The sequence below is a fragment of the Euphorbia lathyris genome, chromosome 1 (assembly GCF_963576675.1).
Source record: "Euphorbia lathyris chromosome 1, ddEupLath1.1, whole genome shotgun sequence".
Taxonomy (NCBI): Eukaryota; Viridiplantae; Streptophyta; class Magnoliopsida; order Malpighiales; family Euphorbiaceae; genus Euphorbia; species Euphorbia lathyris.
In genome coordinates, this window is record NC_088910.1 from 50,760,022 (window position 1) to 50,832,110 (window position 72,089).

Genomic DNA, 72,089 nt, shown 5'->3' on the forward strand with positions numbered 1-72,089 from the left:
CAAAACTTGTTGATGGACACAGGGTGGAGGCTCGCTTTACTCACAGCTTCTTGGATCAGGTGAGACAACCTCTCCATAGCAATGACAAAAAGGAAGGGGCTCATAGGATCCCCTTGACGGATACCCCTGGAGGGAGAAAACTCATCAGACATATCCCCATTGATCAGGATCTGAAAGATAGGAGAAGAGATACAGTCCTCGATCAATCTTCTCCAGCTATCCGGGATACCAACTTTCTTCAAACTATCCAGAAGAAAACTCCAGTTTAATCGGTCATAAGCTTTCTCCAGATCCAGTTTGAGAGCCACAATCCCTTTCTTACCCTTCTTCATCTTCATGGAGTGAACCATCTCCTGTGCAATGACCATATTATCCATCATTTGCCTGTCAGGAACAAAACTGCCTTGATTCTGGCTGATAATCTCAGGAAGAATACGCCAGAGTCTATTAGCCACAATTTTAGTTATAGCTTTGTACAACACATTGCAAAGGCTAATCGGCCTCATTTGTAAAAAGGAGGAAGGTTTATCCACTTTAGGGATGAGAACTAGGAGGATTTGTTAACCAGCCTAATATCATTGGACCCGCCAAAAACACCTTTAACAAAACTGTAAATGCCTTCTTTCACAGTTTCCCAGTGTTTATGGTAAAAGCAAGCAGGAATACCATCGATCCCCGGGGCCTTGGTCGCTCCAATGCTAGAGAAGGCCAGATCAATTTCCTTCTGGTCAATAGGATGGAAAGCGTCCTTAATAGTATCCTCCTCCAACCTAGGAAAAGACGTACCAGAAATAGCTTTATCCAGATCCACCACATCTTCTTTAAAAAGGTCTTTATAGAAGTCCAGGGCCAGGCGATGAATATCTTCATCCTCATAGACCCAATCACCATTGGAATCCTTAATGGCTTCGATACGATTCCTCTGCCTCCTAATAATAGTATAAAGGTGGAAAAACCTGGTGTTCCGGTCCCCATCCTTAATCCAAGCCTTTCGAGATTTCTGGAACCAAAGAAGCTCTTCCTGTCTAAGCATAGCTTCTAATTCGTTTTGGAGAGATCTAAGATGACAGTTCAGACTGTGGTCAAAGCGGGTCTCCAAACTGCGTTGAATGCCTTCAATTCTTCTCAAAAGTTTATCTTTCCTTCTGACAATGTGGCCAAAGATGTTTTTATTCCATCCCACTACATTTTTCCTAAACCCCTCAACGGCAAGGAGAACATTAGCATGAGGTTGCCAATTGTTTTTAACAAAATTTTTGAACTCAGGATGGGACTCCCAGGCAACCAGATACCTAAAAGGTCTATTTCCTTTAGGCCGATGACATTTCACTAGTTTAATGAGGATAGGACAATGGTCAGAATGACGGAACAGGAGATTCAGCACGTTAGCCTCGAGGAAACCATAAATCGCAGCCACATTCGCGTAAACTTTGTCCAATCTAACAAACACGCTATTCCTTTTCCAAGTAAACTTATGACCAGCGGCACCCAGGTCAGACAGCCCACATAAATCCATATTCTGCTTGTGATTGAGACACCGATTAACATAATGATTACCCCCTCCTCTCTGATCACTCATAAGGGCAATATCGTTGAAGTCCCCAGCCACCATCCAAGCATCCACCATGCTAGTACTAATGGAATACAGAATCTCCCACAGCCTCTTACGGTTAGCAAAAACAGGATCAGCATAAACAAAGGTGACAAAGATAGGTTTATTACCAGGGTAGCAAACCTTACTATGAATGAATTGTTTATCCATACTGATAATATCAATTTTAACACGACCTGGCTTCCAAAAAAGCTAGATCCCTCCAGCCCGACCAGTAGCTTCAGATCTGACACAACTCCAGTTCTTAAACTTTTTAACCACCTCATCTGCTTTAGCACCACTAACCTTGGTTTCAAGAAGAGCAAAGCAAGAGGGGTTAAACTGTTTAATAAGATCATTCACATGGATGCGGGTAGCTTTGCTAGCCGCACCTCTAACATTCCAAACAAAAAAGTCCATCAGATCGGAAGACTACAAACCCCAGGCACACACCCTAGATTAGGTATTTATTCGGGACTTCTGAGAGCCTTGACGAGGTACCAGCAGGTCCCCTTTTATCCCAAGAATCCAAAGACTTTTGGTTCTTTTTAGGGTTAACCTTGGGTTTCTTCAAATTTAACTTATTGATTCCCATAGATTTTCCAATTGGGCCCTCAACCAAAGTTTTTGAATTACTAACCTCATTAGACCTCCCAATTCCTGTTGAGCCAGTGATTTGGGAGCTTCCATTGGCAACAGCTTTGGAGACGAAAAGAGGATTGACAGATTCACCTAGTATGGTGGCTGGCTCGGCGGATTCAAGGCCTGACATACTTAACTCCATATGATCATTCGATAATGTAATATTAACCTTACATAAAAATAATTGTTAATGCGATTTTTTAATGTAAGGAAACCGAATAACCGAACCGAACTAACTGAAATAATTCGGTTCGCTTATTTATTATTATTCGGTTAGGTTCAGTTTTTTTTAGGCTATTTGGTTTTCGGTTATTTCGGTTCAATTTTCAAACCGAAACGACCGATGAACACCCCTAATTCAGTCTTTAGTGAAAAAAAATATTTGTTTTAATTATTATAAACGAGTAAGCGGTTTTGTGACAATAATTTTGTAGTTATTGTTAAGAGTTACAATTCTACTTAAGGGCATGTTTGGTTCAACAGTTAGCTAATAGCTTGATATTGCAGTTAGTTGTTAGCTGTTTATTATTAGTTGATTGATTTGGTAAAATTGTAATTAGTGGTTGCTATTAGTACGTAAAATGTCTAGGGTAAATAATTTCTTAATCCCTATATTTTTACCTAACACACTCTTTAGTCATCGTATTTTAATAATACGCTGTTTAATCCTTAATGTTTGTTCTATTCAACAATTTAGTCTCTTAAAGAGGGGCTAAACTATTTAATAATTCAAATATTTGAGGGACTAAAATGTTAAATAGAATAAAAATTAAAGACTAAACAATGTAGTATTAAAGTACATGGACTAAATAGCATGGTAGGTAAAAATATAGGAACTAATAAATTATTTACCCAAATATCTAATATGGACATGTTTTAAATTAATTAATAAATAAATTATAAAAATAAAAATTATAATACATAAATGAATAAAAATAATCTAAATAAAAAAATAATTGTTTATTGAACGAAGTAAAACCTTGTTCTTTTGGCAATAATATTATAGAGGCAAGAATGACATTAAAAGAGAAATGTGTTTTGTATAAATAAAAATGCACTGTTTGATAAATAGAGTTTACTTGTTAGCTGATTACATTATCTGTTAACTAATTACTTTTTTATTTAGCTGATTTGATTGACTGTTTATCTAAACATATTTGGTAAAACTCAGCTGATTGCTAATAAAATGACACATAAGAAAATTGATATGTTATTACTAATTTTTTTTAAATAATTCATATTCTTAATCATCTTCTAAAAACATGTCATACACACACTACAAGAAAACAAATTTTTTGTGGGGAAATTTTTCCCCACAAAAGATCAAATTTTCGCCATTAAAGGCTTTTTGTGGCGAAAAATATTTCGCCACATCGTCACCAGCGTTAGAGCGTCATTAAAGGTAAGTTTGGTGAAAACAAATTTCGCCACAAAAGCTATTATTATTTGTGGCGAAAGATGTTTTCGCCACAAATGATAATAGTTTTGTGGCGAAATTAACCACCACTATTATGTACGAAGTCGCCATAAATTTTATTATTTTGTGGCTGTATACAATGGCCCTGTTTGGTAAAGAGCGTTTTGGGATAAAAAGAGCGGTTTTGACCAACTTTAGAGGTTTGACCACTAAAACCGCTAGTTGGAGTGTTTGGTGGAGAGATGTTTGGGAGAGAGTTTTTGGATGAAAACGCTAATTTAGAAAAAGCTCTTAAAATGAGCCTTTTCAATTAGCGTTTTGCAATATTAAAATTAATGGACTTCTTTAACCCTAATAGATAGACTCCCTCTTCTCCTACGCCAAAATTAATGCCTTTATTCGTCTTTTTGCACAAACCGTTATTATCAATCAGCTAATTTAGGTCTTTATAATACATGTATTTAGGTTTTTACTAGTAAAAGTGAGATCTTCATTTATAATCCTAAATATTGGATCAAGAAATTTAGTTTGGATATTATATTATATATTTTCTAATATATACCAATTAGTACAAAATTATACCAATTTGGTCATTCACCGTTAGATCTAGATCGATTGAAATCATAGGGTGAAGATTCAAAGCATCCTATGACTTATATTTAATCAGCCTACATTTAACGGTAAATGACCACATTCATTTGGTTATTAGGGTCCATGTGAATATTACTACAGTAATGTTCACACGGACCTTGATAACCAAATGAAATTTGGTCATTCAATGTTAGATTCCAATTCAGTTAAAGCAATTAGCAGTTTTTTCATCTCATTTTCATCATTTACTTTTTTTTTTTTTATAGAAATGAAGAATAAGAGGGAGTTTAATGTAATTAATTAATACAATTAATAAAGAAGAAAGTTTCAATTTGAGAAAGATGAAAGGACTAAGTAGAGAAGATAAAATGATGAAATAAAAGAGAATTGATTATTTGATTTATTTTTTAATTTTAGTAATTATCAATTAATATATGAGAAGGTTTCAAATTGAGAAAAGTGAAAGGATTTCGTAGAGAAGATAAAACAATGAAATGAATGTCAATTTATTGTCTGATTTTTTCTTTTACTTTTAATAATTATAAAATATAAATTTTTATCTATATATTTTAACATGTCATTATTTTTTGATGAGTTGTTATGTGTTTCAGCTTTTAGGTAGAAGTATATAGATATATAGTAATTTTATAAATTAAATAATGAAAATATTGTTTAGCATTACTAATTAAGGTTGACTTGAGTGGTTAAGGACATCAGGTCGTTTAATCTAGATTTCGAGTTTGAGTTTTAGCATACGCAAAAAAAACTTTAAAGATAATCCACCTAAGGAGTGCTTGATGAACCGAGAAATTAGACAAACTATATAAAAAAAATGTTTAGTATTAATTTTTTTTATATTTAGATAAATATCATAAAATAATTTTTTTCATCTTCTCAATATTAATAAAGTTCAATTAGTATTTAGATTTAAATATATACAAATAAAATTGAAAAATCTGAAAAATTATATAATTTATAAATATGATAAAATATTAATAAAAAATAATAATTATTTAGTTTAAAAAGTATATCTCCTTTTCAATTTGTATATACATTGAATTTTAATAAAAAAAATTATTTGTATCATATTTTATTAATTTAATATCTCAAAATATAATGAATTGGTATTAAAAAATATTAGTATTAGTATAATTTTTATTAATATTGTAGTAAATTATAAAGTTAAATTTGATTAGAAATATAATTTTCATATGATTTTTTGAACTCAGTTTGATTTTCTATTTTTTCCGATTTTTTTCATGAGTCCGGTTTTGATAATGATGATCAAAATCATCTTAACTCAAAGGCCTAATACATAAATAACCCTCTAAACTTGTTCAAATGTTGCAACTGCCCCCTCAAACTTTCAATTGTAACAACTTACCCCTTAAACTTGTCCAATTGTAAAACACAACCTCAAATTTCTGATATGGACTGCAATTGAAGAAACACGTGAAATACAAATTCTGCAACGCTCGTGGAGTATGATAATCAGATCTTTGGCGTGATACGAATCCGGAGAAACTTTTTTACGGTTGCTTCAAATACGGGGTAAAAAAATTCCCAATTTGGGGTTATGTTTTACAATTGGACAAGTTTAAGGGGTAAGTTGTTACAATTGAAAGTTGAGGGGGGCAGTTCCAACATTTGAACAAATTCATGGGGTTATTTGTGTATTAGACGTAACTCAAATAGGATACCAATCAAACTAATGGAAAAAGTTAGAATTCAATTAGAATTAGCAATCACAAAACACTAACTAAATGAAAGCGACATGGTGAGGTTTTTTTTTTTTTTGAAATCGACATGGTGAGGTTCTTAATCTATAAATTTACAGAAAGATATTTATATAGAAAAAAAAATGTAATTAATTTATTAGGTGCTATATTTTGACACAACATACTATTTAGTCTTTATATTTTTAAAAACACACGGTAAGGTTCCTAACATTTTTCTCGATGAACTGTTTAGTCCTTCTGTCTGTTAGATTTTTTTACCGTTTATGAATTTGTTAGTGACCAGATTACCATTTGCTATTTATCAGTCAAAAGCAATTCACACCTCTATTTATTTCTTTCACAACTCGCGCTCATAATTTAGAAGAAGAAGCTATTTATATGGAGAACAAGCAAAAGAACACAGACCAAATGCTTACGAATCTGAACGATTAAGAAGAAAATCAAGAAAAAGAACACTCAAAGTTGATTTCAGATGCAGTAGAGTCTAAAGGAAATGAAAATAAAGGAAAAGAAGAACGCAGAGATGAGAAACAATGATGATAATAGTCTTAGTATTTGATTTTGTGGTAAAGGGTAGTTAAGATATTACATTTTTATTTTAAATAAATTTTAATTTAAATTTAAATTGACTAACATAATCTTCATAAGAGTCTAACGGCATAGACTAAACAAGTTATAAAAAAAATGTTAGTAACTAAACAGTTTATCGAAAAAAAGATTAGAAACCTTATCCTATATTTAAAATATAGATACTGTTTAGTAGTATGTTTTATTAAAATATAGGACCCTGAAAAAAATGCTAAAGCTCCCTAAGTGAAATAAAATAAAAAAAATAAAAAAACCGAAATAATCTCGGTTGCAGTTGGACCCGTGGGTCCCGAGTTGACTCGGGTTATTTTATTTTCGAATTTTTGAACTCAGGCGGAAGACATAACCAGTTTCCGATTAATAAATACATTTGCCGTCACTTTTGCAGCTACAAGTCATTGGAAATATGAGAGCTCTCAAGTGGTAAGCTGATTTCTTACTGCCAAAAATTGGAGTGAACGCAATGATTCAATTAAAAAATCCGTTGAAATTGAACTCTTCTTCTTCTTTCACTCAATTTCATAAGCATCACCTCACAAACCAAACAGAAAAATCTTTCTCCGCCCACTTGATTTCCCTCATTAAATCATGCACTCATAAATCCTATTTGCTCCAAATACATGCCCAACTTCTTCGATCCTCTCTCCTTCAACAACCTGCCATCTCTTTCCCTTTCTTGTCCCGTGCAGCACTATCTCCAGTCCACGATATCATCTATTCCCGCCTAATTTTCTCTCAAATCCTTAACCCTTCTCCATTTCACTACAACACCATGATTAGAGCTTACTCCAACACCAATTCACCTATTCAAGGCTTCTATATGTTCCAACAAATGAGATTCAGGGGTTTACCTGCTGACCCTATATCTTTGTCCTCTCTTATCAAGTGTTTTATCAAACTTTGCTCTTTAGTGGGTGCTCTGCAAATTCACGCTCGTATTTTAAGAGATGGTCATCAATTAGATTGTTTATTACTTACTAATTTGATGGATTTATATTCTCTTTGCAAGAGAGGCAATGAAGCCTGCAAAGTGTTTGATGAAATACCTCAAAGGGATACTGTTGCTTGGAATGTGTTGATTTCTTGTTTAATTCGTAATCATAGAACCAGGGATGTTTTGGGTGTATTCGATGGTATGGTTACTGGTGATTTTGGATGTAAACCAGATGATGTTACCTGCTTGCTTTTGGTTCAGGCTTGTGCAAACTTGGGAGCTATTGAATTTGGTGAAAAGGTTCATGCTTACATTCAGGAATATGGATATAATGGTGCAATGAATCTGTGCAATTCTCTTATAGCAATGTATTCACGGTGTGGGGGTTTGGACAAGGCTTATGGTGTGTTTAAGAATATGCAGCATAAAAATGTGGTTACATGGAGTGCAATGATTTCTGGTTTTGCTATGAATGGGCATGGGAGAGAAGCCATTGAAGCATTTGGACAGATGCAGAGAAATGGTGTTTTGCCTGATGATCAAACTTTTACTGGAGTTCTTTCTGCTTGTAGTCATTGTGGGTTGATTGACGAGGGAACGATGCTTTTCAATAAAATGATCCAGGAGTTTGGAATGACTCCTAATGTTCATCACTATGGGTGTATGGTTGATCTCTTAGGTCGTGCTGGTAAGCTCGACCAAGCTTATGAGCTTATAATGTCAATGAAGGTCCATCCTGATTCTACAATGTGGAGGACCTTGCTAGGGGCTTGTAGAATTCATCACCATCTTACCCTTGGAGAACGTGTTATTTCGCATTTGATTGAACTTAAGGCTCAGGAGGCTGGGGATTATGTTTTATTGTTGAATATATATTCCTCAGTTGGTGATTGGGAGAAGGTTATAGAACTGAGAAAGTTTATGCAGGAGAAAGGAATTCAAACTACTCCGGGATGTAGTTCAATTGAATTGAAAGGTGAGGTTCATGAGTTTGTTGTGGATGATGTTTCTCATCCATTAAAAGATGAGATTTATGAAAAGCTGGGTGAGATTAATAAGCAGCTCAGAATTGCTGGTTATGTTGCTGAAATAACATCTGAACTACATAATTTAGGCGATGAAGAGAAAAGACATGTGCTTTCTTATCATAGTGAGAAGTTGGCTATTGCTTTTGGAGTTCTTGTGACTCCACCTGGTACAACAATCAGAATAGCAAAGAACATTCGAACATGTGTTGATTGCCACAACTTTGCTAAGATTGTTTCAGGGGTTTATAATAGAAAAGTAATCATAAGAGATCGAAGTCGGTTTCATCATTTCTTTGAAGGATGTTGTTCCTGTAACGATTACTGGTAATGCTGCTTTTAGGAATTACTTGTGGCAATATCAGAGGCTGGAGGGGATGAAAATGCATTGACAAGAAGGTGATGTTGCTGCATTCCTTCTAAGCAAAAGGCTGCTGTCAAGATAGACATTTGTCTTGAGCGAGTATTCCATTTGCAGATCACAAGGTCTAAAAGGGGAAAAAACAAGAAGCTTAGCAGCTTCTTCACCTTGAGGACTTAACAGCTGGTGTGGAAATCCTGAAGCTAATGCAATGGAAATGATTAGAAGGAAATCTGAGGCAATTGATAGCTGAAAGCAGAGAAGAAAGCCCTCAAAACAGGACATAGATGAAGAAGAGTCAAGGGATGCACAGGTCTCTCTCCTACCTTATTCTATTTCTAGGATAAGCTCATGCTTGCAATCTTCTTGAAAGATGTTTAAATCCCTTGTAATCTAAACCTGGTGTTTAAGATGCGTTTCTTCGTTTTCTTTTTCATTTGGTTGGAGGAGTATGTCTGTTTTTTCAGCTTGCCATAAGATCAGTGGACTACCATAGATCAGTTTACTTTGAGTTAATGTTAACTTGAAAAAACCCTAACCCTAAACCTGCTGTTGAAGTTTAACCGGAGTCGAACCGAAAGTTGACCCGACCCGTTCCTCAACTGGATTTTTAGACTGACCCGAAATGAAATGTATTGGACCCAATTTGTAATGGGCTTCAACCCAATAAAAATAACGTGTTTTTGAATGACCGTCACTTAAAAAGAATGGATACCGCTAGATTGGATGTGGACTTTGACCCTACTTTCGGGAGATACGGAGGAGTTGCTTTCAGATTTAAAGCGAGGAAAAAGAATCTCCACCAAATATGTTTTTTTCCTGTAAAGATTAAGAAAACGGGTTAGATTTGTTTTCAAATATGTAAAAAATAAGGGTAATTAATTTATTAGTCCATATATTTTGACAAAACACACTGTTTAGTCCCTGTATTTTCAAAAACACACGGTAAAGTCCCTAACATTTTTCTCGGTGAACTGTTTAGTCCCTAACATTAGACTCTCATGAAGATTCTGTTAGTCAATTTGGATTTGCGTTCTCATTTTCCTTTATTTTCCTTTCCTTTAAACTCTAATGCATCTGAAATCAACTTTGAGTGTTCTTCTTCTTGATTTTCTTCTTAATCGTTCAAATTCGTAAGCATTGGGTCTGTTCTTTTTCTTGTTTTCCACACAAATAGCTTCTTCTTCTAAATTGTATTTCCTCTTCTGAAGTTTGAAGGTAAATAGTAAATGGTAATTTACTCATTTCCGAAGTCATAAATGGTAAAAAATCTAACAAACGGACGGAAGGACTAAACAGTTCACTAAGAAAAAGGTTAGGGACCTTACCATGTGTTTTTGAAAATACAGGGACTAAACAGTATGTTTTGTCAAAATATAGGGACTAATAAATTAATTACCCAAAAAATAATTGTATTATTATTGTTGATATCAATAAAATTTCTTATTTTTCTCTTTTTTTTTATCAAATATTATTTATTTCTGTTTAATAGTTCTATAATTATATATATAAAGCCATATTGTAAATTATGTAAAAGGACCTAAATCATTAGGAAAATAAAAAATAATAGGTGTTCGAATAATTAATATATGTAAAATAGCTTCCCTAGGCTAATTCCTGGGTAGTTTGTTGTTGTTCGTTTTTCTTTTCCTTTTCTACCAAAAAAAATATGTGCGTAAAAATAATTAGTAAGGAAAATAATAATATTTATATATGAATAAAAATAATTAGTAAATATATAAAAATAGGAAAATTATAATATTTATATATGATTAAAATCAATTAGTGACAATAATTAACAAAAATAAATAATAATACGAAAATGATTAATACAACGAAACGGAAAATAAGCGATCACATTTATATAGACTGATGTGAGAGCAGGGGAGTAGAAGGGTGTACAAGGAGTTCTCCCGCACAGGGCCCCAAATTTAAGAGGGTCTAGTTTTTTTATTATACAAATCTAAATAAATTATTATTATTAATTATTATGTGAAAAATTAAGTGAATGTTAACGTATCCAGAAAATTAACGCTCTAAGAGTCTTAAGAGGCCCAGTTTTTATTAATATTATTATACAATATCTAATTTAATTATTTTTATTATATTTAGTACGTTAAAAATCAAGTTAAAAGTATTTTGGTGTTTCATTTTGTATAAACGTTATTAGTATATGAAAGTATTAATTTTTTTAATAAATAAGACCTATTTTTTTTATTTAGCACAGGGCCCAAAAAATGCTTAAGACGACCCTGTGTGAGAGTAACCGGTAAACTGTACGAAAATAACTACCAGATCCAAAGAAACGTTTTATATTCTTTTTTTTTTAACAGATTGACATTCTGGTAGTATATACAGATAGATTGAAAATAGAAAAATAGGGAAAATAGAGAAAAATATGTAAAAGATAAAAATTGAAAAAAAGAGGGAAAAAGAGAAAAATATATAAAAAAACGAAAACCATTAAAATGGAGAAAATTAAGAAAAACGCAGAAAAGTAAATAACAAATAGTGAGACCGACAAATAATACTGAATTATTAAGGGATCAGAAACAAAAATTATTTTCATATTGGTGTTATACCACACTTAAAACTAGGATAAACTACATACCTTGATAAGGGTTTAAAATATAATTTATCGATTATCTATTAATATAAGTTTTCACTAAATGAAAAGATATTAAATTCTTACCATTCGACCAATCTTCATTAGCACATTTTAAGGGGTTAGTTTTCTTTTCTAACACCTTTTGAAAAACTCACCAAAACTAACACATTTCATTAACTAAATTCCAACCTTGCCCTCCTCCCTAACCTTTTATAACGTTGTCTTTCCCCCCATTTTCCTCTTTTTTTCTCGTGCTCTCTCTCTCTCTCTAAAGAACAAATCAATTTACAGACAACGATCTACAATCTATCCAACCCACGGTTTGTGCTTCAAGATTTTGTACACAATCATGTAAGTTTTTCATTTATTTACAATATTTAAAGCTTCGTCGTATTCATGGTTAAGATGTAGCATTTTGATTCTCTAAAACCCAATGTATATTGTTGCTGTTGTGTTGCCTTTTCATGTTATTCCTGTTTGTTCGAATCCCTAAAAACAGTGACATTGTTGTAAGAAGATGCATTTGGTTTGGAACTTCACCCTGCGATTTTTTCCAGAAATGGTCGATATCCGTCGATATAGTATGAATATCGACAGACATATCGGCGTCGATAGCTGATGAATATCGACGTATATCGACCTCGGTTAAATGTGATTTTCCATTCTAAATCATAATATTCAAACACAAAACACATAAAACATGGATAAGAACAATATTTTTATATTATAATAAAGAAAAAAAATACATAAAACATAAAAAAACGAACAAAAACACAATAAAACATAAGAGACAAACACAAAACACATAAACAAAAGAGAAACAAACACAAAACACATAATAACAAAAGCACATAAACTAAACATTCAGATACTCAGGCCCCAAAAGGGCGTCAGCGAAGTCCATCTTGGACTTCTCCAACTGCCTTTTGAGGCACCTAATAGTCCTCTTCAGCCGCCTGTTTTTTTCCCTAACTGACTCCAGATGGTGAGTCATGGCTTCAGCAGCGAAAGACATAGTTCTCGCCATGCCCTGCATGAATCAGATAATTTCGTCCGTGTCAGCTTCACGGAACGAATCAGTGAACGAAGCTATAAGTGCTTCGAACTCGGGAAGAGGAGGTGGTGGTGGTGGTGCTTCCATTTTTTGGCTATAGAGTGTTTAAGAGTTTACTAGAATGAATAAATAAACTATGAACAGACAAAGCCTCTATTTATAGGAGAAACAACTTGGCTTGTTCATGGGGAATCTCAACAGACAAGACTCATATTTAATTGATAGAGTGATATTCGGTGGAGAGTGAAAGTCAAAGTGATCCATGTCTCGAAACCGTAACCCACTTAGGAGTCCAAACTCCCAATCCCCAAATCTTAACTCAACACCTCTAACTTTGAAGCAAAGCTCCCTGGGTTTGAGGTCTTCACATATGATCTCCCTTGTTAAAAGGGTATGACAGAGGACTCCTGCAAATACTGTATTGGTCATATCCAAATACTGCCCGAAGCAACTCTTCCTAAATAGATTTACTTGGTTTGGTGTTAACAACTCCTTTATATGTTTTGCTGCTTCTAGGTTACACCTAACTGTGATGACACTTTCCGTTCCAAATGCTTTTTTGTATTTATATTCAGATTTCTTCTTGGCTTTCTTCTTCGAAGGAGAGCCATGCTCATCTCTCTTCCTCTTGTCTACACGATCATGCTGAAAAATATTGTAAACATATCATCAGGGAACATACAATTAAGCTAATTATAACGTTGACCTAGAATGAGCTAGCGTATGCTAAAATAAGAGAGTTATCGACAATTAGCTCGTCGATATGAATGTTCTATCGGCAATAGATCGTCGATATGAATGTTCTATCAGCAATAGATCGTCGATATGAATGTTCTATCGGCAATATATCGTCGATATGGATGTTCTATCGGCCATTCGTCTGTCTATATCTATGTACTATCTACAATTAGGTTGCCGATGAACATACACATCGACGAATTTCAACCAAACCGAATGACTTCCTAACACCAAACGAACCCAGATAAACCCTAACACCAGAAGAAGTCAACGAAACGAAACGAAACGAAATATTCCTACACAAAACACAACAAATGTACATACAATACAAGAGAGAAACGCAAATGTAAAGTCAAGTTATTTACCCTCTTTTTCGTCCTTCCTTCTGAATTCGATTCATTGTCTGAGCTTCGTGTTCTCGCCATGTCCACTCGAAGTAACAGAGATTCGCCGGATGAAATGTACAGAATCGGGCAATGAATCGCCGGAAAGTTAGAGAGATGAACAGCGGGGTGTTAGGTTAGAGAGATGGATGTTCGAATGTTAAAGAGCGGGAGCGGAGTGTTAGAGAGGAGGGCAAGGTTGGAATTTAGTTAATGAAATGTGTTAGTTTTGGTGAGTTTTTCAAAATGTGTTAGAAAAGAAAACTAACCCCTTAAAAGGTGCTAGTTTTATAATTGTCCCTTTTTTTTTTATCATGACATTAAGCTATTACCTAAAACACAATAAGTCTGAAGCATGGATGGTGCAGTGTGTCCAATGCATATATACAATAACCTCTACTAATGTACTTGTTTCCCAAATTTCCAATTCTGGAAAAGGCATATATACCCTAACCAAACAATTGCATATACTTAAATTATCTCAATTTTAATTTGATTTTGATGGTTAGTTGAAAAAAAGAAACTCACTGTTGTAATTCTACATAAATCATTAATTAAGAGTATAATAGCATAATAAAAAGAAAAATTCATCATATGGCCTTTCACATTCACCCACATAGTAGTATATTTAATGAAATACGTATATATAATTCCGATAGACTTACTAGTATCACTCCGCAATGTAAACACAGAAAAAGAAATGGCGAACTCAGAAAAAGAAAAGACAAAGTCATCGGATATTGAATGTCACTCTGCAAAGATAGAAAAAGAAACCAGAAATTCATCGGATATTCTTACAAAAAAATTTATTGTTGAAAAACACATTATATTAAAATTATCTAATAATTTCACTTTTAAAAAAAAAATGGGAGTGGATGCAATGATTTGAATAAGAAATCCGTTAAAATTAAACTCTTATTCTTCTTTACCTGCTAACCCTATATCTTTGTGCTCTCTTATCAAGTGTTTTATCAAACATTGCTCTTTATTGGGTGCTCTGTAAATTCACGCTCGTTTTTTAAGAGATGGTCATCAATTAGATTGTTTATTACCCACTAATTTGATGGATTTTATATTCTTTTGGTAAGAGGGGAAATGAAGCCTGCAAAGTGTTTGATGAAGTACCTCAAAGAGATAATGTTGCTTGGAATGTGTTGATTTATTGTTTAATTCTTAATCATAGAACCAGGGATGGTTTGGGTGTATTCGGTTGTATGGTTACATGTGATTTTGGATGTAAGCTAAACGGTGTTACCTGCTGTGAGCAGCCACCTCCCCGTTTCTTACTTGCATGAAAAACGGTTTATTGCTATACACCGTCACTTACCGTTGTCTTAGGACGCCACTGGGGAGTGTCCCTTCCGATGTAAGCTTATTTCGTGGTTAAGCTAATTTTAATTAACCCTTTTCTTTTTATCTTGTTTTGGTTATAAAACTTATGTAGAGTCGCCACCTGGAATTTAAGTCAAGGAAAAAAACAACGAAGATACCACTAGTGCTCATACAATGCCATCTCTTAGAGATGGGTTCATGAATTTTCACATGGTTAAGCGTTTAATTAATAAACTTATGTAATTGAATTTTCATTAAAATTCTAATTATAATCTAGTGCATTTTCCGTTTTATATACATGCATCACACGATTGCAGAAAGCGATAAGTAAATACGGAATTATAAATTACATTTCAAAATTTCATGTAAGAATCTTATACAACCATTCTAATCCTAATATACATCTATTAAACCTGTAAGACAAACAAACATTAGCCGTAGGACATCAGGACCCGTCTTCGGATCTACACTAAGACGCCGGACTCGATAAAATATTACACACTAACACATCAGCATGACATCCTAATGACGATCTATATCTATCTATCTCTAGTGGATCCTTTTTATGCCTAAACTACCCTTTTTATCCCGTTGTTAATTGAATAATGTATATCATTCATCTTAATGGCTATTATCGCCTACTTGAGTAAAGTTAGACTCTGACGACCGCAATGAATAAGCTTGAGCAACTGAGACCCACAAATGACGAACCGACTCTTAAGAACGAGATTATAGAATAAGGAAGATAGTTCTAAGATGATTAGAAGACCTTTCCTCTCTATTATAGAATAATCTAGCTCTTTGTCTTGTGTTTTTCCCTCAAATCCCAAATGAACTTTGTCTTTTTTCTCCTTCCTTTCTTTTCAAAAAATGAAATCTTTTTGCCCAAAAATGAATCTCCTTGTTTTCTTTCTTTCATTTTTTCTTTTCAAAGGAATCAAAATTCCATCTTTTTCACTCTGTCAAGATCCTCTGAAATCAGTCATTACACAGTTACCAAGTCAAATCCCTGATTTTTTAGGAATGTTGGTGATTCCCATAATTATACGACATAGCTGATTGGCTATGTATGGGCTAGAAGTTTGATTTTTTTTCTTTTGAATTGAATTATGGGGCTTGCCGACTCATCCATGGTCGAACAGCCACACACCATGCTCGATTGGCCATGGCCTAAACTTCTAAAATCAATAGAAGATACTTGAGTTTCAGTGCGATACATAATTTCATCACGAGGGTCAGAAAATTTTGTGCATATAGGCTGCCTCCTAATTAAGCACTTTTTAAATCCAAGATGTCGACCTCTGATCTTGGTGATAAAATAGTTAATAAAAAAAGAGCACGATGAAAGGGAATAGAGAAGCAAACCTGAGTGGCTGACTGTCCTCTCGGGTGTAAACTTGATCCGCCTATGGTTGGGGTAGTCTACATTCGTCACCTTTTCCTAACTATTCGTATTTATTTCTCAATCAATATTTTTGAAGAAAAAAATATATTCTGCCTCATTGATTAAGAATAATGATGAAAAAGAAGAATAGTCTTTGCCTCTTGAGAGTAAGATCCCTTATCTTGGGGAAAGAAGTAATCTCATCGCAGAAACTTAAAGTAATACAAAAATGAACTAAGTTTTAAGCTTGACCTTTTTGACATCATCTATAGGGTTTAGATTGAGGAAGTACACCTCCGATGACTTGCCTCCAAGTCTACTCTAGACTATTTCCTCCATGCTGGGGGAAATTAGTCAAGGCATCTCTGCCGGGAAAATTCTATGATAAGTTTCTCTCTAGAGCCCCTAAATAAGGGCGATAAGGATGAGAAGTGAGATCTCGTGAAGTTTTGCCTCATTAGATTAGTCACGACTAGGTGGAGATATGTATCTGATTGTTCATCCTTTTGTTGGGGATTCTTTGAGTTTGGACCATGCTTGAACCTGACAACCCGCTAGGGAGTGACATTGTTTGATCTTGACTTTGCTTCATCTCCGAAATCTAACATCTTACTTGCATTTGAATTGTATTTTAGTATGATTTCTCTAGTGAGAGTAACAATCTCTAACCTTGACATTCTTTCACCTCTGAAACCAACGTTTTGTTTGAATTTGGACTGTATTTAAATGTGTGTGAGCAAAGATTTTTTTTGGCCCTAATGATGAGATTATATTACATGCGTATGGTTTATGTAGGTGGACTCTATGTCGCGTCATACAGGAACTGGAGTCAGAACCCAAACCTTATCTCTTATTTTACAAAATTAATTCGATTTAAAACTTTTGGTTTTTAAAAGATGAAATATTGTTTCTGCCACGTTTGTAGCCGACCGACTACTATCGTCGCTGATCGGCGACCTCATTACCAATCGACTATGGGTAACAGTTTTCAGCAGTTCTAAATTCGATTTATGGCAGTTTTCTACCCAAATTTCGAACAAAATAGGCAGAAACTGCTAGGCATGGGGGGAATAAGTTTTTGAGAAAAGAAAAAGATATAGAGAAAGAGAGTAAGGAAAAAAGAGTTTTTTATTGAAATTCCTTGATTTTAGAGGGTTAAACACCAAATTCAAACACATATACGAGTTAATACATGTAGAATTAGATTCACTACCATCCATTCACTGTATCTCAAGTTTTTGAAGTTGCTATAAATTTCCAGAAACTGTTTTCTCGGTTTTAATCTTGCTATTTCTGATACATTTCGGCTTTAAACTCATTTAGAATCACTTTTTTGATCTTCTGGGGTCTTTCTGAATATCAATTCACTAGGTTCGGGTTATTGCTCAGGTTTTTGGATTTTGTGCTCACGGGTCTGCCATATACAAAACTGGATTACAACTCTAAAGGTATGTTTTGAAGGGTTTTAATAGCGTTCCCTTTTAGTTTGCAATCTATTTATTTCGTTTAATTTGGTTTTTGGGTTTTCTGCCATTATTGTCTTCACTGAAGCAAAGTCTGATGTCTACAACAGGAAGCCGATCGATGATGTCATTGTCGACCGGCTACCCCTATTGCGGATCGGCTACGTACATAGCAGATCGGCGACAGAATCAGACAGGCAGACTTATGTTTTAGTTCGAGTAGAGTAGGAATTTCCTGTTTTTGGTAAATTTACATTTATTTTGTATTTTTATGTATTTTATATGTAATTTATGGAATTAAAATCAACTTCGGGTATAAGGGGTATTTTAGTCCTTTCCAAAATATTAAACTAGATAGAACTATAAACTAGGTTGTGGATATAATTGCATGTTGCTGTGTTAGATTGACTAGGCTTTGTCCGAGTGCTATTTGATCGAGTTCGTCGTCGTAGTTTGATCCGAGAGACAGATCCCAATGTCTTGTGGCTAACGTTTATCGGTTTTCCATGTTTAATAGTTTATTTAGTTCTAAAACTAATGTATTAGGGCTATTTGTGCGATTCGATTGTGATGTAAACTATTTTTATCTTTTCCGTATTTATTTATCGGTTTCGTTCGTCAATTGATAATTTAAATGGTATTTGATTTAGACTCTTAAATCGTTTAAGTCACGAACCTGACTCTCAAGAGATGACATATTGTGAGCCCGTACGTCATCTAAATTTATATGTTCCCGTACATTAAACTCGGGTGGCGACTCTAAAATATGATTGTTAGCCTAAAAACATTATACGAGGCTAATAACTAAAATAATGCATTCACCAGAAGGGATACACTAAGCATCGTCCTTAAAAATGGTAAGTGATAGTTGTAGACACTAGGGTCGAAGGACCAATGAAGAAAACCTGTTAAAAAGGGATCCGAATCAATCACTTGGGATAAATGAAGAGTCGATAAAAATAAACAGGAAATTAAAACATTGGCTGAGCAAATGATTGGAACCGGCACGATTAAGTAAATCGGGACGACAACTAAATCGGTTCCTCGAAGCAATTATGAAAATTCTACGATTCGTGGATTAAACCATACTAAAAATCCATTCGTAAAATTTAAATTTCTATCATTTTTATTTTATTCCTAAAGAGAATCAAACGTCATTATTTCTAATATATTTTGGTTCATTCTGTTTATGCTATTTTATAAATAAAGAAAATGAAACGGTATTATTTCTAAATACGTTCCATTTATTTTCTATTTTTATCTCCTATTTTTATCTCGCTTTTGTTCACGTCATCCTTTTATATTTTATGCATTTTTATTTTTTTATTTTTGCGGGGGCCACTAAAACATGTCACGGGTCCACGTCAAAAGCTTGAGTTTCAAGCATGAGTGAAGGTAGGTTGTTACCAGGGATGCTAACGAACCGAACCGGGATTGAACCTACCCAAGCTCGGCTCGAAAATGTCTAGGTTCGAGCTCGGATCGAAGCTCGTCGAGCTTAGTATTTCTGAGCTCGGCTCGAGCTCGTGAAGAGTTCGGCTCGAGTTCACGAGCCTGAAATTGCAGCATTAGAATGGACGAAAAGAGAGACGAGATGGTAGCAGACTGATCGGTACGACAGAAGCAATGACGGAAAAGATAGATTGGAGTTTGATGGGCGGCGCACAAAGTTAGGTTTTTATTTTCAGAAGCAGAGTCAAGAAGAGAGGTGGCAATGAGTCATATTTTGAGTAGGAGTAGGTCAAATGAGATAAAAAAAAAATTTAATTGAAAATCAATCTCAACCGTATATCTATATTGATCAAGTGGTTGAAATTAAGTTGAAATAAGTGGGATTTCAATCAAACCCATCCACGCACCACTTCTTTCCATTTTCATATTTATATATTTTGTAATACTTGTATTATCTATATATATATATATATATATTAAAATTAAAAAATATAATACATATATAAAAGATTAAAACTTAATAATACATAATTACATATAGTACTTAAAAATAATACGAGCCTACTCGCGAGTTTTCGAGCCGAACCTAAGGAAGCTCGGCTTGACTCGTTAGTGTCTCGAGCCGATCCCGAACTCGAGTCGAGCTTTGACCGAGCCAATCTCGAACTGTTTGCGAACCACCCAGGCTCTTTAACAGCCCTAGTTGTTACATATCCTGAAACCTCCATATATTTTTTCATATACAATATAGCATCTTTGAGGATATTCCATTAATCGATACTCATGAAGAGTTTCAAGCTTGAGTGAAGGTAGGTTACATATCCTGAAACCTCTATATATTTCTATTATGAAAAATGTAATTTACTCATATGGAATTATTGGAAAGGATACATTATAGAGTGAGTTGGGTTTTCAAAGTAGTAGAATAAAATCAAGGGAAGAAGAAGAGAAGGATGTAACAAAATGAGAGAAGAAAAAGGGATATCAAAACAAGCAATTTCGAAATACTTCTACATGCCGATAACAAGGCAGCAAAGGAACTAAACGTCGGATTAACCTTATTCAAGAAGAAATACAAAGAGTTGGTCATCAAAAGATGGCCACGTCGAAAGCTAATGATCCTTGAAACCTTTATTAAGGTTTAATCTACTATTTTTCTTCAATTATTTTGTTGTTTCAGAGTACTTGTGAGTCCACCTGGTACAACAATCAGAATAAAAAAGAATATTCGAACATATGTTGATTGCCACAACTATGCTAAGATTGTTTCAGGAGTTTATAATAGAAAAGTAATTATAACAGACCGAAGTCGATTTCATCATTTCATTGATAATGCTGCTTTTAGAAATTATTATTTTATTTTTGTTTTCACTGAAAATTGTTAATTTATTTAACTTTTTAGTTTAAAATGTTCTCCTATTTTTTGTTGTAACTTGTATGCATGCAGACTTGATTGCAATCAATATTATGGAAGTACTTGTTTTCACAAAATTCATATACAAGATAGCATCCTTGAGGATATTCCATTAATGGATACTCATGAAGAGTTCTCAAGCTTGAGTGAAGGTAGGTTGTTACATATTCTGAAACCTCTATATATTTCTATCATGAAAAATGTAATTTACTAATATGGAATTATTGGGAATGATACATTATAGAGTGAGTTGGGTTTTCAAAGTAGTAGAATAAAATCAAGGGAAGAAGAAGAGAAGAATGTAACAAAATGAGAGAAGAAAAAGGGATATCAAAACAAGCAATTTCGAAATACTTCTACATACCAATAACACGGGCAGCAAAGGAACTAAACATAGGATTAACCCTATTAAAGAAGAGATTTAAAGAGTTAGTCATCAAAAGTTTGCCAAGTCAAAAGCTAATAAGCCTTAAAACCGTCATTAATGTTTAATCTACTATTTTTCTTTAATTATTTTGTTATTTCGGAGTTCTTGTGTCTCCACCTGGTACAACAATCAGAATAACAAAGAATATTCGAACCTATGTTGATTGACAGAACTTTGTTAAGATTGTTTCAGGAGTTTATAATAGAAAAGTAATTATAAGAGACCGAAGTCGATTTCATCATTTCATTTCATTGATAATGCTGCTTTTAGAAATTATTATTTTATTTTTGTTTTCACTGAAAATTGTTATTTTATTTAACTTTTTATATTAAAAGGTGCTCCTTTTTTTTTTTTTGTAACTTGTATGCATGCAGGCTTGATTGCAGTCAAGATTATGGAAGTACTTGTTTTGACGAAATTCATATACAAGATAGCATCCTTGAGGATATTCCATTAATGGATACTCATGAAGAGTTCTCAAGCTTAAATGAAGGTAGGTTGTTACATATTCTGAAACCTCTGTAAGTGTTGTATGCCCTAGGCCATTCCTTTTGTATATTATACAGTGTGAATTTTGTATCCAAATGGCAGTTAGTAAAATATGTATTCATGTGTAATTATTTATATTGTTTAATTACTTAATTAATATATATTAGTCCAAAGATTATTTACAAAGAGATAATATTATTAAGAGTTAATAATAATGAGATATATTTCTTTGGTGAAATAATAATCTTAAATGTTCATAGTCGGTGGATAATGAATTGGACACTCATCTATCCTTAGACTATTACCTCTGTTTATTTTCTCGATTAGTATGAGATATTAATCAGAAATAGAAGATCTCATTCTGTTTGATATGTTGATATCAGAATAAATATGTGGACATTCGAAGAGGCGAATGGTTCGAACTGTGACGTTAGATAATGATTGCACAAAGGTTTACTCCTAGTCAACATAATTATTATCTAGGTCATAATAATGCATATAGTCCTTTGACTTGAGGAAACTTAGTTGTTCTTGCGCAGGTAATTATAGTTTGTTCCTGCCTTGTACTGGGATCTTAATTCTGGTAATCCGGCAGTGAATCGATATAGTTAGTTGTGTAGTGTAACAAGAGTTTGCTAATAGAGGATTCATTACTCTAAGTAAATAGAGATAAATCCTAAGATAGTTATTGATTAGTTTTTTGATGGAATGAGTTCCTGGCCAGGACAATAAGACTCACCTTATGAGATAAGTATCAAAGAATGGTTCTTTGATGAGAGTCTTATTTTATCAAAGACTTAATCAATATTTCTTAGTATCTTGACAGTTAGAGCTTGACACTTTGTGACTCTAGTCAAGATTGAGATTTTTAATGAAAGGACTTTAGTGCATGGAAATTATGATTGATGGTTCATAATTAGTTTAATTATGAATTTACTTCAAGTAACTTCATTCCATAATTGGGACGTCATGGCGCAGTGTGTTAGCTGGAGATCATGACCTTTAGAGGACTATAAGTATATATAAGCTAAGCTTATATAGGATACACTTGTAGTACAAGGAATTGGATTCCTAACATAATTAATAAGTGTTATTATTATGCCTCTAATGCCAGTTAAAGATGAACCTAGAAAGTCATACATTTATAAGTTGTTTGTATCAAGCTTTAGTTAAATTGATTAATTAAAAGTGTTTTAATTAATTAATTGACACAATTGAATATGTCAATGGGATTGACAAAACATTCTAATACTGTTTGATATTAAATTATAAATTATTATTCTTGCTCAATTTAAATTGATGTCTTTTTCCGAATACAATAGTCAAGTGTTGACTATTAGAATTGAGAGGTGTTTTAAATTAGCCCCTCTAAGATATTGACTAAAGGATATAATAGTAATTAATTAAGTTATTAATTAATTATTATTATATATATTTTTAATAATAATAATATAATTAATTATTATATATATAATAATAATATTTATTTTTATTATTATTATATTTAATATTTAATATTATTATTATTATTTAAAAATAATAATAATATATTATTGCATGCAGTAGGACACGCTGTGTCCTACTACACACAATTCATATCAATCCAGTAATGGATTGATATGTTTATATATATATATATATATATATATATATATATATATATATATATATATATATATATATATAATGTTATATATATACTCCCTTCGGTCCACAATAGAAGTCTTTCTGGAGAGTCTTTTTTGTTCCACAATACATGAAATTTTGCTTAAATCTATGCACATTAATTTACTTTTACCAAATATACCTCTATTTAAGTTGACTTTTTTTTATCTTGTGAATAGATAAAGTTACTAGTGGATGCAATTATTATAAGGGTAACAAAGTCTTTTACTTAAAATTAATTGCATTTCTTAATTAGTGTGCATTAACCTTAAAATACTTCTATTGTGGACCGGAGGGAGTATAAAACTTGGTTTTTTGGCAATCATATAGAAAAACCTTTGGTTGATTTTCGGTGTTGATCAATCTTTGAGCAAGAGTTCTAATTTCTTCGAGGCTTGATCTAATCGACTTAGTGGACTGACTAGAGGCTTCACCACTAGAGAAACTTTAATACCCAATTGAAATCTACAAGAAGTATTTTTCCAATCTCGTAGTATAAATATCAATTTGATTATTGAAGAACTTAATGATCTTGGTTAAGAATTTGATGTCAGACATCAGATGTTTGACTGTTTATCAGAGTGATTGGATCACACTGTTTGTTTAGGGGAAATTTTTTGAAATTCGTCTCCTAAATACCAACATGCTTACCTCTATATATTTATATTATAAAAAATGTATTTTACTAATATGGAATTATTTGAAAGGATGCATTATAGAGTGAGTTGGGTTTTCAAAGTAGTAGAATAAAATCAAGCGAAAAAAAAGAATAGGATGTAACAAAATGAGAGAAAAAACAGGATATCAAAACAAACAGTTTCGAAATACTTCTACATGCCAATAACACAGGCTGCAAAGGAACTAAACGTAGGATTAACCCTATTAAAGAAGAGATGCAAAGATTTAGTCATCAAAAGATGGCCACGTCAAATGCTAATGAGCCTTGAAACTGTAACACCCGCATCATATGCACTAAGGGTTATAACTAATTATAATTTCATTTATCTATAGTCACCATTCTATTCTTAAATCTCCGATTCCCAATGATTTAACATCAAATCTATATTGCTATCGCTGACTTCATTCAACAATACCAAAGAAATTATCTCAGAACCTGAATTTCTAGTAAAATCATGACACTTGCCTTTTATCTATCTAATTTATTCTACCAAATTGGCTTGGACTTGATAGCATATTACTATCAAGCTTCCTACGTATCTCATTCCATTTCAACTTTGGGAATCAAAGCTACGTAGTTCTGCAAAGTTTTAAATAATCTAATATGGTTAGATCTTTCATATTCAACTTAGTTTCATTATTACATTAATAAAATATTTTAATTCACGGTAGAAAACTATTTCTAATAAGATAATCCTCTCATTCAACATTTCTAATCTATCTTGAAACAAGCAATCTATCAGTTCTAGCTTATTTCTATTTTCTTCAGGTAATGCAAGCTTAATAATTTTCAATCTTAAACAGTACAAAAATCTTAACATTTTTCAACATTTCTATTTTATTCATATTATTTATTTTATGAATTTCATGCAATTAGCCAACCACATTTTACCAGTCAAAACCAAACCAACACGTTTAAAACGGCTCTTTTTACCAAATCAATCCAACTCGAGGTCTAAAACGACCTTTAACCAAAAGAATTTAACTCAAACGTCTAAAAAGACTCTTTTTACTAAACAAATAATTTTTACCAACCAAATTCAACACAACTCTAACACGACTCTTTCTTACCAAATGAATCACTAAAGTCTAATATGATTTTTGTCAAGTTCTATGATACGGAATAACTCAAACCCAAACGGAGTTTTACCAAACGGAACCAATTTAAACGCTTGAAATGGTAAAAAAACATTTTTATCAATTTTAACTAAATGAAGAAAACAACCAAATACAATCTGCAGAAAAATACTAGAATCCACATGTATCTCTAATTTACCCGAAAGAAAAATCTAAGAATCCACAACAACTAGCTCTAATCTGCAGAATAAATTCTAGAAACCAATCTAGGAGGTCATCTTCCTCCCTATTTCCATCTGAACCCCAAGCAGAACAACTACAGTATTTGGAACCTCACACACATAAACACTATGAACACGTAAGCACCAAATAAAAGAGAAAGGAACATTTCCACACACAAAATCAATCAAACAAGGTTTCAGAATGGAATTTAAAGCCTTAATACTATTATCCACATACAAAAATCACCAGTCACTCCCTTAATTCCGAACAGGAACTTAGATTTCTCACTGAGACGAATCGAGGTGGAATCTGAAGTGCCCTCTCGAGCCTATAATGGTTCTGATTGTACACAAAAACACATCTAAGGGTCTCAAATGACCCTCCTCAAACAAAAATCAACTTTAGTCCAGCAAAACATGGACTAGAATAAGGGGAATAAGACTTCATTCTCGAAATCATAGGGTTAAGGCACAAAGGAGCTGCAAATATACGAATAAAAACCAGAGCTAACAAAGAAAGCCTTACCCATAGAGATCTCAAACCAAATTAACACAGCACAACACCCATGTTAAACCGAGTGAACACAGCAAATATCCATCTCAAACCGAGTAAACATAACAAACTTAACCAAACAAATACAGCAAGTATCTACCTCAAACCAAAGACACAGAATACCATACGCTTCTAGAGTTCTTAGAACTCGCGAAGAACCAGGATAGAAATCGAGGTCGGAGAACAGGAGATAATGAAAGCAAGAGAACCACAAACCTTTGAACTCACCTTTGCATGTCGCTTATAGAGCCACCAGACCTCCTCATGAACTCAGAGTTCCTCATCGGAGGTGAGAATCCCCGCCGTTCCTATATTTCATCCGATGAGACCCAAAGGTCTGTAATGAGCAGAAATCGCAGAGAATAGTTCCGAGAACCCATGGGAGAGTAGACAAAAGTGAAATCGATGAGAAAATAGGTCGGAATTCATGGAGATCCTAAAAGAATATCGATCGCCCCTTGCCCTCCATCCCCAAATTGTTAACAGTTGGAATTACAATTAGGGATAAGTTTTTGATTCATCCCCTAATTTATTAAAATATACAGTTAGCCCCTTTTAGTGTTATAATTTTTCCTTCCGTTTATTCTAACATTTCAATTTAACCCCCAATCTTCTAATTCGAGTAATTGTTCGTTAATTTAGTCTCCCTTCATTTTCATACTTATTTTCATTTACAAAGTAAATTGAAAATTAAGCTGATTAATTATTTAATATCCGTCGAAGAACAGAAAACTCATCAGCAACTCGGATAATCAATTAGTTTTCAATATAAACCTTTATTATTTATTATTTCGATCATAAAAATTCACCGCACATAACCAATCTCGATTTTTGTTAAAATTACACGTAAAAATATAAATAGATTAAACCCAAAGATGTTATCCCGGGTCTAAAGAATCAAAATTCAAATAATAAGTTCAAAATATTATATAATCTAATATCAAATCACACACACACACACACACACACACACACATATATATATATATATATATATATATATATATATATATATATATATATATATATATATATATATATATAATATTTAGGTACGGACGTGACAAAAACCCTCATTAAGGTTTAATCTACTATTTTTTCTTCATTTATTTTGTTGTTTCGGAGCTCTTGTGACTCCACCTGGTACAACAATCGGAATAACAAAGAATATTCGAACATATGTTGATTGCCACAACTTTGCTAAGATTGTTTCAGGAGATTATAATAGGAAAGTAATTATTAGAGACTGAAGTCGATTTCATCATTTCATTTCATTGATAGTGCCACTTTTACAAATTATTATTTTATTTTTGTTTTCAATGAAAATTGTTATTTCATTTAACTTTTTAGATTAAAAAATTCTCATAGTTTTTGTTGTAACTTGTATGCATGTAGGCTTGATTGCAGTCAAGGTTATGGAAGTACTTGTTTTGACAAAATTCATATACAAGATAACATCCTTGAGGATGTTCCATTAATGGATACTCATGAAGAGTTCTCAAGCTTAAGTGAAGGTAGGTTGTTACATATTCTCAAACCTCTATATATTTTTATTATGAAAAATAAATTTTACTAAAATGGAATTATTTGAAAAGATGCATGATAGAGTGAGCTTGATTTTCAAAGTAGTAGAATAAAATCAAGGGAAGAAGAAGAGAAGGATGTAATAAAATGAGAGAAGAAAAAAGGTTATCAAAACAAGCAGTTTCGAAATACTTCTACATGTCAATAACACGGGCTGCAAAGGAACTAAACGTAGGATTAACACTATTAAAGAAGAGATGCAAAGAGTTAGTCATCAAAAGATGGCCACGTCGAATGCTAATGAGCCTTGAAACCCTCATTAAGGTTTAATCTACTATTTTTCTTCTATTATTTTGTTGTTTTGGAGCTCTTGTGACTCCACCTAGTACAACAATCAGAATAACAAAGAATATTCAAACATATGTTGATTGCCACAATATTGCTAAGATTGTTTCAGGAGATTATAATAGGAAAGTAATTATGAGAGACTGAAGTAGATTTCATCATTTCATTTCATTGATAATGCCGCTTTTAGAAATTATTATTTTATTTTTGTTTTCACTGAAAATTGTTATTTCATTTAACTTTTTAGATATTTTTTTGTTGTAACTTGTATGCATGCAGGCTTGATTGTAGTCAAGGTTATGGAAGTATTTGTTTTGACGGAATTCATATACAAGATAACATCGTTGAGGATATTCCATTAATGGATACTCATGAAGAGTTCTCAAGTTTAAGTGAAGGTAGGTTGTTACATATTCTGAAACCTCTATATATTTCTGTTATGAAAAATGTATTTTACTAATATGGAATTATTTGAAAGGATGCATTATAGAGTGAGTTGGGTTTTCAAAGTAGTAGAATAAAATCAAGCGAAGAAACAGAAAAGGGTGGAACAAAATGAGAGAAGAAAAAAGGATATCAAAACAAACAGTTTCGAAATACTTCTACATGCCAATAACACAGCTTGCAAAGGAACTAAACGTAGGATTAACCCTATTAAAAACGAGATGCAAAGAGTTAGTCATCAAAAGATGGCCACGTCGAACACTGATGAGCCTTGAAACCCTCATTAAGGTTTAATCTACTATTTTTCTTCTATTATTTTGTTGTTTCGGAGCTCTTGTGACTCCACCTGGTACAACAATAAGTATAACAAAGAATATTCGAACATATGTTGATTTTCACAACTTTGCTAAGATTATTTCAGGAGATTATAATAGGAAAGTAATTATTAGAGACCGAAGTCGATTTCATCATTTCATTTCATTGATAATGCCGCTTTTAGAAATTATTATTTTATTTTTGTTTTCACTGAAAATTGTTATTTCATTTAACTTTTTAGATTAAAAGGTGCTCTTATTTTTTGTTGTAACTTGTATGCATACAAGCTTGATTGCAGTCAAGGCTATGGAAGTACTTGTTTTGACGAAATTCATATACAAGATAACATCCTTGAGGATATTCCATTAATGGATACTCATGAAGAGTTCTCAAGCTTAAGTGAAGGTAGGTTGTTACATATTCTGAAACCTCTATATATTTCTGTTATGAAAAATGTATTTTACTAATATGGAATTATTTGAAAGGATGCATTATAGAGTGAGTTGGGTTTTCAAAGTAGTAAAATAAAATCAAGGGAAGAAGAAGAGAAGGATGTAACAAAATGAGACAAGAAAAAGGGATATTAAAACTAGCAATTTCGGAATACTTCTACATGCCAATAACACAAGCTGCAAAGGAACTAAACGTAGGATTAACCCTATTAAAGAAGAGATGTAAAGAGTTAGTCATCAAAAGATGGCCACGTCGAACGCTAATGAGCCTTGAAACTCTCATTAAGGTTTAATCTACTAATTTTCTTCTATTATTTTGTTGTTTCGGAGCTCTTGTGACTCCACCTGGTACAACAATCAGAATAACAAAGAATATTCAAACATATGTTGATTGCCACAATATTGCTAAGATTGTTTCAGGAGATTATAATAGGAAAGTAATTATTAGAGACCGAAGTCGATTTCATCAATTCATTTCATTGATAATACCGCTTTTAGAAATTATTATTTTATTTTTGTTTTCACTGAAAATTGTAATTTCATTTAAGTCTTTAGATTAAAAGGTGCTCCTATTTTTTGTTGTAACTTGTATGCATACAAGCTTGATTGCAGTCAAGGTTATGGAAGTACTTATTTTGACAAAATTCATATACAAAATAACATCCTTGAGGATATTCCATTAATGGATACTCATGAAGAGTTCTCAAGCTTAACTGAAGGTAGGTTGTTACGTATTCTGAAACCTCTATATATTTCTATTATGAAAAATGTAATTCACTAATGTGGAATTATTGGAAAGGATACATTATAGAGTGAGTTGGGTTTTCAAAGTAGTAGAATAAAATTAAGCGAAGAAAAAGAAAAGGATGTAACAAAATGAGAGAAGAAAAAAGGATGTCAAAACAAACAGTTTCGAAATACTTCTACATGCCAATAACAGGGGCTGCAAAGGAATTAAACGTAGGATTAACCCTATTAAAGAAGAGATGCAAAGAGTTAGTCATCAAAAGATGGTCACGTCGAACACTAATGTGCCTTGAAACCCTCATTATGGTTTAATCTACTATTTTTTTCTATTATTTTGTTGTTTCGGAGCTCTTGTGACTCCACTTGGTACAACAATCAGAATAACAAAGAATATTCGAACATATGTTGATTGCCACTACATTGCTAAGAGTGTTTCAGAAGTTTATAATAGAAAAGTAATTATTAGAGACCGAAGTCGATTTCATCATTTCATTTCATTGATAATGCCGCTTTTAGAAATTATTATTTTATTTTTGTTTTCACTGAAAATTGTTATTTCATTTAAGTTTTTAGATTAAAAGATGCTCTTATTTTTTGTTGTAACTTGTATGCATACAAGCTTGATTGCAGTCAAGGTTATGGAAGTACTTGTTTTGACGAAATTCATATACAAGATAACATCCTTGAGGATGTTCCATTAATGGATACTCATGAAGAGTTCTCAAGCTTAAGTGAAGGTAGGTTGTTACATATTCTGAAACCTCTATATATTTTTATTATGAAAAATAAATTTTACTAAAATGGAATTATTTGAAAAGATGCATGATAGAGTGAGTTTGATTTTCAAAGTAGTAGAATAAAATCAAGGGAAGAAGAAGAGAAGGATGTAACAAAATGAGAGAAGAAAAAAGGTTATCAAAACGAGCAGTTTGGAAATACTTCTACATGTCAATAACACGGGCTGCAAAGGAACTAAACCCAGGTTTAACCCTATTAAAGAATTGGTGCAAAGAGTTAGTCATCAAAAGATGGCCGCGTCGAAAGCTAATAAGCCTTGAAACCCTCATTAAGGTTTAATCTACTTTTTTTCTTATATTATTTTGTTGTTTCATAGTTCTTGCGACTCCACCTGCTACAATGATCAAAATAACAAAGAATATTCGAACATATATTTATTGCTACAACTTCGCTAAGATTTTTTCAGGAGTTTATTATAGAAAAGTAATTGTAAGAGACCGAAGTCGATTTCATCATTTCATTGATAATGCTGCTTTTAGAAATTATTATTCTTTTTTCACTGAAAATTATTATTTTATTAACTTTTTAGATTAAAAGGTTCTCATATTTTTTTCTCTTGTAACTTTTATGCATGATAGCTTGATTGCTGTCAAGATCATGGAAGTACTTGTTTTGACGAAATTAATATACAAGATAGCATCCTTGAGGATATTCCATTAATGGATACTCATGAAGAGTTCTCAAGCTTGGGTGAATGTAGGTTGTTACATATTTTGAAACCTCTATATATTTCTATTATGAAAAACATAATTTACTAATATGGAATTATTTGAAAGGATACATTAAAGAGTGAGTTAGGTTTTCAAAATAGTAGAAAAAAATCAAAGGAAGAAGAAGAGATGGATGTAACAAGATAAGAGAGTAAAAAGGTATATCAAAACAAACAATTTCGAAATACTTCTACATGCTAATAACACTAGTCGCAAAGGAACTAAACGTAGGATTAACCTATTAAAGAAGAGATGCAAAGAGTTAGTCATCAAAAGATAGCCACGTCGAAACCTAATGAGCCTTAAAACCCTCATTAAGGTTTAATCTTGTTACCCCCATCCCGAGTCACATTGAAAACGCATAGGAACCAAATAATTATCATAATTAAGCATAAATATCAACATAAATACATAAAGGCTCTCCTTTTATTTCCATCTATCAAAGTATCATAACCAAAAGGTTAAATAACCAACCAAATAATTTAATCCATCAACAATATTCGCTTAAATTTAAGCAAATAATTCAAACCAATAATATAATAAATCCTAATGAATGCCTACAAAATTGCTAATGGGAATGAGACGCTTATGCTTGCCAACCTGAACGCAGGATAACCCTGAAAATCTAGCAAATAGGAGAACCTCTGAACCTAGCCTGAAAAAATATGGCAAGGGGTGAGCTGCCTACTCAATAAGCATAATTACAAATATTCATACGTATACATATATAAATATATATCAGTCACACCTATTATATTTAGCCAGATAACATAACAAACCAGACTCTTGACTATAAATAATATCCCAAGGTTAATATATTTAGTTTTAAGGGCCCTAGCTAAACCTAAGTGAAATATGTGTAATGGTCTCATGGTTAACAATATTCAATCGTAGGACACATATCCTTTCAACCTTATAATAATTATCCAAACAATACGGTACTACTATCGCTCCCAGTTTTAGGACACAGTACAAATTCAATCAGAGTAAAATAACACCCTACCCAGGTGCATGTGATCACAGTATCAACAAACCTCCAGACCATTATACCTACCCACTTAAGCTAGCTAATTAAGTGAGATTTTAAAATGAGACGTATTGTTATTCTACCATAGATAATCACCTTGTAAAATAATTACTTCAATATATGATCAAAATAATATGTATCATCTGCGAATTTAAGCACAACCATATCCAAATTTCAGACATTTATATATCCCCTCGTCGTGTAATCTATGACTTTAAATTTGATTCTATCCAACTAAATAATAATTATTCCTCACCATTTGCTCAGCTAAGACCAACAACAATTTAAATATAATCCACAGCATATACCAAATTTCCAAAACATCAATACTATATACCAAATTCCCTTTTCCTGGAACAATAATCCACAACATATAATAGTCATAGCAAATTTATGCACATATAACAATCCATAGCATGGTTTCATCATCACCTCACACATGTATATTTCTTTGTACAATTCATATATAGATATATATAAACATATAAACATTAATAATTATGATTACCTCTCGTTCCAAGTTAATCAAATTGTTCGAGTTCTTGTTCACCCGTTTCTTCCTCCTCGGAGTCTCGCCGGAAAGAGGTGGCCGGTTGCTGAAATTTCGCCAGACTTGTCGGAAGTGCGAACTGAGACTACCACGAGATAGCCGATGTTCAAAGGAATCCAAAAATATACTCCTTTCACTACTAAAATCGCTAAAAAGGTCGGGATCTACACTTTTCCGGTGAAAATACCCGCTCCGGTCGTCACCCTTTTTGGTCAGAAAAATATGAATAGTGGTCTCAAAATCTTCCTTATGAAATAAGGAATTCAATGGTATGATTTTCGCTTCAAGAGGTAGTCGGAGTAGGGAGTTATGAAAGAATTTAGGATTGGAAGAAAAGAAAACAAAAGCTACGCAGGGGATGAGTTTGGTTCTGATATTCGTATCTCCAAACCCCAACTCCACCAAAATATTGATAATATATAATAATAATAATTAATAATAATAATAACATTCACCTATTTCTTTTCCTCCTCTTTTCTTTTGACAAAAGAGGAACTAGTCCCTTTTCTTTTATTTACTTATTTATTCATATTGTTATTATTTATTTATTCTTAATTATGCATAATTATTTAGATGTTACAATTCTACCCTCCTTAAAAGAAATTTCGGCCCCGAAATTTACATACCAGTATGTTCAAACAGATACGGATATTGTTCCATCATGTTTTCTTCCAGTTCCCAAGTTACCTCTCTGAGCGACTTGTTGTGACTCCATCTTACTCGTACCATAGGCATTTCTCGCCTCCTCAGCTTTCGTATTTGTCTCTCTAAAATTTCTACTGGCTTTTCCTTGACTGTTAGGTTCTTGTTTACCACCTCAATCTCTGGCTTAGAAATCATATGGCTCGAGTCCGACTTATATCTCCTTAATACAGATACATGGAACACTTTGTGAATCTGAGATAGTTCACTCGGAAGGTCTAACCTATACGCCAATGGTCCGATCCGTTCAATAATTTCGTAAGGTCCAATGAACCTTGGATTCAGTTTTCCTCGTCTGCCAAAACGTACTATCCCCTTCCATGGAGATACATTCAGAAATACTTTGTCCCCAACTTCATACTCCATTTCTCTCCTGTGTTGATCTGCATAAGTCTTTTGTCGTTCTTGAGCTGCTTTGAGGCATTTCTTCACTCTCTCATACATTCTTTGTAAGAAGGGATCTTGCATCTGTGCCAATCTAATTCTCTCCCTCAAGTCTGGTTTCAGTTGTAAGGTAGCCATAAGTCCAGTTACCTCATCGACTCTCAGTTGAACATCCATAGATCTCATTTCATGTAAAGGATTCATTTTTCTTAGCAAACCAGAATTCTTCCTACTTAAGGCGTCTGCAACTACATTAGCCTTTCCCGGATGGTAATCTATCGTGCAATCATAATCTTTTAACAACTCAATCCACCTTCTTTGTCTCAAATTCAACTCCCTCTGGGTGAGGATATATTTCAGACTCTTATGATCGGTCAGAATCTGAAGCGTCTCTCCATACAAATAGTGTCTCCATATCTTTAAAGCGTGAACTATTGCTGCTAACTCCAAATCATGTGTAGGATAATTCTTCTCATGAGGCCTCAATTGCCTAGAAGCATAAGCTATCACCTTTCCATTTTGCATCAGAACACATCCTAACCCTTGTCCTAAAGCATCCGTATACACAACAAATCCTCCACCCTCAGATGGTAGCACAAGAACTGGATTTGATGTCAGACTTTTCTTCAACTCATCAAAACTCTCTTGACACTTCTCATTCCACTGAAATATAGCTCCCTTTTTCAGCAGTTTAGTTAAAGGTGCTGTAATTATTGAAAAAACCTTCCACAAACCTTCTATAGTAACCAGCCAAACCAAGAAAACTTCTCACCTCTGTCACATTCTTTGGTGCTTCCCACTCCATAACTGCCTTTACCTTAGAGGGATCAGGCTTAACACCTTCACCGGATACCACATGGCCTAAGAATACTACCTGCTCCATCTAGAATTCTTACTTACTGAGCTTTGCATACATCTGTTGTTCTTTTAGGATTTGAAGAACTATCCTCAAATGATGCTCATGTTCTTCTGTCGTTCGCGAGTACACCAGTATATCATCAATGAAAACGACAACAAACTGGTTTAAGTATGGTTGAAAGGTCTTATTCATCATTGCCATAAAAGCTGCAGGAGCATTTGTAAGTCCAAATGGCATTACAAGAAATTCAAAGTGATCGTACCTCGTGCGAAAAGTAGTTTTTGAAATGTCAGAATCTGCCACTCTCAACTGCCAATAGCCTGATCTCAGGTCAATCTTAGAGAAGTAGCGAGCTCCCTTCAACTGATCCAAAAGGTCATCTATTCGGGGCAACATGTACTTGTTTTTAATTGTTACCCGATTTAGCTGCCTATAGTCAATGCATAACCTCATGCTTCCATCCTTCTTCTTGACAAACAAGACCGGTGCACCCCAAGGTGAAGTGCTAGGTCTCACAAATCCTTTCTACAATAGCTCCTCCAATTGCTTCTTCAACTACTGCAACTCCACCGGTGCCATTCGATACGGTGCAATGGATATAGGAGGAACCCCCGGTATGGTCTCAATGATGAAGTCAACCTCCCTACTAGGTGGTAATCCAGGAAGATCGTCTAAGAATACCTCAGGAAACTCCCTCACTAAAGGGATAGCTTCTAATTTTGTATCCTCAACTCTTGTATCAATAATGTGTGCCAAGAAGGCTTCACTCCCCTCTCTAATCCACCGAAAAGCCTGAACTGCTGACACTAGACACGAAGGCATTATTGACCTTTCTCCTACAAATAGTACCCTGTTACCCTCATCGGTACCCAATGTTACCTCTTTAGAATAGCAGTCTACTACTGCCCTATATTGTGAAAGCCAATCCATACCCAAGATCACATCAAACTCATTAAAATCTAAAACAGTTAAATTAGCTGGAAATTCTCTCTCACTCACTCTTATAGGACAATCTTTTACAACCTTGTTCACTACTACACTATCCCCAGTTGGCATTTGTACCCTCAAATCATAACCTAGAGGCTCTACTTTCCCAAACATTTTCAAAGTAAAAATAGATGTTATGTATGAATGGGTTGACCCAGAATCTATCAATACAAAAGCAGGAGTATCAAAGATAGTAATGGTACCAGATATCACATCAGGTGAAATGGCCGCTTCATTTCTAGTCATCTTGAATGCTCTCAGGGTACCTTGTGTCCGAGCCTGAGTGCCTGCCACACCATTTTGTCCACCACCAGCATTGGATCCACAACCTCCACCTCGGCCTGCTATTCCAGATGAAGTCGCGCCACCAGTCCCTATGACATATGGGCACTTGTTTTTATAATGGCCTAACTCGCCACACCCAAAACAAGTGATCTTTTGAAGCTCCCAACACTCTCCTCTATGATGTCGTCCACATATCTCACAAGCAGGAACAGAATATGATCTTGTACCTCCTCTAAAACCACTCCCTAATCCACTACCAGGCTCTCTATTGCTCCCCACAGATGGTGAGCTATAAGTGCTATGACCACCTGAAACTTGGCCAGAATTCGCTGATCTGCTACCCCCAAATCTACCTCCTCCTCGATAGCTACTACAACTCTGTGAAAAACTGCCCCTTCCACTAGAGAAGGAGTGCGATCCACTTCTCTTGGTCGATCGACCCTGCTCTCCCTGACTCTCAGATCTAGCTCTCTTAGCTGCTAGTGTCTCCCCTCATTAAAAGCCTTCTCAACTTTAGCAGCTGTCTCATGGAGGATACGATAATTTTTGACACAATTGGCTACACAAGCTTTGATTCTAGGGGTCAGACCGCACTCAAATCTTCTACATCGTTCATCTTCAGTCATAAGTAGTGCATACCGGGATAATGCAGCAAAACGGTTCTCATACTCAGCTACTGTCATCTCGTTCTGCTTCAGATTCATAAATTCCATCTGTTTTTCATCTCGATATGCTTGAGAACAGTACTTGTCATTGAATAAATTCCTGAAATCTTCCCATGTGACTGCTTGATCATCTCTACCCCTCATCACTGCTTTCCACCAGATCAATGCATCACCATCGAGGAGTGTCACGGTGTACCTCACTCTACTCTCAAGTGGGCAGTTCATTGAGTTCAACACGTCCTCAACCTTTATAAGCCAAATTTCTGCTTCCTTGGGGTCTAGTGTCCCCTTAAAGGTCTCACCTCCTAACCTTCTGATGCCTTCTAAGTTTCTGTCAAAAGATGGAGCCGGTGGTGCATGTGCTTGCATATTCTGAAACTGATTTTGTAACTGGGCCGCCATTGTGCCTATAGCTTCAACGAATTGTTGCATTGCTGGTGCCAAGTTAGGTACGCCTAATGAAGAATTTCCACCTAGCCTAGTGGGTGCACGCTGACCTACAGACCCTTCGCTAGATGCTTAGCCAGCATTCTCATTCCCATTAGATGACATGATTCTGAAATGTGAAAACAGTAATATTAAGTATGATGATAAAGTATGCATGTTTATAGCAAGTTCTAAATCCTGAGAATGTCATACCACCTCTAATACTCCCTAAGAATCGTAAAACTGACGCTCTGATACCATTAAATGTAACCCTCGTCCCGAGTCACGTTGAAAACGCATAGGAACCAAATAATTATCATAATTAAGCATAAATATCAACATAAATACATAAAGGCTCTCCTTTTATTTCCATCTATCAAAGTATCATAACCAAAAGGTTAAATAACCAACCAAATAATTTAATCCATCAACAATATTCGCTTAAATTTAAGCAAATAATCCAAACCAATAATATAATAAATCCTAATGAATGCCTATAAAATTGCTAATGGGAATGAGACGCTTATGCTTGCCAGCCTGAACGCAGGATAACCCTGAAAATCTAGCAAATAGGAGAACCTCTGAACCTATCCTGAAAAAATATGGCAAGAGGTGAGCTGCCTACTCAATAAGCATAATTACAAATATTCATACGTATACATATATAAATATATATCAGTCACACCTATTATATTTAGCCAGATAACATAACAAACCAGACTCTTGACTATAAATAATATCCCAAGGTTAATATATTTAGTTTTAAGGGCCCTAGCTAAACCTAAGTGAAATATGTCCAATGGTCTCATTGTTAACAATATTCAATCGTAGGACACATATCCTTTCAACCTTATAATAATTATCCAAACAATACGGTACTGCTATCGCTCCCAGTTTTAGGACACAGTACAAATTCAATCAGAGTAAAATAACACTCTACCCAGGTGCCTGTGATCACAGTATCAAAAACCTCCGGACCATTGTACCTACCCACTTAAGCTAGCTAATTAAGTGAGATTTTAAAATGAGACGTATTGTTATTCTACCATAGACAATCACCTTGTAAAATAATTACTTCAATATATGATCAAAATAATATGTATCATCTGCGAATTTAAGCACAACCATATCCAAATTTCAGACATTTATATATCCCCTCGGCGTGTAATCTATGACTTTAAATTTGATTCTATCCAACTAAATAATAATTATTCCTCACCATTTGCTCAGCTAAGACCAACAACAATTTAAATATAATCCACAGCATATACCAAATTTCCAAAACATCAATACTATATACCAAATTCCCTTTTCCTGGAACAATAATCCACAACATATAATAGTCATGGCAAATTTATGCACATATAACAATCCATAGCATGGTTTCATCATCACCTCACACATATATATTTCTTTATACAATTCATATATAGATATATATAAACATATAAATATTAATAATTATGATTACCTCTCGTTCCAAGTTAATCAAATTGTTCGAGTTCTTGTTCACCCGTTTCTTCCTCCCCGCAGTCTCGCCGGAAAGCGGTGGCCGGTTGCCGGAATTCCGCCAGACTTGTCGGAAGTGCGAACTGAGACTACCACGAGATAGCCGACGTTCAAATGAATCCAAAAATATACTCCTTTCACTACTAAAATCGCTAAAAAGGTCGGGATCTACACTTTCCCGGTGAAAATACCCGCTCCGGTCGTCACCCTTTTTGGTCAGAAAAATATGAATAGTGGTCTCAAAATCTTTCTTATGAAATAAGGAATTCAATGGTATGATTTTCACTTCAAGAGGTAGTCGGAGTAGGGAGTTATGAAGGAAGTTAGGATTGGAAGAAAAGAAAACAAAAGTTACGCAGGGGATGAGTTTGGTTCTGATATTCGTATCTCCAAACCCCAACTCCACCAAAATATTGATAATAATATAATAATAATAATAATTAATAATAATAACATTCACCTATTTCTTTTCCTCCTCTTTTCTTTTGACAAAAAAAGGAACTAGTCCCTTTTCTTTTATTTACTTATTTATTCCTATTGTTATTATTTATTTATTCTTAATTATGCATAATTATTTAGATGTTACAAATCTACTATTTTTCTTCTATTATTTTGGAGTTCTTATGACTCCACCTGGTACAACAATCAGAATAACAAAGAATATTCGAACATATGTTGATTGCCAAAACTTTGCTCAGATTGTTTCAAGAGTTTATAATAGGAAAATAATTATAAGAGACCAAAGTCGATTTCATCATTTCATTTCATTGATAATGCCTCTTTTAGAAATTATTATTTTGTTTTTGTTTTCAATGAAAATTGTTATTTTATTTAACTTTTTAGATTAAAAGGTTCTCCTATATTTTTGTTATAACTTGTATGCATGCGGGAGTGATTGCAGTCAAGGTTATGTAAGTACTTGTTTTGACGAAATGCATATACAAGATAGCATCCTTGAGGATATTCCAGTAATGGATACTAATAAAGAGTTCTCAAGCTTGAGTGAAGGTAGGTTGTTACATATTTTGAAACCTCTATATATTTCTATTATGAAAAATATAATTTACTAATACTGAATTATCGGAAAGGATAATACATTATAGAGTGAGTTGGGTTTTGAAAGTAGTAGAATAAAATCAAAGGAAGAAGAAGAGAAGGATGTAATAAAATGAAAGGATAAAAAGGGATATCAAAAAACAAACAATTTCAAAATACTTCTACATACCAATAACACGGGCAGCAAAGGAACTAAACGTAGGATTAACCCTATTAAAGAAGAGCTTTAAAGAGTTAGTCATCAAAAGTTTGCCAAGTCGAAAGCTAATGAGCCTTAAAACCCTCATAAAGGTTTAATCTTCTATTTTTCTTTAATTATTTTGTTATTTCGGAGTTCTTGTGTCTCCACTTGGTACAACAATCAGAATAACAAAGAATATTTGAACCTATGTTCATTGTCAGAACTTTGTTAAGATTGTTTCAGGAGTTTATAATAGAAAAGTAATTATAAGAGACCGAAGTCGATTTCATCATTTCATTTCACTGATAATGATGCTTTTAGAAATTATTATTTTATTTTTGTTTTCACTGAAAATTGTTATTTCATTTAACTTTTTAGATTAAAAGGTGCTCCTATTTTTTGTTGTAACTTGTATGCATGCAGGCTTGATTGCAGTCAAGGTTATGGAAGTACTTGTTTTGACGAAATTGATATACAAGATAACATCCTTGAGGATATTCCATCAATGGATACTCATGAAGAGTTCTCAAGCTTAAGTGAAGGTAGGTTGTTACATATTCTGAAACCTCTATATATTTCTGTTATGAAAAATGTATTTTACCAATATGGAATTATCGGAAAGGATAATACATTATAGAGTGAGTTGGGTTTTCAAAGTACTAGAATAAAATCAAAGGAAGAAGAAGAGAATGATGTAATAAAATGAGAGAATAAAAAGGGATATCAAAACAAACAATTTTGAAATATTTCTACATGCCAATAACACGGGTAGCAAAGGAACTAAACATAGGATTAACCTATTAAAGAAGAGATGCAAAGAGTTAGTCGTCAAAAGATGGCCACTTCGAAAGCTAATGAGTCTTGAAACCCCCACTAAGGTTTAATCTACTTTTTTTTCTTCTATTATTTTTTTGTTTCGGGTTGAAATGTGTGTATAAATATTAGATATGAAATCTTGCGGTAGATGAAGAAGGTGGATGGTGAAGAAAATTAAGTAAATGTAAAGGAAGCCATGGAATTATTGGAGATCGAAAAGCGACAGTTAGGGGAAGTGCCTGATATGCAACTTGAGCATAAAACGAAGATACTGATGCAAGAATGTTTCAAGGCTTATTATAAGAAAATATTCATCATACTAGGGATTCTTCTTCTTCCTCCTCTTTTCTTACTTTTCATTGAGAAGACGAAGAAGATAAAGAAGAGATCAGATCTGTGTTATAACAATATGTTGTTCTTTTAGATTTATTTTTCCCCTATCCCTTTTTAATTTTTGTTCAATATAGTTTTGTCATTTTATATTTGTCTAGGGGCTGTGTTGGTCGAATATAGTAGACAAAAGTTTGAAGATGATATGTTTCACTGGATTCATGTTGTAATTAACTCTTTAATCAGTGTCACCAATCCAATTAATAGTTCAAATATCTCTCAATTTCAAGTTATTAAGAAATTGAACTCATATTGAAGAAAATAAAAGAGAAGAAACATAAAAGGAAATAAAATGAATTATGAATACCAGTTATTTTGGATGTAAAGGCCGGATGTTGATTATTATATGAGTGTCAGTGCTTGTTATGAGTGTTGATCATTCTGAACCCCAATAATGCTAATGTCAGAGATGACTCTCTATTCTTGTTATTCGTTGATCTGGGGTTTGGGGCACTAAAACTTTAACATTTCCAAAAAATTGCAACATGACTATCAACGTTTTAAAGACCGGACCGGACGTTGAACCAGATTGACAACTGGATCAGAGGTTAATATGTTCAACTAGCTTACTCAGACTGGTTGAACCGAATGACATTATAAATTAATTAATAATTAATATATATATATATATATTAATAAGTATATATAATAAAATCATATTAGATTTACAATATAAAATAATAATTTCTAAATATTTCTAAAATTAAAAATCTTTATGATATCATAGATAATAAAATATTATTTTTCATAAGAAATAGGTTTATATATTGGATAAATTCCAAATAAAACCCCTGTTGTGGTTTGTTATTACAAAAAAAAGGATTGTGGTTTGCGCCGTTAATCAAAAAACGAAAAATGGCTTAACGGTGTTAAAATGCTGACGTGGCACAGGAGTAAAGTTGGAAATTCGATTTTTTTTATTTTTTTTTATTTTTTTTCCCTCTCTCTCTCCTCCTTCTTCTTCTTCTTTTTCTCTCCTCCTTCTCCTTCTTCCTTCTCCTTCTTCTTCTTCCTTCTCTCCTCCTTCTTCTTCCTCCTTCTCCTTCTTCTCATTCTCCTCCTTTTTTCTTTTTTTTTTAAGTTTCCGAAAATCTGGAAATTTCCAGATTTCCGGAAATTCTCCAGAAATCCGGAAATTTTTCAGATTTCTGGAAAATTTCCAGCCAGATTTTCGAAACCTGACGGTCAGCTAAATGAGTCGCTCCCCCCTTCACACGATGAAGTTTAACTCAACATTGATAAAAAAAAAATTCACATAAAGGATCTTTTCGGGTAAACCATCGTCCCTATATGCTCATATGGAACCTCCGACCTTACCTTATCTGAATTCGCCTCGTAATCAGGCTACCCCTCTATCATAGGCTCCTACACTACAGCTCAAAACATACTCTTTGTTGCATCGATCGATTGGCTTAGAAGTTGGAACCTTCTTTTCTCAACTCAAATGCTTCGAGTTTAAGTTAGTGTTCATTGCTTACTAATAAATAGATATTATCAGTTTATCCATAGAAGGAAGATAATTGCTGATTTCACACAAAATGAATTCTACCAAAGCATTCTCCTTTGAATTAGGTTCCAGATTTCTGGATTTTCCAGAAATTCGGAAATTTTTCAGATTTCTGGAAAATTTCAGAGTGTCTGAAATTAAAAAAAAAAAGAATAGAGGAAAAAAAAAAGAAAAAGGAAGAAGGGAGAAGGAAGAAGGAGGAAGAAGAAGAAGAAGGCCCTGTTCTTTATCACTTAATTTCAGTAACAATCAGTTCAGTTCAGTTCAGTTCAATTCAGTTCAGTTCAGTTCAGTTCAATTCAGTTCAGTTCAGCATTCAGTTTCAGCATCCAGTTTCAGCATTCAGTTTCAGTATTCGGTAATTTATCATTATTTATTATATTATCATTATTTATATATAATTTATTATAATAATTATTATTATTTATCTATAATTTATCATTATTTATTATTATTATTATTATTTATAGTTTATCGTTATCTATAAATTAGATAAAAGTCAAGAAATGATAGTTTATTAAAGTATATATGGTTTAATAAAAATAAATAAAACTAAAGTATGCATCCATATTTAAAAATTAGGAATTGCATCCATATTATGAATTATTTCTCAAATTTATCCAATTTATCAATGTTAGGGATAAAATTCCACCATTTTAGACGTTAGAGGTAAAATTACTTCTGACCCAAAACGTTATTTTTGCACTTTAACCCTTAATTAAAACAAAAAGTTAAGAGTTTGTATTCATATGAAGATTTGTATTTAATTTCATAGGCTTTAAATTATATATAAATTTGTGTTTGTATGTAATTTGTATTTTTAATTTAAATTAGACTTATTTTTATTTAATTTCATAGGCTTTTATCGAGCCAAGATTTTATCATCCCGGGCTTTTATTTGATATTCAATTTAGTTTTATCTTTAATAATATATTTATTTATTATTGATATTATTAAATTTATTAGAACCATTATTATTATTATAAGTTCATTAATGTCCAATATTATCATGAAAATTATTTTAAAGTCTAATATCATCATTATTGTTAAGTTCGGTTAAGTTCGATAGCATTCAGTTAAGTTCAGTAGCATTCAGTTAAGTTCAGTATTCAGTAGTATTCAGTTAAATTCAGTTCAGTATTCAGCAGTATTCAGCAGTATTCAGTTCAGTTCAATTCAATTCAGTTCAGTTCAGTTCAGTTCAGTTCAATTCAGTTCAATTCAGTTCACCTTACCCTTGTGCCACATCAGCATTTTAACACCGTTAAGCCATTTTCCGTTTTTTGGTTAACGGCGCAAATCACAATCCTTTTTTTTGTAATAACAAACTACAAGGATTTTTTTGGAAGAACATCAAACCATAGGGTTTTTTTTTAAATTTACCCTTATATATTTAATAAAAACTTTGTTGCCTTAAATTCTAGATGGGCTCCTCTCTTCTGTAAAAGAAAAAGAAAAAGAAACAGAGAACGGTGATGGGCTATTTCACCAAGTTTATTGGGAAAATTACAGCGCAAACTCACTTTTAAAAACTATTTACAACTTCATAATTTTAAGATTATATCAAACACATAAAATTATCATCAACCTTTTCCTATCATCGTTTTCTTTTCTGATCATCAACCTCTCCAATCACCGTCTTTTTCTTTTGACACAAAATTTCTTACTTTTCACCAATTATAAAAAACAATCTCTCTATGTGCATTTTTTTTATTGTGAGTTTCCAACCCAAGTATTAAAATAGATGATGACACATTTTATGTAAATAACTAAATAAAATTGGAAAGGTTCGTTTTTTATTAATTCGGAAAACTATTCACATCAGTAACAGTAGTAGTGATAGTTCAGATAGTTCAGATACTCAAAGTGAAAATACGTTGTGGGAAAAAGAAAAGATATATGCTAAGAAATCATATTCAAATCCAAGAAATGATAACACAGGAATTAACAAAACTGTGGAATACATCGGAAATACCAACGTTTAAGATAATTTTGGAAAAATTAAACATGTTAGTAGCTAATATAGACAAAAGAAAAAGACCCATATTATACTAACAAGTATGATAATCGATTTCGACGAAAACGATTTAGACGATATAAAAATAATCCAGAAAATCGGAACAGATTTAGATATAAACGAAAATTTAGGAAAAGACGAGAAAGACCACTAAGGGATAAAAATACTAAACTTACAGAATGTACTTCAATGTCCGTTTGTCTTCCTACCCTTTTTAGGGTCATAAGAGCGATCCTGCACACAGTAGAAAAACCTTCAGTATATAAATGGTATCAGAGCCTTAAAGGATCTCACAAATAGTTAGAACTTTTTGAAATCTTATAGAGTGTTCCACCTACATATAGAAACTCGATAATCTCAAATTTGCATATACACCTTTATTTAAGGTGAATTGTTAGTTACAGATTACTTCACATAGTTAAAAACATTACGGACAAAGTAATGGATATGAGGCCAATACTGTAGTGTTCATGTCCACCTATTTCTATTGCTTTAATATTAGTTAGAGAATATATGATACCTAAATCACAATTTTATTTTCCCACAAAAACAATCATGACAATTTTTTCATGTTCATATTCTTTGGCACTATCCCACATATGCTCTATAACAGTATAACTTATTGTGTCATGCTATATTAAAGCATTTGTTGATATGATGCAGGGAAGAGACCATATGCATATCTGCAAAATTGCATCAATCAAAAGCTAGACTAACAATAAAAAAAGCTACACTACACCAACATTGCATACCATATCAAAGTACAGGCAGTCTCCATCACACGTTTAACTTTGAAATTTTATTGCCGTCGGAAAAGAAATAATTTGTAATCGGAATTGGATGAGAAAGGCAATGATCGGCAATCAGCTTTGCTGTCGTGATTAAACAATCACAAAATTGAAAAAAATAACATGAGTAATAACAATCAGAAAATCATATTTGTAAGAAATCCTAATCAGAAGAGGCAGAACTCTGTTAATTGACAGAAAGAGAAAATTGAAAGACAGATTTAAATATCAGTTCCATTGATGCTAAGAGAAAAAACGCTAATATTTGAAGAGAGGCGATGCTTGGTAGCAGGAAGTTAATCAGGGTTGGGATTATCAGAGTTAATTAAACGTTAACCAACCATTAAAATGTTAAAATTGATTAGGATTAAATTGTCATATATAAAAAATAAATCGGGGACAAAGAGAGGGACAGCAGATTTTAATCTAGAAAATGGTATAAATGGAAAAACAGTAACAAGGAAACTACAGAACGAAACCGAAAAAAATTGAAAAAAAAAAACACACGAAATCAAAGGAAAAAAGATGAAAATATGAGAAACACGAAAACGAAAAACTGAAAAATGGAGGGAAAAACAAACGAAAAATGGAAAAAAAAAAAGAAGAAAATGAAAGAATGGGAAAAATAAGACACGGAACAAAATGCAAAACGCTGAGAAAACAGATAGGAAAAACTATAAAACGAAGTCGGTGAAAAAACGATAAAAAAAAACAATTAAAGCTAATTGTTAGTAAACAGGTTAAATAGCTTTAAGGAAATACTTAATAAACAGATTCCATTTCTATGATTGCTTTGAAATACCAAAATGGACTTATTTGTATGTGCTAAAATCCAATCTGTGCATTCATATGCAGAGAGAGAGGGAGAGAGAAAGAGAGTTTGTATAATATATAGTGCACCAGCCATGTTATTCACGAAAACATGTATTACAAGCTCTTCCAGATGGTGACTGCATTTCGAAATCTACAGCACAATATAACTGCTCTAAATATCTCTTTCAAAAAGTGCTCCACTGAACAAGACAAAAAAGAAAAAAAAACTCCTACAAAACTGAAGTGCTGATGCCATTATGATTAAGAACAAACAAACACCAAAAAAGGTTATCTCTCTAAACCTTGTTATGACCTGCATTTCAATTTAATTTCGCCATTCTACGCAGCCACTGGTTGCTTTTGAGCAAATGCAATACCCTTATCAATACTGGCCTTAAGTTCAGGTTTTAGAGCTTCCAGTGCCTTCTGCTCATACTCAGTCAATCCTTGGAGGTCACCTGAAATTATTGCTTCAACCCCTTTCCTTCCAATTTTCACCCTTGATGCAAAAAATGGAAGCTCGGTCAGATCAGACTGCACAAACGTACACTCATAAACATCACTGTCCCCATCCAGTGCACGGAGAGAAGACTCGACAAATCTGGCTGCTGCATATGCCATTGAAAGTGTAGCAGACCCTGCCCCTGCTTTTGCTTCCACAACTTCTGTCCCGGCATTTTGGATCCTCACAGTAAGCTCTTGAACTTCCTCATCACTGAAGTTGACCGAGGGTTTCGCCTTGGACAGAATAGGAAGTATGGTAATCCCAGCATGCCCTCCAATAACAGGGACATCCACATCAATGAGCTTCAGATTCTTCTTCTGCGCAACAAATGTGTTTGCCCTCACAACATCAAGTGTACTAACACCAAATAGCTTTTTTGGATCATAAACGCCCTTCTGCTTCAGAACTTCAGCAGCAATTGGTACTGTAGAGTTGACTGGATTGCTAATTATGTGGATAAAAGCATCAGGACAGTTGTCAGCGACAGCGTCAACCAAGGTCTTGACGATGTTGGCATTGATGTTGAAGAGGTCATCACGGGTCATACCAGGCTTTCTCGGAACTCCAGCAGGTATAACGACAACATCTACACCTTTTAAACAACTGGCCAACTCAGAAGCCCCGGTAAAATCCAGAACTTTAGACGGCGTGTTGCAGTGACTGAGATCAGCAGCAACACCCTTGACATTTGCTATATCATACAGGTGCAAGTCCGAAACTAATGGGGACATCTTGATGAGAAGTGCGAGAGGCTGACCTATTCCTCCAGCAGCTCCCAGAATTGCCACTTTGTAAGAAGCTTGGAGGTTTAGGTTATTGTGCAACTTTTGGTTTGATTGGTGTGCTTTTAAAGCAAAAGATCCTCGTAGGGCTGCAGTGCTTTCCTTGCCAAAAAAGGAAGATTCTAATTCGCAGTTTACAAAGTTTGACGCCTTAAGACCATTGAAGCTCACAACTGGGTTCTGGGAGTTGAACCTTAGGGCAAAGGGCTTGGACTGTGGAAGTTGGCTTGCTTTGGGACCAAAGGAGACAGCGGATCCAATAGAGAAGGTTGCTGCTGCTGTTGCTGCCATCTTCCAAATCTGTGAAGACAAAAGACAATACTGAGCCATCGAAGGCAGATGAATATAATAGTTGACCTCCAATAGAAATAACTTAAACAATAGACTCGATGAACAATAGATGCCAAAAAGAATACAGATAACAAATTCAAACAAATGGCAATATCTCAACTCAACAAATAGATTCAGTATTTTATGTGGCGATATGATATAGGAAATGACATAACTGAATGCTGGAAATAATGGAAGCTTCCCTGCAAAAGATATTTAAAATACTTCTAGTGCAACAGTTTTTTAATTTGCATGAATCTTTCTTCCAGCAAATAACTAGTTCACACAAGGTCACAGCTCTTATTTAAGCTCTTAATTTTTAAAGGATAAAATATTGACAAGTTAAGCACTGTTAGAGTTCAGCCAAGCACAAAGTCTTGAAGAATATGAAATGCTAACTTGAAGCTAGTTGTCTACTTCATTAGGAGATCTAGGTATCTGATATCGTAGCATATATAATCCATCCAACCAAGTGAAAACCTTGAAGATTCATACGTAACGTATCTATTTTGATTATAGGAAACTGTCAAACAGTTTTGTTAAAAGCGCCCAAGTTACTTATCTAGGCGCCCAGGCAACAGAAAGCAGGACACCTCAAAACCAATGGGCAATGTGCATGAGCACCTAAGTCCAAGCGCAAAACGACATGCCTTTTTGTATCTTTCGACATTTTTAGAACATACCCAAGTCCAAGAACAAAACGACATGCCTTTTTGTATCATTCAACATTTTTAGAACACACCTAAGTTTAAGAACAAAACGATATGCCTTTTTGTATCATTCGATACTTTTAGAACACACCTAAGTCCAAGCGCAAAACGACATGCCCTTTTGCATCTTTCCACATTTTCAGAACAATACACACTATTTTGAAAACGAAACATTAAATGTTTCAGTTTGTTACCTTACAAACACAATTTTAGAAAGAGTATATAATTTAAGGAAACAACATCATAGTTTAACCATTTGGATTTTGAACCCAAATTTTATCTCAAAAAAAAAAAAAGGTAAATAATTTATTAGTCCCTACCTTTTTACATAACACACTGTTTAGTCCCCCTATTTTCAAAAACACATTACAAGGTCCCTATCTTTTATCAATATTAACTATCTGGTCCTTTTGTATATGTTTTTTAGATTTCTAACCGAACATATCTTAGTTTTCAGGATAGCCATAGTACTATACGAAATGGTCATGTTACTCTGGTATTTTCTGTATATCTATTTATGCCAAATATAACGGCTAAAAATCTAAAAATAAATAGGCATAAGGATCGAAGGGTTAATATTGACAAAAGATAGGGACCTTATAATGTGTTTTTCAAAATAGGGGGACTAAACAGTGTGTTGGGTAAAATTAAGGGGACTAATAAATTATTTACCCAAAAAAATAAATAAGGGAAATAGAGGAATAGGAAGCCATCAAATTTTCAGAAGACAAAAATTGGGGGTGAAAATGATTTGCTAAAAAGAGACTGTAGACACCAGTCAGCCAATTTCATAAGAGCTAGAAATACAAGAGAAAAAATGAAAACAAACCTACAGCTCAATAAGGAAAGAGAATATAATTTATAACTTACGTCTGTATATTTTCTGAAGTTATTCTGAAACTTCAATACTGTTTTTACAAATGTTTTTACTGTTTTTTTTTTCAAGTAGTAACTTACTTCGCCTGCGGGTAGGGTGGCACCTAGCACTTCAGGTGATTATGGGACATGTTGTTTAACAAGACCGTTAAATCCCTTTATTCTGGCCCCGGATAGAGACAAATGCAAGACTTTTATGCCAATAAATCGATGGATAGAGACAAATGCAAGAGCGTAGGGTGACACCTAGCGCTTCAGGCGATTAAGGGCACGTGTTGTTTAACAATACCGTTATAAAAAGCCCTTTATTCTGGCCGCGGATAGAGACAAATGCAAGACTTTTATGCCAAGAAATCGAGATTTTTGTGAAACTAGGTCTAACAGAAAACCAAACTCAGCGGAAAACTTATTCAACTTCAAAAAGGGAATTATCTTTAATTTTAAGAAATGAAAACATCATAGGCTGGGAAGAAATACAAATATGAATTAAGAGTTGTAACTTCAAATTCATGCGTGCAACTAAAATTAATTAACAAACTCAACTAAGCCAAGAAACTAATAGAGCTTTGATTAGATGTAGCAGCATAGTCAAAACATAATGAACACTGAACAAGAACTACCAGAAGTTTGATTACATACGAAACTAAATACTCAATCCTGAAATTTTAATAGAACAGTATCAGAAATTCAGACCATATAGCACTATTACAGAAAAAATCATAAAGGTGCAAGACATAGAACGCAAGTAATTAAGAAATCATAGCTGATTCTTAAGTTAAAACGTAGAAAACAACCACATAAAGAAGACAGATCATGTACAGCAACTATGGAAGTCTTGGCATCCGACGCACAGATAAACCCTACAACTCATGCAGCACAACAAGGATCAATCAACCAATTCAATCTTTTCAAACAAATGAATTAGGAAGCTAAATCCGCAAATGCAATTAAATGTCCAATTGCCATTCTAATTAGGTAACTAATGGATAAGCATACTAATATCAAAAGCAGCTACCTACCGAAGCCAGCAATTTTGTTCCAGAACAGTTATGCAGATTCAGGAAATATAATTCTCTCCAAATGCAAAAATCAGAAGCATCATATGTGCTATTTAAGGAACAAGATACAGCAAAATTCAAATAAAATGCTCAGAACCTACATCAGATCTAAACCAAAAGAAATAGATAGGCATACAATCTAAGAAACTGAAAAATGAAAAGTTACAGATCTCCATGAAAGAAAACGTAACAAATCTATTAAAAACCAGAGAAATGGAGGAAAAACAAACCTGTAAAAGGAGATGTGAAGGGAAGAAAAGAGGTTTCGTGAAGGAAAGATGAAAACTTTGGGAGTGTATAAGAAGAAGAAGAAAGGATGGAAGAGAGTAAATGAATTGGAAGTTCCGCCAAAGGGCCTAGTTGGAATCTGCTTTTTCAACACCTACTCAGACAACGTGAATAGGCATCGACACCTCCCTCCCATTCATCAAAACACACTCTTATACTATTTGTTTTCTTTCTACCGAATACACCGCCGCACCTGCCCAAGATTCTCTCCTCCTTCGTATCTTCTCTTTTCTTTCCCCTTTTAACATATCCTGACCGTTCGTTCTATTCTTACATGATCTTGGCGGCTATGATTTCATTTTTGTACAAATTTTCTTTTATTCTTTATTAATTGTTTTTCATTTTCATCCAACTAGATTAATTATTGAAAGCAATTTAATCAGTATCACAGGTTTGTGTTGAAAAAATCTGAAATTTGATTTAGAGAAAAATGAAAAACTTTAAATGTAATCGATCCGGACATCTAATCGACTAAGACGAGAGGAGACGAGTGTTGGAAGAAGCCGAATTAAATGGGCAACACATCAGAGCTAAAGATGAAGCCTTTGTGTGAGAAATAGATCTCACTCGACATGTGGCTATTCCCACTTGCCGACTGGATCATTAAAATGGCATCAGAAGCTTCAACATGCATCTCACTCGCCATGTGAATTTCGAATGAATCACACTCATCGTGTGGATATTTCTACTCGCCGAATGCACTCTTTAAAAAGTCTTACAAATCAGTTTTACCCCCTCACTCCAACTTCACTCTAATTACAACTCATGTCACCCATTTTACCTCTACCACATTTTACCCATTTAAGCTTTATCTACTTAGTTAAATGCATTTACCCTTTTTGTACTTTCAACTTTACATTTAGGGATGATATAAAATCATCTTTTTCATTTGTAACACTTACCTTTTGATGAATTAAAAATATAGTCTTCTTCTTTGAAGCTTGTTAAGGTTTTCATACCTTTAACAATGGGGAATTTCCATTTTCTGCGGATTTAGTCTGTGAAACTTGGGATTAACTCCTTCTAATTTAGCTAGAGAAGAACCATATTTGTTGATTTAAGATTAAAATCAACTCGTTCAACACCGATCTGTATCAGTTGGTATCAGAGCCGATTGTTTTCCTAAAGGAGACTTCTTCGACAATGGTTCAACCAAGTTCATCTCAAGAATCCAAAGAAGTCGCCAACAAGAGCTGGGAAAATTTCCTAACCGAATTAAGAAGACAAAGGAAGGCCCGACCCTAAGAAGTGAAGGAACTTATAAATAAGCATTTTGGAGTTGTGGAAACTAGCATGCAAAGGTTTAGAGAGACTCTTAGGGAGAAATAGCGGGCTCAATATGAACAAATAAGGAAGTTGAGAGCATCTTGCGAGAGTCTCAAGCTAGAAATCTGAAATGCCTTCCAACCAACCTTGGAAGTTCCTCCTAAAGATTTATCACCAATCTTTTCTCCATTACACATTGAAAAGGTAAATCCTAAACTTTCAATTTCTCATATTGAAGTTGTGGGTAATCCTATTACTAGGGAGGAGTTGGATGTTTGTGATGTTGCTTGTGAATTAGATTTTCATTGTGAGTTTATTGATAATGAAATTGTGAATGAGAATGTGAGTTCATGTATGGATGAGGAGGAAGGAGTGTTTGTAGGTGAGGATATTGAGGAAACTCATGTTGAAAGGGGTGTTCCCCATGTGTGTGATAAAATGCCCCTTAGGCAGAACTTCATTTATATGCTTGAGGAAAGTGAAGGTATTATACTTGAAGAAGGGGAGAGTGACATTGGGCTTGAAAATCTCTTTGAGGAGAATGAGGAAATCACTTATTGTGTGGAAATTGATGGCTATGGTGATGGGAGATATGTTGGTGGTTCAACCATGATGGGATATAACATGTCATTTAAGTCAGGTAACTATTCAAAAGGATTAGTCGGCTTGAACTATAGGGAGAAGTGGGAGGAAATGAGAGGTCGTGGGAAAAAATGGATTGTTAATAAAGAGGGGAACGAATTTGAATATGATCATGAGGAAGATGAGTTAGAAGAGGAGATTGATAAAGAGGAGAACCAATCCGAGAATGAGCTAGAAAGAAATGGTGAGTTTGGCTATTATGATAGTGAATTCAAGGATGGGGTTGAAGAGAGGGAGAAGTGGGAGGAAATGAGAGGTCGTGGGAAAAAATGGATTGTTAATAAAGAGGGGAACGAATTTGAATATGATCATGAGGAAGATGAGCTAGAAGAGGAGATTGATAAAGCGGAGAACCAATCCGAGAATGAGCTAGAAAGAAATGGTGAGTTTGGCTATTATGATAGTGAATTCAAGGATGGGGTTAAAGAGAGAGAGAACAATTCCGAGGATGAGATATGTGAGATGGTGAATTTTATCACCATGTGAATGAAAATGATGGAGTTTACCATGACGAGAATGAGCGTCAAAAAGTTGGGTGGGACCATATGATCATTTATGAAGATGGCAAAGATGGGGTCTATCATGATCAGAGTGAAAGATAGATTCCATTCTAATGATGAGTTGGAGGATGTTGAGTGGAGCCAAAACAAAGATACATATGAAGGTGAGGATGATGGCGATGAGCATAATGTGTATTTGGTGACGAGGGTTCCTATGTCTGGTGAAGAGAAGCATAACCCACGACATTAATTATTTAGAACTCAATGTTTAGTTCTTAGGAAGAAATGTGAGGTGATCATCGACGGAGGAAGTCAAGTGAATATCATTAGTCGATCCGCCTTGGATAAGTTTAGTTTGGTTTCCAAGCCACATCTTAAACCTTATCATATTGGTTTGGTCAACGAGGTGGAGAAGTTTCAAGTTACTCAATTATGTAAGGTTCTTTTCGCCATTAGGGCTTATCAAAATGAAGCTATATGTGATGTTGTGGAGATGGATGCTTGCCACGTGCCCTTAGAAAGGCAATGGCAATTTGATTGTGATGCCTCACATGCAGGAAGAAGCAACACCTACACCATATGCAAAGGCGGAATATGGTACATCCTTACACCCTTAAAGGGTTCACCTATTGAGAAAAAGAAGGCCACATTGCGTGATTATCCAACTCAGGAGTTGAATATGAATGTGCAACGATAAATTCATTAAGACTACTCTGAAAGGAGTTGAACAAATGTCAGAAGGTGACAAGTATGTGTCTTTCAACGATCAACCTCGAGGGTTCCACTTTTGGGGAAGATACCACGTGACATAGCATGGGATCCGAGAGATAGTACACCTACTCCTACATAGGGTAAATTGAACTCTAGGGAGGAGGATGAATGGTACCTTGTGATGTCTCTTGAAAGAACTAATACTCCTAGCACGTGCATGATACAAATGAATCAAGTCGCACACTTGGTAAAATCCGAACTTATTCTTTTATGCTTTGTTGAAATATATGCGTTGGGATCTATGTTGTGTTTGCTGAGGAAGAATCTACCCTATGAGGAGTCTATGGGAGGTAATCTTATGGTGAAGAATGTGAGCTTTATGGATTATTTTATGAATGGGAATGGCATCCTGGATGATATAGAGAAGATGGGAGAAATTCAAAATTTATGGATAGTGGCCAAGTTAGTGAAAATGTGAGTCTAGAAGTCTCGGGAGTGTTAACCCAAGATAAGGGATGAGCTAATATGAGTGTTCTTAGGATCACTATAAAGTGGGTTGACAAGTGTCGTTGAGACATTCCATTTGATGTCGGCAATGGGCGAGTACAGGTTGAGCATAGTAGCCGGGTTAGTGAAGTGAGTGATAGAGAAGTCTGGACATATCCAACTCAATGTCATGTTAGTTTTTTGAAGAGTGCTAATGGGATCGCTCCGAATTGGGTTGATATGTGTCATCGGGACATTCCATTTGAGGTAGGCTATGAGTGGAAGAAGGTAGTGACTAGTCTTCAAGTTAGTGGAGTGGAGACTAAGGAGGTTTGGGGCTGGTCTGTTCGACATAATGTGGGGATTTAGAAGAGGATCCAAGCAATTATTGGGGAGTGGTTCGACAAGCTTTGCCGAGATATCCTATTTGATGTTGGTAGAAAGTGGAAGATGAATGTCAAAGAGGAAGAGAACCGGGGCAATTCACAAGTTGAAATATGGGATGAAGTTTGTTTGAAGAAGGTGAATCTGGAAGCTTGTGGAATGAGCTTCTTGAACTCATTTCGAACAACATCTCGGTTCGATTTGAGAGCTTTGAGTCTGCTCAAGATCAACGAGTTTCTTCCATACTCAAGAGGGAGTGTATGATGCGGGCATCTAGTCGACTAGGCGAGAGGAGACGAATGGTGGAAGAAGCCAGATCAAATGGGCAACACATCGGAGCCAATGATGAAGCATTTGTATGAGAAGTAGATCCCACTCGGCGTGTGGCTATTCCCACTCGCCAAGTGGATTATTAAAATGGCATCAGAAACTTCAGCATGCATCTAATATTTTTTTTTGTTATTTGTTCTAAATAAGCTAACTTGATGAGTTATTTGTTCCAATTGAGCATTTGGAGGGGTTATTTGTTCCAAATAAGCAATTTGAGGGGGTTACTTGTTAAAAGTGCAACTACGGGGTTAGTTGCAGTATTGGGCCAACTTGAGGGGGCTAGGAAGGTATTAACCCATAAAAAAGTGAATATTGAGATTTGATCGTAAATAGAATCGGATTTCATAATCATGTTGTTGGATCTTCCGCTTGGTATTCTAGAAGCTTCCCCTTTAACATCGATCGAAGGACTTCTCCTCTAATTAAGAGTCTTTAGCATATATAGATAGCGTAACTCAATAAGTAGGGATGTAAAGGGGTCGAGCGGTTCGGTGTTCAGCTTGAAAAAAGCTGGACCGTATTCTGCTTGATTTATAAACGAGTCGAGTTTAAGTACGGAAAAACTCGGCTTGAAAGCTCGCAAGCAAGCTTGATTATAGGTTCATGAACAAGCTCATTAGCAAGCTCGATTATAATGTTCATGAACACGCTCGTGAACAAGCTTAGTTCGATTATTTTTTAATAATAATAATCTATAAATGGAGAAATGTAAAACAACTTAGTTTTGTAGATTTGTGTTAAAGGAATTTCAAATCAATATAATTAAAGAGTTCGTGAGCGAAGTTCATGAACTGAATTAACGAGCTGTTCACGAGCGAAGCTCGTCAACAAGTTCATAAATAACTCATGAGCAGATCACAGACAGAATATTAAGTTCGAACTCGTTAATTTTCTAACGAGTCGAGAATGAGCATGTCAAACCTCGACTCGGCTCGATTACAACCATACTGATAAAAAATGCCTACTTGTTTGGTATCCTTTCTTTATTGGACTATAGGGTCAGTGTTTGTCCTATTCAGACTAGGAGTCTCCACTCATATATAAAAGGGTCTAACTTTTTCATAAGGTACGATACAATACACTCTTGGTAATTCAGATCTCTCTATTTACTCCATTCTTTAGACAAAAAAAATAACTTGAGCGTTAGAATATCCCTTGTCGAAGATATGATCAAACTTGGTTTGTTTTGCAGGAAGTAATCTCCTACACCTTAACATCCAATCACAACCTCAATTCTTTGGTCAAGGACACATTTCATATCCTCTTAGACTATTTATAGACAATCCCCTAACAGACAAAATTTCTTACAATGTTATTATTGGTACGGTGAATATGGACCTGAGATCATCAGTATGAGTACTTCAAGTATTGACACCATAGTATTAGGAGCGACTACAAACGCAACTACTTGCACCCTTTTTTGGCTTCCCATGTATAGAACTCCTTTTACCTTTGTCTTTCACATTGTTACAAAGAGAATGGGTGTCTAAGCCATGCCCTCAAAGAACACTAGAGCTTCCCCATCCTCAAGAGCCATGGAGAATACTACACCGGTTAAAGAGCGGAGTCCGTTAACTCTAGAGGTCCCGCCTTTGCCTCTTCTGCCTCTTTAGCCTCCTATAGTTCCCTTCGCATATCTCATACATCTCACACTTAGTGATAGGTCTATCATCTTCTTCATCTTTTATTATGTGCCTCTCTTCTAACCACTTTATGGCTAGTTGACATCTTCGGGGCTCTTCCACATCCTCAATAACTCTTTCTCGGGAATGATGCATAAGCTCATACCTCTGCACTCTCTCGGGCTCCTCTCTTTGTCTGGGCATCTCTAGCGATAGGTCTCTATAATGGTCACCTTAGAGCCTAAGTACATGACTATTACGTGTGTCATTACTTACTTGCCGGACTAATGGACTACACGTCCTAGACCGCTGCCTCCCAGGTGATGGGATTCTTTCAAATTATACCACCGGTCTGAGAAGATGCTGAACTGTGGCACATGTGCTTTGAATCAGTTTTCCCCTCATCTTTGCCATCTTCGCTGCATGTTCAACTCTAACTTCGTCCATCTCATGATGAACTCAGTTAAGGTTCTGGCTGAACTGCCAACTTATTTCATCGAGGAGCCCTCTGTTGTTGAGGATCCATAAGCTCCTTATGGCATTTGTCATGGGAGACTAGTCGAGAATCCGATTAGGATTCCACCATAGCTTCCTCTCGAATGAGTGGCCCGGAGTTCTGATAGATGATGCTCCCTAAGCTAGCTTCATGAGGGGAAACATTTCTTTTGAAGGAAGCAAATAAGTCCATGCTCACCGCACTAATGATATCATTGTATCCAAATAGTCTTCTAGATCCTTCTTCCTTTGGTTTGAGATAAGAATAACAGTAGGTTAGATAGGGCCGACTTCCGGCAAACTCGCTCTGATGCTTAAACTAGCAAATGCGGAAGGAATGTTGAAGATAATCGAGAGTAGTGATAATATATATGTCTACGTACCTCATCTAGGTCATATACATTTTCCATTTATAGTGGCTACCAAAGATAATCTTTGTCATTTTGGGAATACACCCTGATGAGTCATAAGACATGTGTCAACCTTCGGTTGGCTCTATCCTGGCTCAGACTTTGCCATCGTTAGGTGGTGCCTCCTGCCATGTAGCAAGTGTTCTACCCCCGGCTCAGACTGTGACGTCGTTAGGTGTCTTGGTTTCATTGTTTTGTGACATTCGGGCCTCTAGGACCTCAAACGGTGCACACTGTCCTTTGTGCAATAATCTATATGAATTTACAATTGTTGGAATAGATGATGGAGATTCTTCTACGTGGTTGAAAAGTGTCATTGATTTTCAGAGAATATTTCATTTTCCAGATCAGACGGTTCCTATCAATCATCCAGATCTGAATGATGACATTGATCTACGTATCAAAGATGTTTCCATGAAAATATCAATAATATTTTTTTTGAAAGGTAACTTATGACAATATCATTTCATGAAAAAAGAAACTTGGTAGTTTTTTAAGATTTGTGTATGCATTCTATGAATCATTATGAAGTGTCACCTCTGAATTTATAATCTTCAAAATTGTATAGATGTATAGTTTTTTTTTTTTTTTTTTTTTTTTATGTGCTTATGTCCTTTTATGAATAAAGAAATGGGACAAATTGGCCTTTGGTTAGAGCATAATAAAAGGTTTGAAAATGGGCTCTTTCAACTACCCAAAAGTTAAAAAAAAAAGTCACATTATATAAGCAAATAAATTCAAGCATCCTAACACTTGACGTGTCAACATGCACCCAGCTCTCATTTCAGGCGTTATTGCGTTGATATCTGACTATATGAAACAGAAAAACCGTGGCCTATCTATTCCTTCTTTTCTTTTTGTGGGGTAAATTACACTAATGGTACCTGAATTTTACCTTATTTATAATTTGATATCTAGATTACATTTTGTCCCAAAAATATACCTGAAGTAATGATGATCGGACAATTTAGTATATTTTACCGGTTAATGACGGGTAAATAAGAGTTTCATGAGTTAGTTACACCGATGGTACCTAAACTTTACCATAATTCACACTTTGGTACCTGGATTTTATTTTATCCTAAAAACATAACTCAGTTAAAGATGACTGAAAAAATTAGTTCATTTGATCGGTTAGTGACTGGGTAATGTGAGTTTGACCATTTTAAACTAAACACTGGGACTCACCATACACTCAATTAACATAAAATTACAATACTTTATGTTAATTGAGTGTATGATGGATCTCAATTTTTAATTTAAAATAGTCAAACTCGTGTTGAACGATCACTAATCAGTCAAATGTACTAAAATTTTGAGTCATCTTTATTTGAGATGTATTTTTTGAATAAAATGAAATATATGTACCAATGTGTGAATTAGGATAAAGTTCAGGTACCATCAGTGTAATTTACTCATCAAACTCACACTGATCGGCCATTGACCGGTAAAATATACTAAAATTATCCGATCATCGTTACTTCAGGTATACTTTTAGGACAAAATATAATCTAGATACCAAAGTATAAACTATGGTAAAATTCAGATACTATTAATATAATTTACTCCTTTGGTGAACTATCTATTCCTTCTTTAAATCACTAACATATAAAAAAACAATATTATATAAAAAAAATAAAAATAAACACAACAACTAGGTAAATTAGCGTGTTATAATAATCTATATGATATAATATAATATGAGTATTAAAGGACACTATGAACAAATAACTATTACTTTATTTTTCCTACCATTGGATGATGATTTTGTTTTTTCCCATTATTAGATTAATTTTTCATTTAATCATTCAACGGTGAAAAACATAAAATAATGGTTACTTTATTAATATATTTTTTAAAATACGAGTTCCTTATGTTAATGAAATTAAAATTGGTGCAATAGAAACACCTTGACCCGTCCTCTTCAAAATAAGAGGATTTCGATAGGTAGCAATTTTAAACCATTTTTTTTCTTTAAACAATAATTTTCTCCTTCCAAATCAAGCAATTATAGTTATTAAAACTGAACTGGACTGATTAAATCAATCCAATTCAACCGATCTTCAAAGGCTTTACGGTTTTCAAACACATAAAATAAATCAAGGTTTAAAAAAAGGATAAAAATAGATGAGTCATTTGAGTCAATCGATAAACCATTGATCCGTATAGGGTTATGACGGTGAAAATGAGTCTAATATCAAATCCTTATTTTAATAAAATAAATAAGTAAGTAAATAGGTAAGATCAATTTGATTTCATCTTCAGTTTCAAGTTATTTATAGACGAAAATACCAACAAAGAATGACCTATAGAACTAGCCATAATCGAATATGAAAATCTAGTTTCTTAGTATATCGATAATATTAACTTCATTAGTGATAATCATTTCATACTCAAATTTTATTGAAAACTTGAATTCTCATTAACATAATGAGCAATTGCGTAATTAGGTTTGGGCTAGTCAGAGCTGCAGCTTTGGCTAACCATTTGAATTAGGTGCGGAAAAGTAATTTCAAGGGTGAAGGAGAAAAGGTTTGGTATTGATAGTAGAGAAAGTTGGAAGATGTTTGAGGAAAGATTAGGTTTAAATATAAAGAAGATGAATGGTCCGTTTGTTTTACCTACGGTTTGCTGTTAGAAAAAACTGCTTTTCTAAAAAACAGAGAATCTCTACATTATAAAATGCTACTTTTCAGAGATAAAAAGTAAATAATAGGTCACTAACCAAACACCTAAAACTCTCATTTTTGAAGTGAAAAGATAAACAGAAACATGAATGAGCTACCAAACATCCCTAAAATTTTGTAGTTTTCGTTTTAAAAAAAAAATGAAACTCTCTGTTTCACTTAAATAAAACAAACAAGATAAAAATTGTCAGCGTCCATTTTTTCCTTTTTTATTTTTCCAATTGCACCATTTGCCTTAATTTATTTTAATTTTGCGCTACAGTATAAAAAAAAACAAAAGAGTTTCCATTTAACTTTTAATTAAAAAAAAAAATCGTCAATTTAAAAAAAAAATTGTGTAAATGTTTTTGGTTTTGATAAAAAAAAAACTTAATGCATATTTATATTCTTAAACTTAGCAAATTTTGCTTATTGGCACTTTAAATTTTTAAAATAACATATCATACATATATAGTTTTAAAAATCTATCACACATTTCTTGTTGGTTCATACGGATCTCGCACACATAAAATTGTTGATCTGTTATTTTTAACAGATGAGGTGGCATGTGCGTGCTACAGAAAAAAGAAAAACACGTGAGTTTGTTCTAGATGCCTTGAAATGGTAAAAAAAATTAGACTTTTGTAAAAGAAGAAAACAACAAGAAGAATGTCAATTACTGTTATAAAAGCATAATTTTTTTACCATTATACAGAACGAACTCACACATTTTTTTTCCTTATAGCACTCACATGTCACATCATTCGTCAAAAATCACAAATTAACGATTTTGTGTGCAGAAAGTTCGATTAAGACAACTATAGGTGTGCGGTAGATTTTTAAAACCAACTATAGATGTATGATAGTTTATTTTAAAAGTTGAAGGCACCAACAGACAAACTTATCAAATTTAAAGGTGTAAATATATATTAAGCGATAAAAAAATTCGGATGTATATGACTAAAGTAAAAGAAAGAATATAGAGAAAATTGGGGAAAAAAACACATTATGTAACAAAATGATAAATAAGAAGTTTTCAACAATATTAAATAAGAAGTTTTTATATGAATAGATAAATCCCTTAAAAAAATGATAAATTAACTGTTCCAAAGAACGGAACAGTAGGAGACTCACTATGGTTGCCGAATTCTCTATGCAAGAGAGGAGGCTGAAAATCATATAAAGGTTCAATATTTACAAGTGCCTTGTAGTTGTCAAAAAGTTTCAACAATATAATAAACAGTTTTTATATGAACATGCACATTTTTTTTAAAAAAATAATAAACTAACTGATTGATAAAATAATAATTAAAAACAGATTTTATGATTTTTTTTAAATAAAAATACCATGTGATGATAAAATACAAATATAAAGGATAGTTAATTGTAAAAAATATTCAAAAATTTATTTCTGTATAATTTCCTCTAAAACAAAAGGTTAGTTACATAATTATCATTTACAACTTTCCAATACTAAATATTTTTTTTTTTTTAGAATTTAAAAATCTGGTAGAATTTAGTTAGTTTTGTTTTTTAAAAATTAGTAACTGAATTTGATAAAATAAAAAATAAATATATGGGATTTTGATATATTTATAAAAAAAACCCCATAAAATGATAAAATAAAAAAATATATGAATTAATTAAGTTGTTTTTCTATCTAATTTCTTCTAAAACAAATATATAAGCCAATTAACTTAGATAAAGAATGTACAAATGTCAACTTACAACAAATATCGTATCTTTTATATATTTTGTACTCCTTCATTAATATTGTTATTATCATCAATTTATTAAACATCATTTTTCAGTTATCCCTTATTCTTTGTCTTTTTCTGATTTTTTTTATTATGTCGGACTTTGACAACTATACAAACAACACCTAAACAATTTAAAATCTAAAAAGTTCAAAAATTAAAGTTTCTTACAATATGAATTTTTAAATGAAAGGTTATTTAATAATCAAAACTTGAATTTTTATTTTTATATATTAACAAAGACCATAATATATGAGTTTTTTTTATTATGATTTTAAAGTTTAGGGTTATAAAAAGAAGAAGCCAAAGTTAACAGGATATAACTCCAATTTAGTGTGAAATTGGAAATTAAATGTAAGAGTTATCAATATTAGAAAAACATATGTTACAATAACAAAAAAAAAAAAATTGTCTCCAACAGATCATGTTAAATGAATTTTTTCTGATAGAATATTAAAAAATCTTATTAAACACCAAAAAAACTTATACAAAAACCAATGAACAATTCGCACATTTAGACCCAATTGTTCCACATCAAGCTGGAAAATTGAAATTTACATAATCTTATTTTATACTTGTCTAATAATTTGATCCTTATAAAAAAAAATCATTATCAAAAGTAATTCAATCATGTTAAATTAAATGAATTATTTATAAATTGTATTGTATCATAAATCAACAAACCTTGCAAAGAATAATATGTACCGCTAGTTTAATGGTACTCTCAACACAAATGACTTGAAAAAAAAATCATCAACTAGGTAAACATGTTCATGAGTCTAGATATCTGTTTAGATCTATATCCATGGATCGAGTTTGAACAAAAAAAATTATATCAATCCAATCCAACCATAGCTGTTAAAATTGGTTTATTTTTATAATGAGTTTGGAATTTATAAAAATAGAATGAGCCAGTGCAGATTGAACAGTCGTATTAATATTAATTATTATATTGAAATTTTTATATATTAAATATTTATTTTTAAGTATAAATTTTTTCTAAATTATAAAATGCATATATTTTTAATTGGATGAAGTTGGATTGGGCTTGGGATTTTAAGCACGAGCCCAGCCCAATCCAAACATATCTAAAATTAACTTGTTGGACTTGGGGATAAACATCTTTAAACAAAAGTCCATTGAACCTAACTCGATCCTAATTCGTGAACATGTCCATTATGGGGTAATATTTGGTAGGGTATAATGACTTTAAAATTAGATGGTGTTTTTCTTAGTAGAGACTTAATATATAATTATACGTTAGTGTAATGTTTTATCATTTGGTACTCATACTTAACCTATCACACACTTAAATTTATTTTTTTCATTTGACACCTTGTAATTTTAAAATTTGGATCTCTAAAACCATTATTTCTGATTTATAAATTTCAAATAAAATCCACATTGTATTCCTAATCAAATTTAAAGTGACAAATCAGTAAATAAGAGTGTCACTTAGTAAAATTAACAAATTAAAGATGCCAAATGATAAATAAATTATAAATTTATATGTATGATAATTCTAAGTATGAATAGAGGATGTAAAACAAACAAAAAAAATATTACAAATTTAGATTTAGATGTATAATTAAATATATATTAAGCTTACTGTCTATATACAAAATGCAGTATGCATGTATACAAACAAATAAATGAAATTGTGCACATTTCTTTTATGGGTGAATTTTTTTATTAATTAATAATAGGGACCGAAAATATAATTTGTGGGAATTAAAACTGTATTTATCCCATCTACAGGAATCACTACTTTTTGTGTCACGGACGACGCCTACGCGCCAGATCCAATGCCTAGGCTCCGTCCGTGGCTTTAATTTAGCAAAAGTTTGGATTTTAGAAATGATTACACTTTTTGTGTCACTAACTTGATAGTTTGAGTAAATTACAAACGTGGTGTACACCTAGTTTGGGTAAATTACATACGTGGTGTACAACCTTTACCCATAATCACACCTAGTTTGGGTAAATTCCACCATGGCTTAAACTAATTTAAATATTCTCTTCTTCATATCAAATCAAATGTAGAGAGAGAAGAGGTTTCCAAATTAGATAATCAGAGAGGAAAGGAATAAGAACATAGCTGGTCAAGGAAGGACTATATACCAGAAAAGCATGTCAGAAAAGCATGGGCTTAAAAAAGGGGTTTTTGATTTGAGTTCTTGAACACTGACATTTCGTAAAAATTATTTCTTTTTTCTTTCTTTTTGGCTGGGTAAGATAAAACCCTTTTCTTCTTCATCTCCTCTACATTCATATGAAGATTGAAGAGATATAAAGCTTCAATTTTTATGTCTGTCTATCAACTGTTTGTTTGAGGAAAGTTTTAAACAGGAAAGTAATCAATCTAATTTAATTCCTGAGCTGTAGAGATCTGTCTCATTTAAACAGTTTTTTTTCTTTCTTTTTGGAAAAGGTAAGTCATAAAATCTTCGATTTAAATCTGTTTCCATTAGCATATATGGGAGAGGCGGAAGTGAAGAGGATGGGAGAGGCTGAGGCAGAAGTGGAGAAGACGATGGAAGAGAGAGATAGGGGAGAGAATTTAGGAGGGAGAAAAAATTGAATTAATAGGAAAGAAAATATAATTAAAGGTAAATTAGTCATTTAACATGAGGTGGGGTCCACTTTTATTAGTTAGGAGGTTAAAAGTGATGAGGTGGCGCGTTGACCAGACGTTGACCGGTCAAAATTACCGGTTGTACACTTTAGTGGGAGGTTACTAAAAGGTTGTACAGTTTACTGTGACAAAATTTTGGTTGTGTGATTATGGGTAAAGGTTGTACACTACGTATGTAATTTACCCTTGATAGTTTTTATCACAACCTTTCTGGTGGCATATTGTTACTCCACCTAGGAAAATAACAATAAAATACTTCCCGCTAGAGATGATCGTATTTGATATTTGATGATATGATACATTAATTTGTTAACTTTACTAACGTGACATATTAGAATGTTTTTTTTGTGACACGTTAACCTTTTGCTGACGTGACACACTAGAATGTTGACTTTTTATTGATATAATTCATTGACTTGTTTTTTTTTATGATGTAACACAATGAAATTACTCAAATGGCATATTAATTAAATGACGTGACAGATGGTGTTATTTTTTTTTTCTAGATATATAAAACACATTCCTTTAAAAAATAAAAATCAACGCATATTCCTCTTATTGAAATTGCTAATTTATTTTTTATAATTAAAATGAATAATTGAGTATTTTTTTAATGAAAGAATAAATTGAATAAATGAATCAATCAATGGTCAATAGATCTACAAAAGACGGGGGAATAACATATGTGATAGTCAGTACATTAGAAGATAATCCTAACCTAGCCGCCTCGTCTGCTACACGATTACCGCTCCGTCTGATGAACCGGAATTCACACTGTGGAATTGATTCAGTAATGGTTCGACAATCAGCTATTACAAGGCCGAAGCTTGAAAAATCTTCTTCTGGTTCCTGCCTAAGAGCATTGATAACTATTTTGAGCGTCCCCCTCAACACAAACCATAATATCTCCTTGTTCCTTAATCCAGCTGAGCGCTTCTCTGCATGAGATAGCTTCAGCCATCGTTTGCGAAAATTGCCCCTGGATAGAGCGGTATCTAGCCGCCACCATACGCCCTTTAGCATCTCTGAGAATTGCTCCGATTCCTATCCTGTGCGCTATGCCCTAGACAGCTGCATCAAAATTCATTTTAAGACCTGCAGAAGGCGGTGCCATATTGATGGCTGCTCCAATACAACAGTATCCACCGACGATTGATACAGACGATGTGTTGAGCACTAAGCGGTAAAGATTTCACTAGCACGTTCAGCTATTGCCTCCGCATTAACATACCTATTATTCCATACTTTCTGGTTTCTACTGTTCCAAACGTACCAGAGAAATGTTGCGCATCTGTCTCCAAGTTTGATGGAGTTATTGCGGATTAATTCAACCCACCAATCTGCAAATACTATTGATCCCTCGCCCCGAAGGTGTGAAAATGCTGTATTTTGTCAGGCATGGGTCGTTACTGGACATCTCAGCAGTAAATGAGTCTGATCCTCATCCGACGACAAACAGAATGGGCACTGCAGATCAATGTCGATTTGATAGGATGCTAGAGATGACTTTGTCGGGATTAGATTCCAGGCAGATCGCCATAGGAAGTATTTTACCTTCAGAGGGCAAGACAATTACCAGAGCTTACTCCATGGTGCATTGCGCACTGCCTCAGGTGGATTCTGGGAATCCTCCATTAAAGCATAGTAGGCTTATTTCACACTGTATATACCTTTCTTTTCCCTCCGCCAACACAACTGGTCCTCTCCATCATAGGAAGATAATGTGATTTGTAAAATCCTGTTTCGATCCTCTACTGAAAAAGATTTCACAAGCATCTCAAGCCTCCAATTTCCGTCATGAATAAACCGATCCACTGTAGCCTCATAATCGACCTCCCCTTGCTGCAGCTCTGGGATCCCCATGATCGAATTCAAGCATTTATCCTTCCAAACTCTTGTGCTTTTACCATTCCCAATTCGCTGATAGACTTCATTAGTAATTAATTGTTGCGCCTGAATGATACTTAACCAAATAGCGCTCGAGTTGGACCCCAACCTAGCCTCACGGAAATTCAAATAAGGGAAGTAACGGGCTTTGAACAACCGACTGACAAGAGCTTAAGGATTAGTCATATAAAACTCATGGAATTGCCTAAAATTCATACCGCCCCATTCTTGTCTTAGGCATAAATACTTCTATGCTTTCCATTTTATCCCTCTCCCCCACTAGTAGGCGTTTAATAGTGTTTCCAGTTTCGTGCAGATACTTTTAGGAAGTAGAAAAACTTGTAAGATATATGACGGGATAGACTGAGTTGCCGCCTTAATGAGTACTTCCTTTCCCCTTGAGATAATCGCTTCCCATTCCACCCTCGGATCCTCTTCTATAAGCGTTCGATAATATACCAGAACGTGGCTGTTTTGTTTTGGCCTACCACTGCAGGGAGGCCTAAATACGTATCTTGGCTATCTGTCAGTTGAACTTGCATCAAGGTTGAGAGTGTTGCTTGTCTGTCGAGAGAAACTTTAGAATTAAATGAGATTTTAGACTTGGTGAAATTAATTTTTTGACCTGAAGCATGCTCATAAATAGAGAAGATTTCCTTAACCCTCCCACATTCAATCTCAGAAGCTTTAAGGAAAAAATAACTATCGTCAGCGAACAGTAAGTGAGAGATTGGGGGAGCCCCTCTACTAACCCTGCAACCATGAATAAGGTTCCCATCCTTCGCTTGATTTAACAATGCTGTTAGACCCTCAGTGCACAAAATGAAGAGATACGGTGACAGTGTGTCACCTTGTCGGAGTCCTCTTGACGGCTTACGACCAGGGAATTCGACATTCCCGTTTACTATTTGGTATTCTACTAAAGATACGCAGCTCATTATCAGATTAATAAACTGGAGTGGGAAGTTCATACGTACCATAATAGCTCTCAGGAATGGCCATTCCACCCTATCGTATGCTTTAGACATGTCTACTTTCAGTGCAGCATACCCTTGGCGTCATTCTCTACCCAGTTTCAAGGCATGGACAACCTAATATGCAATCATGACATTATCCGTAATAGACTATTTAGGGACAAAAGCACTCTGGGATGGTGAGATGATGCTATTTAGTATCCGTTTCAGTCTATTTGCAATAGCTTTGGTCATAATTTTCATCAGGACGTTGTTGGTCCCTTGTAAGCTTGCAAATATAGTTCCAAGGGGGGGTTAGGAACTATTTTACCTTTTTTAAACAATTTGGGCAGATTTCTTTTCTTTAAGAAAAGTTTATAAAACAGCGGCACTTAACACTCAGCAAGACACTGGCTTAGTCAACTAGTGACTAGGACAGCTTCGTTGCTTAGGTCAGGAAATAGCACTTAGAGTCTATTCCTAAACCTGCTCGTTTGTAGCGCACAACTCAGCTTGACCTCTTTTAGTTGGTCAGTTTTAGTTTGTTTTAAGCAAGCAATATGAATAAGGAGTTAAGGTTTAGAAATACTTCACTCAGCAGATTTATCCAGGTTCGGCTTCTTCTAAGCCTACGTCCTGTCCCCGGAACACCTCCGAGATTTCAAATCCTCTACTGAGCTCTTTAAAGGTAGAGCCTCAAACCTTTTACAATATCAGCAATTGAGTATGACAAGAGTACCTTCCTCTATACTTCTACTCAATCCTAATCTCTCCGCTGAGTACTTAAAACCGAGTACCCAGCCTCTCCTTTCTACTTCTAGAAATGATAAAGATTTTGTCCTAAACAACAATTGCTAGAACACCTTAGATGATTGAAAGACAATCACTCTAGACTTTTACACAAATGAATAGACTTTGTAGTGTAAGAACTTTGCTTTGCTTTTGATGGAGAACTTTTGTATATGTTTGGTCAGCGTAGCGGCTCTTGCTCAAAGTTCTCTGAAGAATGTGGATTCTGAATGCTCTATTTATAGAGAGCTATGAGAGCTTCTGGTTATTTCGAATTTCGAAATAACCGTTGGAGACAAACGGCTACAGATCGCTTTCACTGAGTCTGCCAGCAGTTCTCGTTAGCCAATCAGATTCCAGCGTCTTCTGTTCTTCGGTCAGTGAGTCAGTATGTTCCACGATTTTGGGTAATGTCAACCAGACAGCTTGTTGTGTCTTCTGACCTTTACCTAATGAGGAAATACTTTGTCTGGAAGCTGTCTTATGGTCAGTAGCTGTCCTGCACGTTTTGTCGAGACAGCTCAGCAGCTTCATACCGAAGTTGTCTATGTGGATCTTCTCGATCCTTCTTTACTCAGCATGCGTTTCATCACTTCACCGGCGATGTTTTGGAGATACGCGGGCTGAGTGGTCTTTGGCTCGTTTGACTTGGGCCTTGATTTCCATATAGGGCTTGAGCCTTATGATCTTTATGTCTTATGATAAATTATAAACTCAACATTGAACAAACACATTAGTAACACTAAATCAAAGCATTTAAACTTAGTGTGTTGTAGAATATTTACTTTCACTTAATTAATTTTGTCAAATCAAAATCTTGTGGAAAGGTGTTTCAACAAACTCCCCCATTTTGATGTTGGCAAAACTAATCAGCAAGGAACTCAGTATGAGCTCCCCCATGATAGTTGACCTTTTTAATTAAGTGAACTCCCCCGTGAGGACAGAACTACTGACTTAGTTTTATTCTAAACATTCTAAGGTTTAGCTGAATAAGCCTAAGATCAGTTTTCAGTTATAGGTCAGCTTATGGGTCATATTCTATTTTACTCGGTATTCAGCGGAAGTGATGTATAGTGACGGAGCGCTGAGTAAATCATTTGTTCAATGGTTTATATTTGACAAGTTCAAACATTTATATGCAGCATGCATTTATATAATACTTGGCATTTAAAGGATGAATAATCAACAGTTAAAATATGAATGCAAGTATTTCAGGAGTAACAGAAGTTAGGCAAGTTAGGCATAAAATAAAACAACACAAAAACAAACATTACAAAACAAAACAAGATAAAGTTCTTCTTCCTAACTTCTAACACTTAACACTCTAGTTTCTCTAACACTCTAGAGTTCCTTCTCCTTAGTTGCCACTTTTCTCCCCCGTTTTGCCAGCATCAGCAGTAGGCAAATTAACGGTAGGGGCAGGAGATTTGGCCTGATCCTGCAGCACACGTATTTGACCTTCCAAGGAATTCATATGACTGACCATAGCCAGCATGAGTTCAGTCATTCTAGTCATGTGAGCATGTGTGGGTTGCTGCGTCTGGACAGAGGAGAAGTGATTGATTAATTCATGGATTTCACGCAGAATATGGTGAGTGACAGGTGGATGAGAGGACTGAGCAGGAGTTGATGGAGTAGGTGCTTGTTCTTGAAGCAGAGTGCTTGCTGAGGCGATGACACGCCGACCTGACTCAGTGGCACCAAGGTGTGCATATTTGGCAGAAGTGGGTTCACACTGAGGGCCTTGTGTAGTGACAGGACTACGAGGCGTGTTGACCTTAGGTGCTGAGTTGCTTTGAGTTTGAGGTGGGAGTGGAGCTTCTTTTGGACTTACAGGGGTCTTGGCTTGTTTCTCTATGGGAGGAACAGAGGCTTGATTTTGTGGAGACCCCTCTTGAGCAACATGACCCTCAAGAACAGGTTCTTCAGCTGTTCGCAGCTTCTTCTCAGCTGACTCAGCTAGGTCTTGATCAGCTTTCCTCTTGTTGCTTTCTATCAGCCTTATCTTTCTCGGGACAGTATGAATATCCTTCGAGCATGCTCCCTTTTTCTTCTTCTTCTCAGCTTCAGCAACCTCAGATGGCACAATGGACGGATTCTCAGTTTGAGGTTCATTGATTGGTTCTGTACCCTCAGCAGTGTGAGCGGCTTCAGCCATAACATCATCTATAATGGCATCCAGGTTAGCCAGATTTTCCATTTCTCCAATGGGTTGCTCATCCTCAGCCATAAGATTCTCCTCCTCAAGAGTGGCATTTCCATCATATCCTCTAAGAGGTTGGCTATGTGAGAGTCCATTCAGCAGACGTGCAGTGATAGCAGTTCCCATTGAACTTATTTCACCAACAGTCTCTATGTTCTTGTCTTGTATTATCCTGGTGATGAGAGAACCTAAACGGAGCTTCCTTCCGCTTCTTTGGAAAGCCCCGACCAAAAATACAGGCATGTTGAAAGGAGTGCTGGTCAGCATATGCCAGATGAAACATTGTTCAAAATTGGAGGCAGATGAGGGAGAGCTGAGTTTAGGGAAGATAAAGTTGGTCAGCAAGAAGTGGGCCATCTTTTGATTTTTGCCCATGCAGGTGCTGGGTACTTCTCCCTTGTAGTTTCTGGGTTTACAGAATCCCTTCATCTTCTCTGCGATGGCTTTCGGTATCGGCTCCTTTGTGGTTCTGAACTGGATCCCTGTATTTGGTATCTCTAGCAATGTAGCTAGATATTTAGGGGTTATCACTATCTTTTGACCCTTGACTGTGGTCTCCAGATAGTCAGAGTCATCTGCATCAACATGCAGGTTGGAGTAGAACTCTCTTACCATTGTAGGATAGGTTTGCCCGGACAGAGAGAAGAGACCTGTCCATTTGTTGTTTTTGATCCATTCACAGAATGGAGTCTCTGAAGAGATGAAGTCAGGGTGGAAGAATCGACTTCTTAATACCTCTTGATTCTTAGCCCAAGAGTGTACTTTAATCATTTTTCTCATTAGGCTAGTTGAAGGACCAGCCTGGTCAGAGGATTTGAGAGTTGGAGAGAAATAACTTTCGTTGTAAGACATTTTTTGAAGTTTTGAAGCTCTTTGGAAAATTTTGAAGCTTTCTTAGAGTTCAGTGTATATGTGACGAGGGTAGTGGGTTAGTATTTACTATTTATAGATTTTATGGTTTAGGGTTCCGTTTGAATTTTAATCCAGTTTTGCTCTGGGTTGTCCAATCGCCAGAAACCCTGACATTTATGACATTATTAAGACGTTATTCGGCGCATGCGCAGTACAGGTGTCACCTCGCATGTAGTGACATTAAATGCTAATAAGTGCTTCTACTTAGCGTTTGTTGATATAAACGTTTCATATTCTGAGTAGTCAGTGCATTCTTTAAGGATGGTTTTTAGTTCAAGTTCGAAAACTAATTTACTCAGTGTGCAAGATTACTCAGTATTGTATATTCAGTCAGTTTCAATGACATACTCAGCAAACAATAAATCATTCAGCATGTAATTCATTCAGCATTCAATATTCATTTAGCACAGGAATTTACTGAAGAGGATTAAACATACCAATTGCTTCTCTCAGTATGCTAAATTGCTCTCGTGCTAGAGGCTTTGTAAAGATATCAGCAAGCTGCTCGTCTGTTGGTACATACATCAGCTTGATTTCTTTCTCGAGTACATGATCTCTGATGAAGTGATGTCGTATGCTGACATGTTTCATCCTGCTGTGTTGAATTGGGTTCTTTGAGAGGTCAATTGCACTTTTGTTGTCGCATTTGACTTCAATTGTCTTTGTTTGAACACCATAATCTTCAAGCCGTTGCTTAATCCAAAGGACCTGAGCAACACAGCTTCCAGCAGCAATGTACTCAGCTTCAGTTGTGGACAGGGCTACTGAC

General features: G+C 34.3%; 2 protein-coding genes across 2 annotated transcripts; one reads left to right on the top strand and one right to left on the bottom strand.

The window, feature by feature from the left end:
• The first annotated feature begins 6,811 nt into the window (after positions 1-6,811).
• LOC136232296 (pentatricopeptide repeat-containing protein At3g47530) lies at positions 6,812-10,263 on the top strand. The gene has a single exon (XM_066021360.1). The coding sequence runs from the start codon at positions 7,032-7,034 to the stop codon at positions 8,856-8,858; it is 1,827 nt and encodes a 608-aa protein (XP_065877432.1). The 5' UTR covers positions 6,812-7,031; the 3' UTR covers positions 8,859-10,263.
• A 35,911-nt stretch (positions 10,264-46,174) lies between these two features.
• On the bottom strand, positions 46,175-50,877 carry LOC136232301 (malate dehydrogenase, chloroplastic). The gene is made up of 2 exons (XM_066021373.1): positions 50,615-50,877; positions 46,175-47,710 (listed from the first exon to the last, which is right to left on the bottom strand). The coding sequence occupies exon 2, from the start codon at positions 47,699-47,701 to the stop codon at positions 46,463-46,465; it is 1,239 nt and encodes a 412-aa protein (XP_065877445.1). The 5' UTR covers positions 47,702-47,710; positions 50,615-50,877; the 3' UTR covers positions 46,175-46,462.
• Positions 50,878-72,089: the final 21,212 nt, after the last annotated feature.

Bases quoted from the DNA above. Each gene is read 5' to 3' on its own strand.
- LOC136232296 (XM_066021360.1), top strand. From the start codon at position 7,032: ATGATTCAATTAAAAAATCCGTTGAAATTGAACTCTTCTTCTTCTTTC.
- LOC136232301 (XM_066021373.1), bottom strand. From the start codon at position 47,701: ATGGCAGCAACAGCAGCAGCAACCTTCTCTATTGGATCCGCTGTCTCC.